Genomic DNA, 72,089 nt, shown 5'->3' on the forward strand with positions numbered 1-72,089 from the left:
GGCCAACTTACTTTGTGTTTCCAGCACTTCCCGTGGCCTTGCTCGGCTAATGGAGATGTTTTTGTTATCGTCAAGTGACATGGTAATCTGGCCTCGTGGTACAAGGTGGTCTTTAATCGGGGGCTTCAAAGGGCTGCTTTCCAGTTGCTTGGCAACCTTAGATGTCGTTGCTCCCAGATATGGTTCAAGACATGGTTGAAGCACATGTGGTGAATTTGTTAGCCATGAATTATGAATAAACCTTGGGTCTTTTTTGCTCTAATTGAAGTGTCTCTAATTGTATTGGCTAAAAAGTCAACTGTGTTAACTAGCTATCTGAAGAATGTCTCTAGTGTTGGAAAGCTATAACACACAGAAGTGTTAACGAGCACATAATATTTTAGCCTTTGCAGACCGATAACATGCACAAAAACCTATATAACCCGACAGAGGAAAAGACAAACCCATCAGCATAATAGGACCTCTTCAAGAAAGTGTTTTCATTACATTAAGTCCCATAAGTGTAATGAGCTCACGGCGAGCTTATTGTCATCAGATATATTCTTACAAAACCCCTCAGAATCCACCATAAAGTAAGACTTCCACCCAGTTGTTTATGTAAAGCGGGGGCCGTCGTAATTATGCGAGTACACCATTGTAATTAATGGGAAACGTGTCCTATTTTGATGGAGAAGGATTAAGAAACCTCGGAGGCTTTTTGACACCAATTCACGCAGGAATGAATGCAGAACATTCTCTCTGCTTGTCACCGACAGGCAGATCTGCTTCAACAACAATGTGATGGGGAGAAGATTACACTGATGAGTGTAGTCATCAGAACAGTTTGTTACTTTTAGCGGGTTTTCTGGCCTCATTTCTCCCCAAAATGTTCCCATTCCATCTGTCTGATTACAAGATTGTAAAAAATATGCATTTGTAGTTGTAGAGTGAAAACACTTCAGACATCCCTTTAAACTTTCCTTCCAAAACCTGTCATTTAAGAGAAGTGTAATAAGATGTTGGATCCGATACAAGGACGCGCTGCACTCGGCGCTATAATGAAATAAAATGCTCAAAGTCTTCATATCAAATAATTGCTTTAATAAATTGGAACGTCCGACACAAGACATTAAATATTCAGCAATTTAATATCAGCATTCTGTCTCAATACGTTTTTGTAAAAATTCACAGCTTCAAATTAATAAAGGAAGACGCCTGGAGGGTGGGCAAGATTTATCTGGAATAAACAGACAGTGCTCTCCGGTCAACGAGTCTCTGCTGTCATCTCTTCACAGGGACTACAAAGCCCTTCTGCTCCCACTTAAACATCAACAGCTCTCACCATGTGGGCAGGGTGAATAAAACCACACAGTGATATGCTTTCTTACCCTGACCCTCAACCCCAGCGTGCTTGTTTTCCTGTCCTGCGAAACTTTTGCGTAGGTTTTGTTTGTCAGCTTCCTATTGCATGTGTGGGTTTTCCAAATCCAGAATTAACATAAAACCAAAGCAAACAAATTTGTTTTTGTGATATCCTGTTAAGCAGTGCACAGGCTCCCTTTTGGGAGACGGACCAAAAAACCCTTCAAATATTTGTATTGACACAATAATTACATCTGTGGCTTCTATTTATAGGATTTGATTATGTTTTGCACATTCCTATTTAATTTAACGGAATTGTAAGCGTTAAGGGTGAGCTCTTGAGTTGCAAAACTTGAATATTCAACATTTTTCTAAAGGAAGTTACTGGATTCATAACGAGCAAAGAAATGGACCACATCTTTCAACACACTAATTACTCTCCCTCTCTGTGAAGAATCACTGAAAAGGTATGTGCAGGAAAGTCTGTAGGCTACTGTTTATCTTTCATTTGCAACGACCTTGACTTGCCTTCCAAGAATAAATCTAAGTTAAAAGCTGTAACGAATGGTCTAAGTACTTCAGCAACATAGAGAGGAAGTAGATTATGTTGTTGCAAAAGCATAAAACCACAAAACCATTATTTCCCATTATTCAGAGTTTTATTTATTTTTTGACATCTTCAGAAATATTGTTAATTACTTTCTTCCTGAGGGTACGAAGACAAAATGTACCACTCAAATGCATATCAATAAAGCTACACCTTGTATTTCGCCACATTTTGTATTTCTCACGCAGAGATTTCTTTCCAGGGTACCGCCCACCAAGTTGCGCCGCAATTTTGTAAACACACTAGGACCCCGCCCCCCCCCCCCACCCCCCCGTTGACATTCGCGATACAGAGGACTTCATGTGAACTGTGAACTTTGAGGGGAGCCAGAAGTTGGAGTACCAAACACCGCTGTCAAAATCTCACGCTGAACTCTGTTCAAAACTTGAGAGCCCTGAAGCTTTAGAAAGCAGCCGTTTAGCCTAGCATAGCATAGCATAGCATAAAAATCATTAAGCAACAACTGACACGGGGTAAAGAAAATCTACTGACCAACACTTCTTAAGTTTACTAATTAGTTAGTTGTGGTTTGATGGTTTGGTGAGTTCAGAGTCCCAGGTCAAATATACATTAAAGGGGTTTTTAACATATTGTCTTCAGTGATTTTGAAGTATGTTAAATATCGGTTTCCTTGTGTCTTGGTTGTCTTGGTATCAATCGTATCGTCGTGGATCTATCAGGCTGTAATGGAGACACACTATGTTCCTTTAAGGTTGGTAGTAAAGAGATGAACCATATGAAAGTGTGTCACGCAGCGTAATCCCAGTGATGGTGCCCGGGATGGAGCTCATTGTTTCATGGATCTGTTGATGGCTGGTTTCCAGCACAATCTCCTTTATCACATCTGCAGCTCATCATCCCATCTCTCTCTCTGTGTCTCTCTTTTCCTGGAAGCAGCCCTCTTATCTGGCTTTGCCTCTTCCCTTTCTTCCATCGCTTTAATGCGTCTTGTCAGATTGAGTGTCTCCGAGTCACAGCTTTTGGATTATAGACCCCTCAAGGGTTTGTTGTTTTCTGTTGTTTTTTGCTTTTTGCACCCCGCCCCCGCTTTTATGCCTCTTTAAACTTTGTCTTTATCCTCCCCCCCTCCTCTTCTTTTTCCTCCTGAGATTGTCTGCCCAATAAGCCTCTTACTCCCATTCCTCACCTCCATCTCTCTCTGTTCACAATTGAGCAATAAGTTCACGGTATGCAGCAGAAATAATCCATAGCATTCAAACTGTTTCTATCTCTTTGCACCCTTGGGTCATGTTGGAGATCTCAGACTCCTCGGGGTATTTCTACGACTGTCACGCACATTTATCAGCGGTTACACTTCAGCATTTCGCCTCGCCAAACAGAAGCACAATCTCTCTGCTACATCAACAGCTTCAGTAGCACGTGTGTGAGGCCAGAGCACGGAAATAAAGCGGTAGCTCAGCAGGAGTGGCCTACTTAAGCCGGCAGTTTGATGTGCTTCTGTTTGACTGATTTTAAAACTGCAACTTCCAGAAAGACTTGGCTTTTAAAGCTCACTGTCTAAAAGGTCCAGAGAAATATCAACTTGATCTCTTGTCCTCATGAATGTGTGTGTTTTTTTTCTGAAAGAATGCATTAGAAAGATTCATAGAGGCAGTGAGAGCCGTTCATGCATCACTAGACTCCAGGAATTTCCTTTGTTTTCCTCCAGATCATAATGTATCAGTCAGGGTTGAGTGAAGCAGGCAGGACCCAAATGCAGATTTCAACAAAAAACCTTTCTTTCAAGGCCAAGGCCAAAGCGTAAGAAACAGAACCCTACCCCGTGACACAGTCAAAGACAAACAATGACAGACAGAAAACCCAGAACTTAAATACACACAAGACTAATCACACAAACAAGACACAGGTGAGGAGGGAGGGGAAAGCACAGGGGCACCAGGTGAACACAATTAGGTGGGTGGGAAAACAGACAGACAGCAACAGACAGGGGGTGAAGACTTTTCAAAATAAAACATGAAACCAAAGACAGAAAAAGAGAAAAACCAAACACTGACAGATCGTGACAGTATCTGCTTCAAGCTGCAAGCACCATCGGCTTTACTTTAGTTCCAAATGAAGTCACAGCAAGAACATGCTTTGTGGTTTCTTATCGTCGCTGGTTTCCCGTCATTTCATATGATTTTTTACTCCAACCATTCTTTTTTTCAGTCTCCACAGGAGATTTTGTTTGTTAATTTCTCACATCTCTGCACAGGATGGCGAGCGTTGCCAGGATGGAAAAAAAGGGAAGCCATCTCCTCCTGTCTCGTCCCCCCTTCCTCCTCCTTTTCCTCCTCCTCTTCCTCCTCCTCCTCTTCTCACTCAGCTCCCCACAGCGCGGCATAGTTAAGCAGACGTCTGTCCAGACTCCCCGGATCATTACACAGAGACCATACTGGGATGTGACTCACCAGTGTGCTCCAGTGTTTACTGGCATTCATCTCCATATGTCACGACCCCAGCCTATCAACCAATCAGGAACGTACGGTGGCTTCCTCTGCACGTGTTTTGGCACCTTTGTGTTTTTACATTCTCACCGTTGTTTGAAACTGCAGCGTGGTTCTCCTAATGGAAATGTTTTGGGCCGTTGTAATGTGTGTTGCACCTGTAGAAATGTTCTCTTTAAAAACACAAAGATGGACTTTTATTAATCCCTCTTGGGGAAATTTTTTCTCTGCATTTGACCCATCCTAGAGTTAGGAGCAGTGTGCTGCCATTTTGAACGGCACCAGGGACACCTCGGTAGCACTTGGTCTTGAACTGGTGACCTTCCAGTTGCCAAGCCAACTCCCTATCGACTTCGCCACCACCGCCCTAAATAAATAAATTTACATTTCGCCACTTTTGCACCCCACTGATTTAGAATAGCCTGTTTAGACGACACAATTCACTTGGAAAAGTAAATCCCAAACCGCAAATGAACCCCCGCAAATCTCAAATGGAAACGACCAGCTCTTGTACCGACTCCAATTACATTTTGGCATATCAGTATGAGAATACATACTCCAGGGCAAATTAAACCTCTTGCTTAAGCAACCTCCCGCCGCAGCAATTCAATTCTGTGCCGCGCTGAAATCACTTCCCTGACTGCACTGCCAATCTCTCCATATGAGGGGAGAGATTCACTCCCGTCTATTTCTGAAAGTCTAATAAGATGAACCCTCACACTTGCCATGCTCAGATAAGGAGTCGCTTGAGTGTGTTGAAGTGTTTACCACGGCTCAGACTTGCCTTCCTTACACACAATACCCCTCCAAATGTCTTAACCCATTCATTTTCCTGCCAGCGATTCTAATTTGTAACAAAACAGCGTTAGAAATTCACGGTTTCTGCTGGAATTCCCTTTAGTCACGGCATGTTTCATATAACGGATGAATTCAGGTCATAGCCAGCATTTAGGTCGGTCATTCAGAGGGATTCAGGGTCGCACTTAAGGAATGGCCTGAGGGAAGAGGGTGTTGAATGGCCTTGCATATTTTTATGAACCTTGTTATCAGCTGCTAGGCATACAGTCGCACTCTGTTTATGCTTTCCTTCTATTATTAAGAGCCCGTAGGCCTTGCTGCCATTTCATCATAGCCTGTTCAATTGTGCAGAGCCCAACTCATCAGCTATACTGCACTGTGAGTTGCTTATGTGCATGGCGCAAAGCAGAAAATGTCAACCGTAGTGAGATTCTCGTGTCCTCCGAGAGGCCGGATCCACCTCCAATTTCAGATGCAGCGACTTCTCCTGCTCTCCGACTCCCACGTGAATACAGAGCTCGCCGCGATGGCATTTGGTTTGTTAAGGGGAGCAAAGTGCACGGACAAAACGGAGCCTGGTAGTTGTTCATTAATTCTATTTTTCGTTTCAAGTGAGCAGGGGGAAAGGTTTGGAAACATTCCTGTACTTTGTTTACACACAATATCCTCTCATTACTCAGCGTGATTTAACATACACAACATTTAAACCTCACACTGCTCATCCACTCCTCTTGGAAATGCTTCTCCTAATGAAAAACCAGTCCCATCTTTTGATATATTTTTAGAAATGCATTCCAGCAATGACCGATGTCTATTTATAACCGATGATTGCGTGATCACTGGGGCACAATCAGGCCTTTGCCGAGGTAGCCGAACTGCATTGGTTGATTGTTCTCTTTGATTATTGCTTATGATTGCTGCAGAGTGAGTCACACGCACACACACACACACACACACACACACACACACACACACACACACACACACACACACACACACACAAACACACACACAGAGACAGACAGACTGACAGAGAGACACACACACATAGACAGACAGACAGACAGACAGACAGACAGACAGACAGACAGACAGACACAGAGACACACACACACACACACACACACACACACACACACACACACACACACACACACACACACACACACACACACACACACACACACACACACACACACACACACACACACACACACACACACACACACACACACACACACACACACACTCTTCAACTCCTTCAAAATGTAGTAATCAGTGTGTGACCGTACAGTACCGAGGAGTCAGCGTCTGTTTAATCTACTTGGCTCCTGAGGTTGTAATCCTCTTTCTTATACTCTGACCTCCAGGGCTTAGAATACACTGAACACACCAATCTTATTCAGATGATATAATAATAATAATAATCATCATCTCTCCTCCTTCTGTCCGAGGCCCCTGCCTGCAACACATGCCTCCATATATCTTTGTAATTATCCCCGTGCCCGCAGATGGCAAAATTCGATTAAAGTTTTTTCAAAAATCACGCTTTGTGCCCATTTCTACGGACAACAGAATGTAATACACCGCCTGAACATTCAAAGCTACACTGGCTGCGAGGGCGCCGCCGTGAAAGTGGTTTATCAAAGTAATTGGTGCTTTTCACGTCGGCCCAGGGTGTGCGAAGGAAGGTAACAGATGTCTGTCGGAAGGATATGTAGGTCACTGAGTTTCCTGCGCTCCCACTGATCCCACCGATAAAGAGGAGGTTATTTCTAAGGCTGCTTCCCGCCATGACGCGCTATCAGATCTGTAGCCCCGTCTCACTTCCTGTGTTCGAGGGGAATCCATGTCTTTTGAGACTGCTGTTGAAGGCATGTCAGAGTAATTACAGCACCACGATATCATCTACCCCCACTTACCCCCACTCTCATGGCAATAAAAAGCTAGATCCCCGTATTGTAGCGCTGCCTTATCCCTCAATGTGACAGGATTTTATTTAGGAAATAAGTCTGATTTCTATGAATGACTAGCGGAATAAATAGGGGGATGAGACGCTTGGTTGATGGGATATTGCTCAAACTGATCTCAGACGGTATGAGGGAATCCTTAGCATGCGTCCCTGTGAGCACCTATCGTGACTCTTAGTTATGTTTCGTGCCACAAGGTTAACAAAGAGCTTAATGGAGTAATCCTCACCGGGTGGCTGTCTGGCAAGCCGCCCTCTTAGTGACTTATCCCTCGAACCAGGGGTCAAAGGTCAAAGCCCAGGTAAGGCATCCCACTCTAACACACTAGAAATTAATCAAAAAGTGTAATTTAGACGAATAATTCGACACATAGTTCCCTGTAAATGTAAAATGTGACCCCCACTGCTCCTCCTCCCCCTCTTCTCGCAGTCTCCATGGCGATCCATGATGGATTGTGGGATGGCCTCGGGACAGGCTGGATGGCTGGTTTCACTATCAGCCGGGTGTGACCCACATCCCTCTCTCTCCGGCTAATCCTTTTGTTTCTGCCATCTCTGAGTACCTATCCACATCTAATCCTTCGTGCTGCTTTATTTCAGCGTTAGATTTCATCTCATCCGAGCCGTCTTCCCGATACCCTTCATTCCCCTCATCAATTGGTTTTGGATGTGCATTGGATGTCTATTTGCCACGGGTTCGAATAAAAAGGAGAGGAGTTCTGGTGATTTATAGTGTTATGTTCTGATTTTATCCTACTTTGCACCCAAAGCGCATCAGATTAGTGGACAATGAATTATTACCCTGCATGCAACACTGGAATTACCCACTGTATGCTGTTTACACACAACACGATGCAAGAGCAGACGATTGTTAATATGTTCCCCTTTAAAGAGTCCTCTCCTGCTGATGTTCAGGTGTATATCAGTATGTAGTGTCCCTACTTTAAAGAGTCCTCTCCTGCTGATGTTCAGGTGTATATCAGTATGTAGTGTCTCTACTTTAAAGAGTCCTCTCCTGCTGATGTTCAGATATATATCAGTATGTAGTGTCTCTACTTTAAAGAGTCCTCTCCTGCTGATGTTCAGGTGTATATCAGTATGTAGTGTCTCTACTTTAAAGAGTCCTCTCCTGCTGATGTTCAGGTGTATATCAGTATGTAGTGTCTCTACTTTAAAGAGTCCTCTCCTGCTGATGTTCAGGTGTATATCAGTATGTAGTGTCTCTACTTTAAAGAGTCCTCTCCTGCTGATGTTCAGGTGTATGTCAGTATGTAGTGTCTCTACTTTATTGAGTCCTCTCCTGCTGATGTTCAGGTGTATATCAGTATGTAGTGTCTCTACTTTAAAGAGTCCTCTCCTGCTGATGTTCAGGTGTATATCAGTATGTAGTGTCTCTACTTTAAAGAGTCCTCTCCTGCTGATGTTCAGGTGTATATCAGTATGTAGTGTCTCTACTTTAAAGAGTCCTCTCCTGCTGATGTTCAGGTGTATGTCAGTATGTAGTGTCTCTACTTTATTGAGTCCTCTCCTGCTGATGTTCAGGTGTATATCAGTATGTAGTGTCTCTACTTTATTGAGTCCTCTCCTGCTGATGTTCAGGTGTATATCAGTATGTAGTGTCTCTACTTTATTGAGTGCTCTCCTGCTGATGTCAGGGTGAATATGCCACGCTACAGCGACCACAAACAGTAGATTGATCAGATCAATACAACGGTTAAAACAGTGTGAAACATCAATATTGACATTTCTATTCCTCCTTGTGAAAGGGTAAGTTGGGGGAGGAAATAGGGGAAAACATTTTGGGAACACTAACTCTGACTGGATTTCACAATCTCTGATGGTGATTCAAATCATGGTGGCTTTCGTTTTCGTTTTTATTTAATGTATTTTTAATGACATAACAAAGGGAATCTGCCATATTTATATTCTCTTCTCGCACCCACGCAGACTGACACTTAGGCATACAAACACACTGCCAACACACACACACACACACACACACACACACACACACACACACACACACACACACACACACAGACAGACAGACAGACTGCAAACACACACAGACAGACACACACACCGCCAACACACACACACACACACACACACACACACACACACACAGACAGACAGACAGACAGACAGACAGACAGACAGACAGACAGACAGACAGACAGACAGACAGACAGACAGACAGACAGACAGACACACACACACACACACACACTGCCACACACACACACACACACACACACACACACACACACACACACACACAGACAGACACACTGCAAACACACACAGACAGACACACACACTGCCAACACACACACACACACACACACACACACACACACACACACACACACACACACACACACACAGAAAGACAGACAGACAGACAGACAGACAGACAGACAGACAGACAGACACACAGACACACAGACACACAGACACACAGACACACACACACACACAATAGTAAATTGGTCAGAGCCACTTGAGCCAGTAGGAGCCCCTCAACAGCTAACCCAGTATCTTCCATAATAAATAAATAAAGCTTCCTGCATCTATTATGCATGGATATACAGTATACAATATGGACATTATGAAGAAGACAAAGCCATGTATTCAACTGAAGAAAACTGTATGGCGGAAGGAAATGTACATTACGCCAAAGTAATTGAGTCTTAAACAATTATGCGAAACCAGAAGTAAAGACTGTAATAATAACAATGTAGGCTCCTTCCTCCACAGATACGCTTCTCACTGCAAATACATGACAATTAAATGCAAGCCATACCTTCATAGCCCTCTGAATTGCTCAGATGTTCTCTATTTGCTCTGTTATCTCGTCCTCTTTTCACATAATTTCCTGTCTTTTTGTACCTTTCATGACCAATGGCAGTGAGGCAAACTCCTCTGACATTATCTCTCTCTTGATTAAATGTTATAGTATTAAAAGCTTTTTTTACCTTTCCCCTTCAACTGGTGTAGTTCCTGGTTCAGCATGTGTTAGCTTTGTCTCCATGGGATCTACAATGGAGCTAATGGATCCTTGTCTTGTAAAAACGTACTGTATACAGTAAGCTACATATACATATAAAACATGTGCATAATGCAGGTTGCAGATTTTCTATTCACTGAAGAAGGCTAAGTTGAAAATGTTGTCTCTTGGCGACCTTTTACTTGGCAAACCCCATGAAAGCATTTCCTTTGATGGCAACAAACTATAGACTCTATAATACATGTCCATATGTTGTACATATTCTCTGTGACTCACAAAAGGTTTTCTAAAGAGATGTTGCCGAGCTCAAAGTGGATGCGCCATCTTGGAAATGCTAAAACGGACAAACTTTCACCAGAGCAGACAACTAGCTGGGCACCCACCTGTAATTTAAGGCAACCACGCCCTTTATTATGAATTTGCTATTTGGGTTTTCCCTTTTCTGCAGTGTTTTCTATGGATTGTTGTGCATGTAAATGTTCTGCAAAGGCTTTCAGACAGAGGGTGAAAAGAGGTGCTGCAGCATGGAGACATGTCACAGGAGAGACACTACATACTGATATACACCTGAACATCAGCAGGAGAGGACTCTTTAAAGTAGAGACACTACATACTGATATACACCTGAACATCAGCAGGAGAGGACTCTTTAAAGTAGAGACACTACATACTGATATACACCTGAACATCAGCAGGAGAGGACTCTTTAAAGTAGAGACACTACATACTGATATACACCTGAACCTCAGCAGGAGAGGACTCTTTAAAGTAGAGACACTACATACTGATATACACCTGAACATCAGCAGGAGAGGAATCTTTAAAGTAGAGATACTACATACTGATATACACCTGAACATCAGCCGGAGAGGACTCTTTAAAGTAGAGATACTACATACTACTATGTTCCATGGTTTGATGATAGGAGAAAAGGCTTTTGATAATGAGGATGAACCCATGTGTTTTTTTCAACTTAGCACTTTCTCAGGTGTGAAACTTTTCTCTAAGTTGTGATAATCACCTGCATAATTGAACCCAGTAGAAGGAGTCATAACATTTCAAATGAAACAGCGTGAAAAGTGAACAGATTTAGTACAGGGTGTAAATACAACCCATAGTGCGATCCTCCTGCTGCAGGGAGTAATTATTCACCTCGGCAAAGTCTGCAGTTATCGCCCACACCTTTTTCTTTTTCTCTTCCTCGCTTCGAAGTCTCTGATTGGCCGGTCAAGATCCAATTTACCCGGTATCTCACTTCCATGGTCACACTTTGCCCCTTTGTGCTCAAATCTAATTTCCCTTGACTCTAGGTGCCCTGCTGTTCTGGAAAACCGACTGGTTAAAAACCTGCAGAATGAAACACCAATTTGATCTTCTGGAACTCACATTTGACCAGAGACAAGCAATTAGCAACTATCTAAAAATATACATATATCTTAGGATCTATTATGGACTTTAAGACTAAATGGTTTCAGATGGAAAGAGTTCACAGGATTTATTTCTAAGGAAGCCGCAAATTAGATCATGTTCTGTCTTAACGTGTAGATGCACTCACATACACTCTCTCTTTCCCTCACACACACACTTACGCACAAGAGCTTGGCAGTCAGACATCGTAACTACTCAACAAATTGCTGTCCGGCCTGCTGTTGGCCTGTGTGCATCATGTCTCAGCATTCGAACAACAGCTTCAAATAGCTTATTATGCACTTTCACTGGAGTGCTACGCTTGCACATGCACGCCACAATCTCCGAGCAGCAGCAGCTGACTAGGGAAACCGTGGAAATAATTGTCTGTCATTCCTCGTTGGCTGATTTGACGTCTGGCGAGTCTCTTTGTGGTGCACTAACACAGTTGTTTGAAGTCAGTGTGGTAGAAAGTGGCACGGCGCGATGTGAGCTACATGCTAGTTTTTTGAATTCCAGCATCCACACAGTGTCAGACTGTCTTGTGGGCAGATGAGAGGTTGGAGGCGAGAACAGGCTGAGCATAATAGCCCCATGTTTGACCCCGGCAGATGGACAAGACAGCTTCTGAATGGAGATTTTTTTTTTTTTTTTAAATATCATCATCCACTTTCTTTCCAAAACCGGCCGAACGCCCAGACAATAGAAAGCTGCTTTGTCCCCTCATGCATTTAGAGTGTGAAACCTGCAGCTTGATGTTGGACACAGTGAGCATTGTGTTCCGTTTTGATCAATTGCATATGTGCAAAAGGCTCTGACTGTGTGTATGGCGGCGTTTTAGACTGGATTTTCACTTCTTCTTTTCAGTTTTATAGTTGGAGTAAACATATCTCAAGCAGAAGTCAAAATAAGTCTGGGAAATTACCTCAGAGGTCTAAAATTGACCGTAAGTATGGATGTGTGTGTAGTGTTTATTTGAGCATAGTCTCTGCAATGTTTACGGCTGTTTAGCTTTAAAAAATCCAATATGAAGAGAAGTGAGAATCTTTGAATTGGTTTCTCCGTCAATGCACTCGTCAAAGAGGGACTATTGTTCATGAAACAAATACACATTAGTAGAAAAAACAGAAGATGCATGATGTCAAATTGTAACTCTAAAATAATAATTACGGTTGCCGACACACGCTGCAAATATAAAAACACAAGTTGTAGCGCGTTGGGTCGGCCAACATAAATAATAACCAGCATCTCATTCATGTTGCATGTGAGGTTTTGCAATGTATGTAATGTACAAGGCCTTGTGGGATATGCAAAACTCCTGGTAAAACGTTCCCTGGTGTTATCAGCCAAACCCACATGTCACTCAATGAGGGCGCCAGTCATCACAGAAAATGTTCCATTTTGTCCACTGGAGTGTCTCTAAGTGATGGAAGTCTCCAGAGTGCAGCTGCCTGCGGAGCCAATGTGAAAAGCAGGGAGGATTTTAGCACTGCTTTTCACAGGCAGCGAGGAGACGCCCTGTGAGGTCACAGAGGAGCAGATATCACCCCGAGAGTGTTAAGGACCTCGGCCCGAGTGTTCAGATCCTCTCCTGGCTCTGGAGGCCGGGGAAACCAAGCATATCATTTGGGTGCAGCGTCGAGGATAGGACAGGTGAAGGACGAGCCACTGACCTGATGCTGCAGTGAATTATGGGATTTTCAGCCGTATGTATGAGTTGTCTGTGGTAGTCAGAGGTGGGAAGTAGTGGAGTACAAATACTTTGTTACTGTACTTAAGTACATTTTTCTGGTATCAGTACTTTACTCCACTACTTACGATTTTTTACTTTGACTTCTTACATTTTGAACACTAATACCTGTACTTTCTACTTCTTACATGTTGAACACAAATACCTGTACTTTCTACTTCTTACATGTTGAACTCAAATACCTGTACTTTCTACTTCTTACATGTTGAACACAAATACCTGTACTTTCTACTTCTTACATGTTGAACTCAAATACCTGTAGGCCTACTTTCTACTTCTTACATGTTGAACACAAATACCTGTACTTTCTACTTCTCACATGTTGAACTCAAATACCTGTACTTTCTACTTCTCACATGTTGAACTCAAATACCTGTACTTTCTACTTCTTACATGTTGAACTCAAATACCTGTACTTTCTACTTCTTACATGTTGAACCCAAATACCTGTACTTTCTACTTCTTACATGTTGAACCCAAATACCTGTACTTTCTACTTCTTACATGTTGAACACAAATACCTGTACTTTCTACTTCTTACATGTTGAACACAAATACCTGTACTTTCTACTTCTTACATGTTGAACTCAAATACCTGTACTTTCTACTTCTTACATGTTGAACTCAAATACCTGTACTTTCTACTTCTTACATGTTGAACTCAAATACCTGTACTTTCTACTTCTCTCATTTTCCAAACAGGCTGGTTCCTTTAGTCTGAATGTGTGTTTGGTGGCGTGATCATTATTATTTAGAGTCATTGCGTGCCTATTGATTTGAACACGATCCGTGTATCCATCATTTCCTGGTCTTCTCTAAAGAAGAGGGACCAATGGAAACGTTGTCATGTTGCCGTTGTTCACCATGGAAACATTCATTAGCTAACAATGATATTATTGTTCTATTAATATAAAGGGAGGTCAGGTACTCTTTAAAACAGCTGCTAGTTATGGGTACTTTTTACTGAAGTACATTTCAAAGCCTCTTTACTTTGACTTGAGTAAAGAAGTTTATTCAGTACTTCTACTTTCACCAGAGTATTTTTAAACATGAGTATCTGTACTTCTACTTGAGTAAAGGATGTGTGTACTTTTGCCATCTCTGCTGATAGTCTTGTCATCCAGCCTCTGAATCAGAAGCATGTTACCACAATCAGTTCAAGTGTCACCTCATATCATCTCCAACTTGCTAAATGCTTATTACATCTTGTCTGAGTCACAGCGCACCATATGGCGAATGCTAAGATTTTGAATAAAAAAGAAAAATTGCATCCCAGCCTCGCTCTGAGAAACGCATTGAAATAAAGCCTCGATTCTGAACAGATGTGCACATCAAAATGTGATTCATCGGGCCCGAATTGGCATTCTCTGCTACATCCCGACTGCCGGTGCTCGTACACTGGTCTGCGTGCACACCGGATAATATGCTGTCTTTAGCGGGGATGAATACAAGCCCGGATAAGAGAGTCTGCTGAATAAATGATGTTTATAATCATAGCCCTGGGTGTCAGCTAATGTGCCCGGGGAGACGAGGCTGGGGGATGAAGAGTTTCCAATCATCTGTCCAAGCAAGCCCCTCCAAGGCAGATGATAATGTGGGGCTAAACTGCAGCACGGGTGGGTAATGGGATTGTGTGCATGCTGCTGTCCTGCTGGATAAGCTCCCCTGATAGCGCCACTGACCTCTTCCCTGACACACAGAGGGAGGCAGATACATGTGTGTGTGTTTAGGTTGAATATAGGAGACTAAAGGGCAACTGTAGGTGGGCCGGTGGGGAAGGTGAAGAGGAGGTGTGTGCATTTCCCCGGGCGGAAAGTATAGGGGAAGAACAAATAAACATAAGGGTGGACGGGTTGGGAAAGAAAGCTCAGGACGGGTTATATTTCCTGTGATTAGATGTGTCAGATATTAGGTCTAAAGTTCAAGGAGGACTCTTGTTCTAGCAACTACAGGAAGAAGTAGGCTCAAATATTCCAGCAGAATAACCATTTAAACTGTGTAATAAAAGCGAGTTTCAACCCGTGACCCTTGTTCCTCTTTCTGGAGGCAGTTTGTGTGCGCTGGTCCATGTTGCAACTGTTTTCCAGACGGTTCCTCTTGACATATTGAGCAATGGGATGATTTGGACACGGAAGATTTGTCCTCTGTTCGCTGCCTGATGTTTCTTTGAAAACTGCAAACTGCTGATTGCTAGATATCTTCTATGGCTGACATATAAGCATTCAACTGAATATGACACACCTTGGAAATTAATTCAAAGATGAACTTAAAAGGTCATAAAGTGAAGACTGCCAATGCGTGTGTATGTATATGAAGCTTTTATTTTTATCATAATCATCAAATTCAGCCGAAAGCTTTGATGATAACTCGCTGACTCGCTCCAGCAGAGAAGCGTTCACACCCAGGTAATAAAGATGTTCCTGATCGGCACTTTGAAGGGAAACTGTGACGGAGGTGTGGCTCGTCCTGAGCGCCCTTGGCCTTTACTGACAAGATTGCTTTCACACACTGCAGTTTTCACATAAATTCTGTCTTTGACTGACTTTTAGCACCTTCTGATGTCAAAATGTAGATCTGCGGAAACAGGTGAAACACGCTACAACGGCCCAAAACACTTCCATTATGAGAAACACGTTGCATAAACGAAACTCTGCAAGAAGCTCAAAACACAACGGAGACCAGGGGACACTAAAAAGTGACGCACACAGCTGGGAGACCAGGGGACACTAAAGAGTGACGCACACAGCTGGGAGACCAGGGGACACTGAAGAGTGACGCACACAGCTGGGAGACCAGGGGACACTGAAGAGTGACGCACACAGCTGGGAGACCAGGGGACACTAAAAAGTGACGCACACAGCTGGGAGACCAGGGGACACTAAAGAGTGACGCACATAGCTGGGAGACCAGGGGACACTAAAGAGTGACGCACACAGCTGGGAGACCAGGGGACACTAAAAAGTGACGCACACAGCTGGGAAACCAGGGGACACTAAAAAGTGACGCACACAGCTGGCAGACCAGGGGACACTAAAGAGTGACGCACACGGCTGGGAGACGAGGGGACACTAAAGAGTGACGGACACAGCTGGGAGACCAGGAGACACTAAAGAGTGACGCACACGGGTGGGAGACCAGGGGACACTAAAAAGTGACGCACACAGCTGGGAGACCAGGGGACACTAAAAAGTGACGCACAAAGCTGGGAGACCAGGGGACATTAAAGAGTGACGCAGACAGCTGGGAGACCAGGGGACACTAAAAAGTGACGCACACAGCTGGTTTCCAGGGGACACTAAAGAGTGACGTACACAGCTGGGAGACCAGGGGACACTAAAGAGTGACACACACAGCTGGGAGACCAGGGGACACTAAAAAGTGACGCACACAGCTGGGAGACCAGGGGACACTAAAGAGTGACGCACACGGCTGGGAGACCAGGGGACACTAAAGAGTGACGCACACAGCTTCGAGACCAGGGGACACTAAAGAGTGACGCACACAGCTGGGACGGAGTGCTTGGTGACGTTCAGAATTATAAAGCTGAACAACTGGCCGTTTCTCAATCTCGAAGGATGCTGGCTTGGTAGTCGCTTACTTCCATGTCATTTCCTTCAGAAATGAAGCAAGTATGCTTCCAAGCCACGGCTTCGGAAAACGAAGAAGAATGGAACAGGCTAACAAGTGTGCCACTCTCTCGAACGGTGTCAACATAAACTGTACCGAAAATAAATACCTCACGATGTCTATCTAATTATGAACTTGCTTTACTTTCACGGAATACATTTTTGGTGATAACAAATAACAAAGTAACATATTTACCCCAAAAATTTCTACGCCCTACATACTTACATTTAAATGTGTGCTGCGTCGGTTCAGCCATTCTCCGCAAGGGTTTTTGAAATTGGTCTGTGCGCAAAGCATTGTGGGGATTTTAAGGACACGAAGTCTACCCATGTGCAGCCTCGAAATTTCCCCCAAACCAAGGACGCGGCCTCGGTGGAATTTAAGTACGCTGGACATCGGAACGGTCCTGCTGCGCCACTCAATGACGTAGCATCCTTGAAATATTGGCTTGGAAGCCAGTATCCTCGAGATTGAGAAACGGCCACTGTCTGTTGTTGGAAACTCTGTTTTATGGGTTTATTTTAACAATGTGATCACATGACACTTCTGATGCAGATCTGCTGTAAACTAGCTAGCTACCTGGTTTCCGTTGTGTTTTGAGCTTCTTGCAGCGCTTTTAGTAAACCCTGCACATGTGTTCTCAAGTTGGTGAAGATGTTTCTTCATCTGTAGGCCTATGTGTCACATTTGTGTTTTATGCATCGTCTCTGAAGCTGCAGCATGTTTCTCCTAGGTGGAATGTGTTGGGCTGTTGTAGCTTATTTTCACTTGTCGGCCGGTTTATATCACACTAAAAACCAGATTACCTAAACATTCAAACAACCTTGCTCCCTTTTAGTTCCTGTCAGGCATACTACTTTCAAACTTCACCCGTGGATTTCTGTGCTTGAAGTGTGCGACAGCTTTAAGAAGCAAAAAAGACTCTTTAAAACCAGCTGAGCGGTATCTAAATGAGGCATAATAGATGTGAGAGAGTGACATAACCATGTTGAAGGGATGTAAGCAGCCTGACAGGAACATTGCTTCTAGCAACTCCTGTGTTGCATTAGTGATGGTTTTCCAGGAGGCGCTCACAAAGAGTCTTCAGAGCGACTCCTGAGCCGCAGCCAAACCCGGAAAAGCCCCCAAACAACAGGCCATGTGCACAAGGCCCCGACACCGCCTCGTGTTGTTATTCATAACCCGCCCTCAACCCGGGCCAAATCTATTTCCCCCCCACTTCACAAAAATATATAGGTCATTCCGGTTCTAAAAATGGCTGCCTCTCCCTGGGGCTTGCCAGAGCATGAAATAGACTTTACATCACGTTAGCCGAGCAACGGCAAACCAGGAAACGTTCCCTTTTTTTGGGGTGGTTGCTCATTTTTCATCCCCCTTTTGTTGCTGTAATCTAACATATGGCACTTCTCTCACTCTCCCAGTTTATGACCTGAATAAGATATCAGCAGTTTGCCAGGTTTGGAATATGACAGGCGAGGCAAAAGTCATGTAGAGATTTAGATAATATGGTCTCGGGAACACTTTACAATGGTTCCCACCTCTGCCTTCCAGACTTCCCTTTACGCTGATGATAAGCAGGAATTCGGGGGTGGATTTCAAAAACGCTTCGGATTTGCAAAGTGCATGCTGATATGGCGAAGGCAGTCACATGATAGACAGCACAATTACTTCCTACCTGTTTAAAATGCTGCCTGTCCCCTCACCAGTTGCAGATTAATTGCAAAATCCACTCTTACTTTGAGTAGTGGCTCCAGCACAAAATATATAAAAATAAGCTGCTCTTGCCTCCATTGTGGTTTTTGACAACGCAATTTATGGAAGCATGCTCACTTGCAGCAAATTGGACAATGCAGTGAGGAAATTTGCTGTAGATTTTAACACATTTCCAGATGCTCTTTCCTCCACAACCATATCACTTAAGTTTTTAATTTTCCACCTCCTACCACTCTATGTCCAATGCATAAATTCCCTGGTGACTGTCCCTTGAAATGGCCTCATGTTTATTTAAACTCAGAAGGCTGCGGTTGAAGCGCCCGCTGCCCCGTTCCCTTTATTTCTGCGGTGTTTTTCTTTTAGCCAGCCAACCTCGGAGCCATTCATCAGCCGGGCGAAGTGTAGCTACAACGCAGAAAGGGCTTCACCACAAGGAGTGTGACATCAGCTCTCCGCACAAACCAGCGGGCGTGTCAAAGAGAAGCACAATTACAGAGGAGGTGGAGAAACGGCCATGAACAGGGAGAAGGAAAAACGAAATAAAGGGGCGGGGTCAGTCGTGTAGCTTCTAATTTTGGTCGTGGCTCGAGTACTACTTTGTTCCACCAAAGGCTTTCATGCTACCAGCAAGACCGACAGACAGGAGAGCTACTGAATTAGCAAAGACCACACTAGAAAATACCAAGCACGCACAAGAAAGTTTAGTAAAGGAGGCCCTCTTCAACTTTTTTTTGGGGGGGGGGGTTTCCCTTTCCTGCAAGGTTTAATGGGTGATATTTAAAAGTTCCTGAACATAATGACATCACTATGGGGCACTCACGCTTCTATTGGCTAGCACTTGGTATTTTTATGTACGTGACGGAGACGGCCAGCTAATCAATCAGAGCAGACTGGGCTCTGGTTTCAGACAGAGGGTGAAAAGAGGTGCTGAAGCATGAGAAAAATAAAGAGCTTTTTGAACATTAAAGTGTGGAAACAGTAGAGACACTACATACTGATATACACCTGAACATCAGCAAGAGAGGACTCTTTAAAGTAGAGACACTACATACTGATATACACCTGAACATCAGCAAGAGAGGACTCTTTAAAGTAGAGACACTACATACTGATATACACCTGAACATCAGCAGGAGAGGACTCTTTAAAGTAGAGACACTACATACTGATATACACCTGAACATCAGCAGGAGAGGACTCTTTAAAGTAGAGACACTACATACTGATATACACCTGAACATCAGCAGGAGAGGACTCTTTAAAGTAGAGACACTACATACTGATATACACCTGAACATCAGCAGGAGAGGACTCTTTAAAGTAGAGACACTACATACTGATATACACCTGAACATCAGCAGGAGAGGACTCTTTAAAGTAGAGACACGACATACTGATATACACCTGAACATCAGCAGGAGAGGACTCTTTAAAGTAGAGACACTACATACTGATATACACCTGAACATCAGCAGGAGAGGACTCTTTAAAGTAGAGACACTACATACTGATATACACCTGAACATCAGCAGGAGAGGACTCTTTAAAGTAGAGACACAACATACTGATATACACCTGAACATCAGCAGGAGAGGACTCTTTAAAGTAGACACTACATACTGATATACACCTGAACATCAGCAGGAGAGGACTCTTTAAAGTAGAGACACTACATACTGATATACACCTGAACATCAGCAGGAGAGGACTCTTTAAAGTAGAGACACGACATACTGATATACACCTGAACATCAGCAGGAGAGGACTCTTTAAAGTAGACACTACATACTGATATACACCTGAACATCAGCAGGAGAGGACTCTTTAAAGTAGACACTACATACTGATCTGAAGCTGGAAATGAACATAATGTCCTCTTTAGTGTTCATGTTGTGTATTTTATAATGAAAGCTTTTCCAAATGAAAAAAATCGAATCTAATTGTCACAAAATATCTCACACTGCCGCAGTAAAACAGTTATAAAATCCTCTCCCAAATATGGATAAAAGAGAAGGATCCTAGTTGAGTGGAGAGGACAACAAAGGAAGCCCGGGCTTGGATCCAAATTAGAGGAAAGATGAAGATATGAAAAGATCAAACCCGATATGAGGAATGAGAAAAAAGGGAGAGGAATTGGCGAACGCTGACATCCAGCTGAGCCTCACTGAATCAAAAAGGCGATGTAGACTCGAGGCAAAAATCGCCTGCAACTTACTCGGGGAAATAATGAAAAGAATCAAGAAAGAGCCCACACACAGATTAAGTGTATATATCTATATATATATATATCTTCATTTATTTTAATATTTAAACCCACTAAAAGTTGTCAATACAACTTTTGAATGAAAGGCACAGGAAAAATCAGACAATGCTGATACTCAAAGAAAACAAAGAAATTACAGTACAAAAGTGGACAGTTAATTACGCACGTACAAATCCCTCCAGGTCCTCCATTCAGAGGAAATATTTCTGACACAACAAAAGGAGGGGGGGGGGGGGTTCGAAACCAGAAATCCATTAGCCAAACGTCTCTTTATTGCTTTTCCTCGTTGACAAGTTTAACGTCAGCTCCCAGGGTCTCGCAAATTGCAAAAAAGCAACCGCTGTGCTTTCCAGTTTCCCCCCGAACATGGAGTGGCTCATAGTTACTTGATTATCTGTTGACCGAGCTACACACAACTCCACTGGGCCTGATTCACAACATCTAAAACAGATGAAATACAAAACACACCAAGCCGAAGGGGGGTTTTCTTTAAGACCTCTCGTACTCCATTACCAAACAAGCCTGTATTTGTGATTTAATTCGTTCGGTCCACCGAGAGTAAAATCAACCGAAACCGCTAAGTGGTGCTGAGCGTTTAAATATTAAAACAGAGATTTCTGGGCTGCAACATTTTAAAAGCGCAGGTCAGAAGCTGCTTCTGGAGCAGGGAATCATTCGGGATCTCTTTTTTAACATCGACTTGATGGAGGTAAGTGCGCTCAACACCAGCGGGAGGCGTTTGACAGTTCATTTATCAATTAAACACATTTTTAAGGAGAACTCGACACTGGAGGGCCGCTGCTTTGCTTTTATTGTGTTTTCTGGACCTCTTAAGAATCACTTCATTTCCCTCTTTCATTCAGTCGAGATGTTTTTAAGCAGAAAGAAAAAGCATCCATCATTAGTTTATTATATGGGAGGTCAACAAAGCAGAGGGGGGTTATTATTATAATGCGACGTCTTTGAAATCAGCCTGCCATCTTTTATAGGATTGTGTACACATTGCTTTGGACAGCTCTACTGGGGAACAACTGGAGGGAGAGGTGCTGTCACTCTGTACTGCTCAGGTTCTTAATATTACATATAGCCTCTTTGGTATAGGCACATCTGCATCAAGGGACCACTGTCCAATATTTCCCTTCCTTTTCCTATGTGCAGCTGTCTCACTCTTCCTATTGGAAAGGAACAAAAAAACACTCAAAAGGATGATTGCCAACTGGAACCTGGAAATCAAGTGATTGATTGGAGTAGCAGGAAATTAGACTTATATAGCTGTCAAGGGTTTTCTTTTGCTCCTGCATGAAAAAACCAACCCCCCCCCCCCATCCCGACCCCCTGCCTCTCCTCTCGACCTGCCGCCTGACAGCAGGAGATTCATGCTGCTCCGCCTTCCCTGCAGCCATGCTACAGCGAAAGCAAAAGCCATGGCACAGCAGAAATGTTGACGCACCAGTATGCTTAAACTCAGCCCTGAATAAAATAAAGAGAGATCCTGGGTGGGGAATAAAACAGATTCAATGTTATAAAACAGCAGTTCAGGAGGGGGGGGGTGTGGTCTGTGCGACGTCGCTGCCCTTGTTGCTAGGATACTCTGGTTTGCGGTAGCTCGAGTCCAATGTAGCGTGAGTACCAGAGCCCTTTTCCCCCCAAACCCACGGATGGCAGCCCACCCTGGGAGAGGAGAGGTCGCCTCACCCCCTCTCTGCCCTGGTTCTGAAGAGGCCACACTCCTCGTCACCACAGTCAGGTGAAAGCTAAACTTAATCTGCTTTTCATGTTTGGATTCTTACACTTCCTGATGCAAGACCCTCTGACTGCACAAAGGGGAGCGAATGACATCGTGTAGGAGAACCAGGAGCGTGAGAGTTCGGAGATGATGAGCGCAGTCTCTCTGGAGCGAACGCCGACTACGTTCATTACCTGGCCGTGACGGAGGAGGACGAGGCGGCCAGCTGGGTGAGGTATTCCCGCAGCTCTTTGGCCGCCTGGAAGCGTCCGTATCGCTTTTTGGGTCGTGTGCACTCGTCCAACAGGCTCTCCAGCTGTCCGTCTTTGGCTATGTGGGCGGGGGGGTCGTGCAGGAGGCCCCCTGTGGTGCCCCGCCACGTAGCATAGCGCGACAGCAGGTTCTGGCACACGGCGTAGTAGTTGTGGTCCACGGTGACCCGGGTGCAGAGCGAGTCTTTGGAGAAGGACAGGCAGGCCTCGCGGTCGCACTCCTCGAATCGACTCTCGTACCACACGTCGAAGTTCTCCGGCTTATCTGCAGGAGACAGGAGAGGGGGGTCAATTAAAACACAATGATCAGATGAATGTCTTGGTTCTAACACAGAGCACATAGGACAGATAACCAACCTGCAGTTTACAAGTTAGAAAGCTTCTCAGATATTCCTTTCCTTTAACTGTTATTAAAATGTCAAACAGCTACAGGTTCAAAACTGATCTTGAAAGAATACACCCAATTGTTGGACAGCATAAGAAGAACTATTCTAGTAAAGGTTTGTGCAAATTATTAGCCAAGAAATCAACGTGACTAGAACGGTAAGGTGCCATATTCGACAATCCAAGGGCACTAACGGGAAATTCTTTTTCCGCCGTACAAAGCCAAACAACTCATCTGCACTTTGATTTGACAGAAATGAACCACTTCCCAGATTTATTGGGCAAATAAAGCTGCTTTCTCAAGCTCATTTCCCACAGCTTTTCCTCTTTAGGGGATTGTGCCGTGAAAAGGAGAGAGCCAAGAAGCTAGGAATGATGAGAGAGAGAGCGATCGGTTTGTGCATTAAAACGCAGATCGATAGTGTTGTCGGGCGAGAGAGGAGGGGGCGGGACCCAGAGGACGCAGAGACGTAATCAGCGAATCAGCGTTTGTAATGCACTTCTCCTCCGGCTCATCAGAACAACTCAATCAAACATCCAGCGCTGCCCTGTTAGCAAGGGGCCCCTGTGGCCCCCGAAGAGGAGGGGCACATCAACCTCAATCAGTGGAGGTGATGGAGATGGATCTGCGTGTGTGTGTGCATGAACACGACCGCACACACACGCACATAGAGACGTTAGCGTGGCAGCAGCAAGGTGAGGTGAAAGCAATTAATGTTTGAGAGCTGGCCATGCATCAAACCGCAGCACTGATTGACAGATGGCATCGGGAGAAAACACACACACACACACACACACACACACACACACACACACACACACACACACACACACACACACACACACACACACACACACACACACACACACACACACACACACACACACACACACACACACACACACACACACACACACACACACACACACACACACACACACACACACACACACACACACACACACACACACACACACACACACACACACACACACACACACACACACACACACACACACACACACACACACACGCACACACACACACACACACACACACACACACACACACACACACACACACACACACACACACACACACACACACAGGGCCTAAAGTGAACAGAAGGGAGGGGAAGGTTCAAACTCAAGGACGACGATGAGCACAGCAGAAAAAGTACTTTCAACCACAAGAAGTCTGAGGTCTATTTACTTCCCCCCCGATCCCCTCTGCTCCGCTCTTACAGCTGGCCTAACAAAGCCGGAATATTTCCAAAGCAAATGAAATCATTTCCAATTCAAATGAGCGGGGGCCACCTCGCCTCTCTCGCCTCCTGCACCTTCCATGTTAAGGAGCTCGGGTCAGACTCGTATACATTCACCTCACACTTCTTCTCCTCTCTGCAGCGAGGAGGGACACCGCTCTGAAATGCTTGTTAGCGCAGTTACTTGCATTCAGGAGTACGAGCATGTTTTAACAAAAGCAGCTCCCTGTTAGAGTGCATTATTGAAAGTGGGAGAAAGAAAGAAGAGTGTCTGTGAAGTGTGTTTGCATGTGCCAAGGAGCGGAGAGAAGGAGTGACGTGTGTGTTACATTATACAGCATGTGTCTTCAAATAAAAACATTCACTGGGGGTGACACCGTCCTCAAACACTATAAACTCAATGATGGGGAGTGGGTTCTTCCGCACCCCTGGACTGTGCAAACACAACTTGGTAACACAGAGTTTTATCTCGCTGCATCCATATGAAGACCCCGGACAAGAGGGGTGTGTGTTTTCGTGTGTCTCTCTGCGTGGTTGCAGATCAATTGGCGTCGGTTACGACTGATGAGATCACACACTTTAACTCGCCTTCAATCTCGGCCTCTAATTGTAAGGGATTGGATTTTCTGCTTGTAGAAACCTCGGGGAGGTTACGGCGTCTATTTCCTGTCCGACACGTGACCTCGTAATATTCATCATCACACACACACACACACACACACACACACACACACACGGTAAGCAGCTTGAGTCGCCGGGCTCTAAATGTGTCGGCCAGACAAAGAGAGTCTCAACCTGGATTGTGCTTCTGGACGTTCAAAGGGCTAGTGTAACGGGGGTGGAAAATTGCAGCCACTGGCGATACGATGAATATAAATACACAGTTTTAAAAACACGGCGCACACACACCGGCTTAATCACAGAGAAAAAAACTACAGGGGAGTGCCTTCACTTTTCACACTTCTAAATGTGTTTTCTGCTGACTGATCATGTAATTTGGCAAAGTGGCACTTAATCTCAGGATAAATTCCACACACACACACACACACACACACACACACTGGTGGATACCCTGGCGACACAACAGTTTATCACTGTAATAGGATTTCTGCAGGAGGGGATACATCTAAAAGGCCTGACTGGGTGGTCCTTGTGAAGTAGCCCCCGGGAAGCAGCACACTGCCATGCTGAGGGGGTGATGTATAGCTTACTCCTTCTTGTTATGAGGTTTATTCTGAGAGGAAAACTAGGGCAGCAGAGATGGCTTGTTATCCGAACTTTGCTTTGATTGGGACGCGTGTCGGAGGGGTTGCTGGAGGAGTGTATTCTTAGAAGAAGAGGGAGAATTTGAGCATGTGTGAATTTGCACACAGCCTTTCAGTCCCCTGAGACCGTTCCTCGAACCTTGCATCAGAAAGTGCAGTTGATGGTCGAGACATACAGCGCAGTGTTTTCTACAGAGTTCAACATGTGTTCAGTGTTTGAATCAAAGCGAGGCTTTTGAGGAACAACTACTGCATGAGAAGACAAGCAAAGAACTTTTACTTTTACTGTCGCTACTTTCACTAGATTTTGATGAGAACACTTTTCTACTTTTACTTGAGGAACATTTTGAATGCAGGACTTTTACTGAAACAGAGTATTCCTACACCCTGGTACTTCTACTTTGACTCAAGTACAAGATCTGAGTACTTCTACTTGTACTCAAGTACAAGATCTGAGTACTTCTACTTTTACTCAAGTACAAGATCTGAGTACTTCTACTTTTACTCAAGTACACGATCTGAGTACTTCTACTTTACTCAAGTACACGATCTGAGTACTTCTACTTTTACTCAAGTACACGATCTGAGTACTTCTACTTTTACTCAAGTACACGATCTGAGTACTTCTACTTTTACTCAAGTACACGATCTGAGTACTTCTACTTTTACTCAAGTACAAGATCTGAGTACTTCTACTTTTACTCAAGTACAAGATCTGAGTACTTCTACTTTTACTCAAGTACACGATCTGAGTACTTCTACTTTTACTCAAGTACAAGATCTGGGTACTTCTACTTTTACTCAAGTACAAGATCTGAGTACTTCTACTTTTACTCAAGTACACGATCTGAGTACTTCTACTTTTACTCAAGTACAAGATCTGAGTACTTCTACTTTTACTCAAGAACAAGATCTGAGTACTTCTTCCACCTCTGGTAAAGTAATTTGTAGGGGTGTCCTGAATACCCTTTTTCGGGCTCCAGATATTCAGTAGTAATCAGCAGCGAATATTTGGCCAGCAGCGAACCGAATTTCGGTTAATTCACGGCATTCATTTTGTTATTCTACAGTATTGTTGTTTTATAGTTATTTGTTAATGTAACCCTTTTTGTGTTCTTTGAAATTGAAAAGGATATCACATTGTGTTTGTTACTTTCGTTGCAGTTGTATATGTCTTAAGTGTAATTTGGCTTGGCTTCCTATTTTGGATGGACATGCTTTCATTTTGAAGGAGAGTTAGCGCTGTTGACAGGAAGTTGTTGTTGCTATGGAAACAACGTGACTGAGATTAACGGAGAAAAAGTCATATCTACATAAAGACGGAGTCGGAGAAAGTAAACGATAACGTTTATGGTTAAGTGTTAGCACCCCCCGAAGAGGCACAAGCTCTTACGTGCAGCGTTCAGTTATTATGCTCCGCTGCAACTCTGACTACTTTTAAATCCAGGCTGAAGACTTTTCTTTTTGTCGCTGCTTTTAATTGAACTATTCATATCTCAGACTGCACTGTAACTTTTATCCATGTATTTTTTTCTTTTAATGTTTATTTGATTAGCTTTTCTTTTTAATGACTGATTTTAAATCCCATTTTCTTAATGTCTTTCATGTTTTGTAAAGCACTTTGAATTGCCTTGTGTTGAAAAGTCCTATATAAATAAACTTGCCTTGCCTATGTTGATATTGGAGTTTTCAATCAATTCAATTTGGCAGCCGCAGTTCAAAGCGGCTGCCAAAAAAACAAAAAAAAGCAAACAACGAATATCCGAATAACGAAATTGAAACCCGAAAGTACTCCAACGAACGAATATTCGGATATTCGGGTACAGCCCTAGCAAAATGTATAACATGTAGTTTTAGTGTAATGTAAATACTGTCCTGGAAAAAGGAGCATTTACTTCCTCTGCATCTCCAGCTGCGGTGACGCCTAAAGGTGTAACCCACATGGAATCGTCATAGCAACTGGGGAAATAAGGAATCACTGGCAGACACATGGACGTAAACACCCACACATACAGTACAGGAGGCGTTAGTACTCACTCTGCTTGATCAGCCTTTTGTCTGCCACCAGAACGTTCTCCGCGTCGACGACGATGACCTTCCCGTCGCGTGGGCCGACCGCGAAGTTATCGAAGCTGACGTCGAGCAGGTAGAGGGCGAACTCAAAGTCGTTGTTGGTGAGCTGCTCGGCGATGTCCATGAGCTGACGCGCCAAGTCTACCCTCTTCTCCCAGGGCGCGTTGTAGAAGCTCCACAGCTCCTCGCCCACGTAGTTGACAGCCACCATGCGCCCACACGCTCCCAGGTACTTGGCGAACGGCCACCCTTCGTCTGAGGGGAAGCTCTGCAGGAGGAGAATCACAGGAGAATGTTGTTTTTAGAAATAGATCAAAGAACATCTGTAATGTAGCGTTGGCTGGAAGTAAAAACAGAAATACCCTGTTGGATTTTTAAAAACACATGAAGTGCGAGGACCTTCGCAGTGTCAGAAAACATTTGTTTGACTTGCACGGTATCTAAATAAAGAGAAGGAAAAGAAAAGAAACCCCAGACATCAGACACAGAGCTGTGGGCAGCCGGGGGGGATGTTTAAAACACAATGCTAAGCACGACGGTGGAGAATCTGCCAAAGGATCACATGAATCCGAGCCAGCACAGGTTATAACGGATTAGATTTAATAAAAGAAAAGAGCCAGTTTGTGTTAACCCCCCCAGCTATGAGCGGATACACTCAGCGCTCCAGAGAAGTGATGGGAGGTGATTTGTGGTAGCAGCAGTTAGCAGGAAAGCCTCATGTGTACTGATGCAGCAGCGGGGCGATTTAAACTGCTGCATGATGTTTCCAACCGAGTTCATGCAGTTTGGGCGTGTTGACGAGAAAACACCGTGTAGTACAAGGTTACAACTGATTAATAATAACAAGGTGGTGGCATCACCGCTGCAGACCCTAATCTCTCTCAGATTCACTCCATGTTTTTAAGCTCAAACAAACACAGGCAGCCGTTATGTGCCATCGCTCAAAGTCAAATGGAAAACTTAAATGTGAGGCAGCTGCGTGGCGTTGCTAAGGGACTGCTTTCTGTATGTCTGCTGCTGCTGCTTCCCTCCCTCTCATGAGCTCAGGTGACTCACGCCCTCCATACATCACTTTCCTTTTCTGCCGCTCCAAATCCCCCCTTTCTGGCAGCCCACAAGTGATAAGCTCCCATCTTTTACAATAAACCCCCCTGCCATAGGCCCCCTATCTCTCTCCATAAACACCCGGCCATATGCTAGTTTAATGATAGCCCGCAATTTCCATGTAACAAATCTCTCCTAGGCTGCTGTTTCTGGCAGGCAGCCGCCGCACAGACAGAATCAGGAGTTCATGTTTCACAGGAGCCTCAGTACCCACCCTCCCTTTCCGAAAGCTCGGGTTGCATCGGAGATAAGGCAGCGAACGCACCGTGTCACTGCAGGTAAGGTGTGAACTTCTTATGACTGTTGAGTCTCACTTTACACATGGAGGTAATCCAATACTTCACCAGCCTTCAATTCATGTCCAGAGGGGGGGTTTTAAATATGCATGGCTGCCCTAACTCCCTTTAAATTTTAATGCAATACAAATTATTTAAAAACATACATTTTAACCCACCCGCTGGCCAACCAGCTGCTGTATCTCAAAGACAACAGCTGGACCTCTGCCATAGAGGCGGTGGTTCAAAATGTGACAAAGACATCACAGCAGATATGCTGGCAAATGAAATTAGAGCCACATTGAGTAGTGTTTGGACATTTTGTCTCAAACCACGCTGTTCTTAAACTTCTCTTGACTGGGATTTAATTTTCTGAGAGTTGGGAGAAGTACTCAGATCTTGAAATCTACTTAGTTACTTTAACCACTGCTTGAACACCAAAGCATAGGACCCCACCTGTGCTATCGAACACCTAAACCCAATTAAGGCATTGCAAGGGGGCGTTAAATGGACAACGACCTTGGAAAACAATACTTTCACACTGTGTCTATACCATAGGTGGCTCTTCTGTTAGATCCTCCACCAAGAGAAGGGGGGAGGACAATTATAAGTTACAGTGTTGGCTGAGCCCATTTCCCTGAGGTGACCCAATCAATTGCATGCCAGACAAAAGTCTTTCCAGGAAGCGCTGCTGTCTTCCAGAAGCCTGTCTGTCTGTCTGAGTCTGTCATACTTACACTTGGCAATAACTCACCTCAACCTCCTCGGAGAAACCTCTTGTCTAATAGCCTACCTCTACATTTTCTGATATAGCAAACTTGACAGGAAGGCGAATCTGAGGAAGCAGATATGTCTCGAACATTTTTTTTTTTTTTTTTGAAAGGAGAATGGTGGGCTGACTGACTTCACTCCCAAATACTGAGCGTACGTGTATCCTGCCAATGGGCATTCCTACACAGGAGATTTTAGGATTAGGGAATTAACAAGCTAAATATCTAAAATGGCTTTCTAATTTTTTTTTAAGTATACACAGATTAGGCTGGATCAGCTGGATCAGTTGGATCCCTATTAGGCTCGCTTCCCTTTGACCCAGATTCAAACCTTCGGATCGCTTTATGTTCTGGGGCCAATCTAAGCGGCTCTCGGTCTTGTTGACAAAACTTAGCCTGTCCAATGTTTCGGCTTTGTAAAAAATAAAAAGCCATCCTCTCTCTCTCCCTCTCCTTCTCCCCTGGATGGATAAATGTGTTGGGAGAGGAGGTGAGAAAAGAGAACGACAAACAGAAGAGACAAACAGGACTGTCTTTCACTTCCTCGCTCCAGTGGACAGAAGGAATAAACCAGCAAAGACCTGCCTGCTAAACACATCTCTCTCTTTGTTGTCAAGTTGCTGCCTGAATGGGAGGGAAAGTAGAGAGACGGCGGATGGGGGAGGGAGGGGAAGGATGAATGCCCTGAGGCTACTTTCAGACACTGTCAACGGCTGTTATGAGAACGCCTTCGTGGCTGTCCGGCCCTCGTCCGCGGGTCTTAACAAAGATGTCGCTCATTCTCCGCTTCAATTAGCGAGGTCTTGACAACTCATACCTATTTTTACGAGCCTCCTATATTTAATATGCCCAAAGTCTAAAAAGTGAGAGCTACTTAACAGGCAGACAGTGTCCAAAATGATAAGTGTGTAGAAAGTAGGGATGTCCTGATCACCTTTTTTTGCTCCCGATCCGATTCCGATCATTTGATTTTGACAATTTGCCGATACCGATTTTTCCCGATCCGATCTTTATGCAATGCATTAAGAGAAAAAAGAGCATTCAAGTTTTCCCTTAAGGTTATTTTTTTATTTAAATTGGATATTCTATCCAACATGGATATAGCTTCTTTCTTTCACAGCAGCATTGGATCAGTTCAGTTGTGCAGCATTGGATCAAAACAAAATAAAGCTTATCAGTACTTGTTAGCTTACTGCTACTATTAGACACTGCGCCCACTCTGTTGCCAGATTTGAGAGAAATAAGCAGGTCTATGAAAACAAGCTCCAAAGAAGCAACACATACATGATGTTGTGTCATTTGAAACCAAAACTAAGGCCTCAGGATGACTTTAAGACTTGAACATGGTCATTTTTGTTTTGTAACATTGAATACAACATTTAAAAAAAAGTATTTAAAAAAAAAAAAAAAATCCCGATCCCCGATTTTTTTCTCCCGATTCCGATCTTTTGAAAATCACGTGATCGGCTCCGATCCCCGATCACGTGATCGGATCGGGACATCTCTAGTAGAAAACCTTTCCTTTTTTAAAGAAGACCCTATGAGACCTACATGTTATGGTATGTCTTTTTGTATTTCGTATCCATTTGACTTGTATTTCACATTCCTTATTTATAAATGTCTTGCAATGGTGTGTATCTGTTAGCACTGTCATCTATGTGTGTTAATCTGTAAAGCCCACCAATGTTGTGCTATTTAAATAAACTTTGATTTGATTTGACAGCGTAGGCAGGCACATGGAAGTGGGCATCTTGAGCAGCGGATTTAAAATGGCCCGATGCAGAGCTGGATAAATACTCCACAAGTCCAACCAATCATTCTCCCTTAGTGCGCTTTAAACGGTTACCCTACAGAAGTCATTAACGTCCGCAATGAGGCGTTGAGTAGGGGGGGCTGGGGGTGGAGGAAATAAATTGGAAAGCCCAGCCTCCATGCACGTGTGTGGCCTCACAGGTAGGGAGTTTTACAAGTCGTCTGTCCATGTGATTCACAAATGCTGATGGTGCAAATCTGCCGAAGTCACATCTCAGCGATTTTTACGGCTTTAAAAAAAAGGTCTTATCACTTCTTGTTCCTGTCACTGGATAAAAAACCTTTTATCTCCAGCTTAGCAAAACCTTTGACTTATAGAACCTCTTTTCTTTTGTACGTTTTATGGCATTTCTTGCAGTGTTATTAAAAACTATACTCGATGTGGTCAGGTGTTAAAAGAGCTGACCCACCAGCCTTATCTTGGGGTAGAAATCCATAACAACCTGAAATGTGGCCAAAATTGTAACACAGGCAAACCGTTCACTCTGCTTCCTACGCTGTCCCCAGAAACTGAAGCAGTGGCCCTAGTACGTTCTAAACTAGAGTACGCCAGCTCGGTCTGAGACCCCTACACTGATGAAGACAGTGACGCCCTGGAATCAGTACAAAGAAGAGGTGCAAGATTCATTTTTTGAGATTATGAACGGGACAGCAGTGTCACAGAAATGCTCAAGCGGTTGAACTGGGTGAAACTAAGTGAAAGGTGGCGATTGGCTCGTTTGGTTCTCTTCTTCAAGATAGTCCATAACATCTCAGCCATCGATGCACCAATGTACCTCGAGCCATACTCCTTCTTTCCGAGAACAATCAGAGAGTGGAACTTGCTACCAGAAGAAGCCGTCATCGCAGAAACCGTGGAGTGCTTCCGGCAAATTTTAAGAGACGTTTAGCGGGGATCATCCATCCCCCACTGAGCGTGATACCTCTGGGTTCTGCTCACTATTAATCCAGATCCAGTGTTAGAGGAAAAGAGAGTGGGACAACAGGATAGTCATTACGGACGACCTCACGGTGACTTCTAGGTTCAAGTCTGGCTAATCTAATCTTAAAGGTTGTGTCAGTGCACTAGAGTAGCCTTGACTGGTAGGGAGGGGGGCTGTTTTCCCACTCCCCTCACTGTAATAGAACAGACACACAGGCATCCTCTTGGGGGGAGACTGGAGAGGGCTGAAATGAAACAGGGCCACAGACAAATGGGCAGCCTCTGCAGTAGAGGATGAAACGAATGGAGCGAGCGGCACAGGAACACACACCTGCGTCCTGACATCTGCTGACAAAGGCATGCCCTTCTACTCGGCCACTCGGGGGAGGGCGTGTGCGTGTGTGTGTGAGAGAGAGAGTTCAAACAGGGGCTCTTTGTGTGTCTGTGTGAAACTGTATCCAAGTGCACGTGAATGAGAACATGCAACGTGACCAGGGCTGATAACAACCTCCATTCAGTGGTCGAGTAAACATGAGCGGCTCCCAAGATATTGCCTTGGCTGGTCTGCAAAGAACACACACACACACACACACACACACACACACACACACACACACACACACACACACACACACACACACACACACACACACACACACACACACACACACACACACACACACACACACACACACACACACACACACACACACACACACACACACACACACACACACACACACACACACACACACACACACACACACACACACACACACACACACACACACACACACACACACACACACACACACGATAAAGAACGAGTTGGCTTCATCCTTCAACCACAACTCCTCACAGCAGCAGGGAAATTAGTCGTTTCCCAGAGAGGTGTTTCATGTGTGCGGCTTGTTAAGCTTTGAGCAAGGTGTGGTGGAAAATTCTCAACATTTTCTGTCCTCTTGGAAAACCCACTGCATCACAGCAAGTTGGGACAGGCCTCGACAAGAGTGCAGGGATCAAACGGTAAAAGTTGAGGAAGCGTGGCGGACAGATGCTACGTTCGCTGAGACACAACAACAGCACAGCAAAGAAAAAGCCTTTCAACCCCGATGTTGCAAAATGAACATCACTGTTTATCAAAAGGGAGCTTAGCACTAAGAAGAAGTCACATCTGCTCCGCCAGGCTGCTTTCTGTGCGGCTCTCCTGCTGACCTTGCGTGTCTGGATGATGGAGGAGAGCCCCGTCTGGCATTCTGCTGGCCATTTCAGTTTCAAATTCAGTTGGTTAGTTCGCAGCGAGAGCTCAGGCCCCACAGGGCAGCCGGCTCTAACTCCTCGTTTTGGCACACATGGCGCTATCCCTTTCTTCCCGTATGCTAACCCCGCTTTCTGTCCCTTGCTTTGTTCCACCCCCAAAAACCTGCAATACAGGGCAGTGATGCTGTCCGTTCCAGACATGCAAGCCAGGAAATGCCTAGTCAGAGCAGCGAGCTGGGGAGAGAGAGTGTGAGTGTGAATGTGAGTGTGTGTGTGTGTGTGTGTGTGTGTGTGTGTGTGTGTGTGTGTGTGTGTGTGTGTGTGTGTGTGTGTGTGTGTGCAGAGGAGAAAGCAGAGAAGGGAGCGATGGAGTCTGTTTGCATCTCAATCTGGAATAGGCCCGGCCCATTGGTTTAGCAGACATGTGGTTCAACGAGTGCAAAGTCAGTCTGTAGAGCTGGCAGCAGTCTTGGGAAAATTGTTGAATGAAGAAGACGGAGAGTAGAAAGGACCGCTGGTGTGTGTGTGCGTGCGTGCGCGTGCGTGCGTGCGTGCGTGCGTGCGTGCGTGTGTGAACTAAGAAGCTCAGATGAGAAATCAACATCTGGAGGTCACTTAGAATACCAAGAAGACCACGCAGTGTTCCTCGATGTGTATTCAACAGAGCCACTGCTATATACAAATCTCCCCAAATCTATTTCAAGTATGGCAAATACGTTAAGAGAGTATGGAACAGATTAGTCTTGAGGAACGGTAGAAATGTCATTAGTAGTTTAATTAATTAATGTAATGTAGTGTGAGTGTTGAATAGGTTACGTTCTCTATAACGACTGGTTAGGAATATAATAATTGATTGGTTAAACTGCATCTAACTAACATTTGGGACATCCATAATCTCCACTAGTTTTTGACACATGTTCATTAAAAACACATAACAGACATTTTAATGCATTTCAAAATGTGAATTGACTTCAATTGATGTCATTTGTGGCAAAATTTGACAGACGTTCAGACTTGTGAATCGATGCACTTAGTACGTAGTTGTTAGTCAAAGTAGGATGATGGCTATGGAGAAGCTGGATATTGTGTTTACTGTATGTGAAATGTGAAAATGCCAAGCAGGAGATATTGGATTTCATTCTTGCTCAATGCTTAATGAAGTACTTCACTTCATGTACTTAATTATGGGACGGGATGACAGGTTGTAAGGGTGAGTCTGCAAGAAGGGTGAGGGGAGGACAGCAGAGGCACGGAGGACCCTTGAAGCCCTTTTATTAAACTTAATTCGACATCTACAACCGTGTGCAGATATGTGTCGAAAGCCGTGTCGTGTCAGCACACACACTAAGTATCAAAAACTAAACTTCAGCACCGGTGCTCGAACAATTCCCAGGGGTAAATACTGCCATGTGCAGCACGAAAGAGCGTGCACAGGATTCAGTGAGTTTGCATGCAGTGATAGAAATGGGTTAGCTACGTCTCAGAGGGAGAATGAGAGCACAGACATGCTGCTACACAGAGGTGGGAAGAAGTGGAGCACAAATACTTTGTTACTGTACTCAGGTACATTCTTCTGGTGTCAGTACTTTACTCCACTACTTATTTTTCTGACTACTGAGCCTCTTACATTTTGAACCCAAATACCTGTACTTTCTACTTCTCACATGTTGAACTCAAATACCTGTACTTTCTACTTCTTACATGTTGAACACAAATACCTGTACTTTCTACTTCTTACATGTTGAACTCAAATACCTGTACTTTCTACTTCTTACATGTTGAACTCAAATACCTGTACTTTCTACTTCTTACATGTTGAACTCAAATACCTGTACTTTCTACTTCTTACATGTTGAACACAAACACCTGTACTTTCTACTTCTTACATGTTGAACTCAAATACCTGTACTTTCTACTTCTTACATGTTGAACTCAAATACCTGTACTTTCTACTTCTTACATGTTGAACTCAAATACCTGTACTTTCTACTTCTTACATGTTGAACTCAAATACCTGTACTTTCTACTTCTTACATGTTGAACTCAAATACCTGTACTTTCTACTTCTTACATGTTGAACTCAAATACCTGTACTTTCTACTTCTTACATGTTGAACTCAAATACCTATACTTTCTACTTCTTACCTGTTGAACTCAAATACCTGTACTTTCTACTTCTTACATGTTGAACTCAAATACCTGTACTTTCTACTTCTTACATGTTGAACACAAATACCTGTACTTTCTACTTCTTACATGTTGAACTCAAATACCTGTACTTTCTACTTCTTACATGTTGAACTCAAATACCTGTACTTTCTACTTCTTACATGTTGAACTCAAATACCTATACTTTCTACTTCTTACATGTTGAACACAAATACCTGTACTTTCTACTTCTTACATGTTGAACTCAAATACCTGTACTTTCTACTTCTTACATGTTGAACTCAAATACCTATACTTTCTACTTCTTACCTGTTGAACTCAAATACCTGAACTTTCTACTTCTTACATGTTGAACTCAAATACCTGTACTTTTTACTTCTTACATGTTGAACACAAATACCTGTACTTTCTACTTCTTACATGTTGAACTCAAATACCTGTACTTTCTACTTCTTACATGTTGAACTCAAATACCTGTACTTTCTACTTCTTACCTGTTGAACTCAAATACCTGTACTTTCTACTTCTTACATGTTGAACTCAAATACCTGTACTTTCTACTTCTTACATGTTGAACTCAAATACCTATACTTTCTACTTCTTACCTGTTGAACTCAAATACCTGAACTTTCTACTTCTTACATGTTGAACTCAAATACCTGTACTTTCTACTTCTTACATGTTGAACACAAATACCTGTACTTTCTACTTCTTACATGTTGAACTCAAATACCTGAACTTTCTACTTCTTACATGTTGAACTCAAATACCTGTACTTTCTACTTCTTACATGTTGAACTCAAATACCTGTACTTTCTACTTCTTACATGTTGAACTCAAATACCTGTACTTTCTACTTCTTACATGTTGAACTCAAATACCTGTACTTTCTACTTCTTACATGTTGAACTCAAATACCTGTACTTTCTACTTCTCACATGTTGAACTCAAATACCTGTACTTTCTACTTCTTACATGTTGAACTCAAATACCTGTACTTTCTACTTCTTACATGTTGAACTCAAATACCTGTACTTTCTACTTCTTACATGTTGAACTCAAATACCTGTACTTTCTACTTCTTACATGTTGAACTCAAATACCTGTACTTTCTACTTCTTACATGTTGAACTCAAATACCTATACTTTCTACTTCTTACCTGTTGAACTCAAATACCTGAACTTTCTACTTCTTACATGTTGAACTCAAATACCTGTACTTTCTACTTCTTACATGTTGAACCCAAATACCTGTACTTTCTACTTCTTACATGTTGAACTCAAACACCTGTACTTTCTACTTCTTACATGTTGAACCCAAATACCTGTACTTTCTACTTCTTACATGTTGAACCCAAATACCTGTACTTTCTACTTCTTACATGTTGAACTCAAATACCTGTACCTTCTACTTCTCTCATTTTCCAAACAGGCTGGTTCCTTTAGTCTGAATGTGTGTTTGGTGGCGTGATCATTATTATTTAGAGTCATTGCGTGCCTATTGATTTGAACACGATCTGTGTATCCATCATTTCCTGGTCTTCTCTAAAGAAGAGGGACCAATGGAAACGTTGTCATGTTGCCGTTGGTCACCATGGAAACATTCATTAGCTAACAATGACATTATTGTTCTATTAATATAAAGGGAGGTCAGGTACTCTTTAAAACAGCTGCTAGTTATGGGTACTTTTTACTGAAGTACATTTCAAAGCCTCTTTACTTTGACTTGAGTAAAGAAGTTTAGTCAGTACTTCTACTTTCACCAGAGTATTTTTAAACACGAGTATCTGTACTTCTACTTGAGTAAAGGATGTGTGTCCTTTTACCATCTCTGCTACTACAAGCTAAGCTGCTAGCTGAAACCCTTTGCCGACCTGAACTGGAGCCACTTCATATAGCCCCCCCCCCACTGGAAGGGGAGGAATGCGTGGAGTCACAGTTGGCGGTGGTGTTGACTCAGTCTAGGTGGTATCGCCGCCCACATGGCAGAGGAGGAACCCGAGAGAAGCTTGGCCTCAGACCTAAAGGGCTGCGGGTTTGAGGCCTACATCAAGGGTGGTGTGTTTCAGAGCCTGTGCCAATTATGTTGGAGGAAGTCGAGGGGGGGGGGGGGGTGTAGTGATCCTGCTGCCACTGACCCTACACTCCAACCTCTCTGCAGAACACACACAACTTCCCCGACGAGCAGCAATTACAACTAAAAAAGTAAGCTAATAAGAGGCGTCCGTCTGTGACCAAAACAAGCGCAGTTAAATCCACTTTAAGATTCTTCAGCGTATCCCTGACCTCTCATATTTTCTCTTAAGGTGGCTGACGCTTTAATGCAGTGGACGATTTTATTACTGCAGACGAGCTGATGTGCTCAAAAGCATATTCTTGCTCTAACGACATTAAGCTCTCTGCTCTCACGGGGACTCGGTCGGCAGCACAGTAAAGAACGACTTGTTCCTGATCCGTATTGGCCCTCTTGAGAGAGTTGTGAATGGAGCTGGACTCGTTTCAGAGCTGAGTCTTCTTCAGGAGTTTGGGGGTTAGGCTGTAACAGTAGGAAGCTGGGGGGTGGGGGGAGAAAGCTAAAAAAAGGAGCTCGGTATTGAGAGGGGGGGGTTCAGCCACAGGCATTTACCTAACCAAACACAGCTGTCATTCGTGTGTGTGTGTGTGTTTGGAGAGCGGGAGAAAGGATTATGGTAACACAAGCAGTCTGGCTCATTCAAATGGGGGAAAACACCACAAGGCTCTGGTTTGCACAACACACACTCGCACAAACCCTCCTCCTCTCTCCCCCCTTTCCACCGGGGCCTCTGTCCAGCGAGGGAAGCCAAGAGAGGGGAGTCGGGCCCAGATAACTCCCTGTCTTATCCTAACAGGATTCAGTCTGTACACAAAGGCCTATAAGAATAATGAAAGGGGGTTTGGGAGCACTTGAGCAGGGTTAAGCGGCGTACACAACCTCCTCTCTTCTAAGCTGAGAGCGTCCCAATCCCCCAGACCCAAAAACAAAAGGTCCTAATCACAGAGCAGCAACTTAAACACTATTTACCGGTGGACCTCAGGCAGTGAGCGGCCGCAGAGACACAAGGCCGCACTTAAGCCGGGGTAGCATGCCGTGTCTGTGATTAAATGGAAAGAAATAAATAAAACTACAAACAAAAACAGGCTTTGATCCTCTTTGCAAGGAGGCATGACCCAGAAAGTCAGATCGTAAGGCTGCAGAGTTTGTTTCCTGCAGACGATTTAGAGACGTGTGCAACCGTTGTCAGAACATGCCCATGAGAGTTTTACGACAGACATTTGGTTCCATCTATCTTCGCTTGCAAAAGTCTCATTTTGCACAAAGATGTAACCTCTATAGACAAGTTGGGTTATGAAGTGTGTGCACAGTCCCACAAACCACTGCCTCTGACATAGAGATGTCCCGATCCGATCGCGTGATCGGGGATCGGAGCCGATCACGTGATTTTCAAAAGATCGGAAGAAAAAAATCGGGGATCGGGATTTTTTTTAACTTTTTTTTTTTTTTTTTTTTTTTAAATACTTTTTTTTTTAACTTTTTTTATTCAATGTTACAAAACAAAAATGACCATGTTCACGTCTTAAAGTCATCCTGAGGCCTTAGTTTTGGTTTCAAATTACACAACATCATGTATGTGTTGCTTCTTTGGGGCTTGTTTTCATAGACCTGCTTATTTCTCTCAAATCTGGCAACAGAGTGGGCGCAGTGTCTAATTGTAGCAGTAAGCTAACGAGTACTGATAAGCTTTATTTAGTTTTGATCCAATGCTGCACAACTGAACTGATCCAATGCTGCTGTGAAAGAAAGAAGCTATATCCATGTTGGATAGAATATCAAATTTAAATAAAAAGATAACCTTAAGGGACAACTTGAATGCTTTTTTCCCTCTTAATGCATTGCATAAAGATCGGATCGGGAAAATTCGGTATCGGCAAATTGTCAAAATCAAATGATCGGAATCGGATCGGGAGCAAAACAAGGTGAATCGGGACATCCCTACTCTGACACAGTCATGAAATGCATGCATCATACTCTGGAAATATTTGCTTTTGTGTTGCAGATGTGTAGAACATATAGTTTGGGTTCATCCACCCTCTTTCTTTTTCTTATTCAAACACTTCTTGACACCCTCCATCCCCAATTGCACTCGTAGCTAATGTAGCCTGGTTCTGTTTACGACTTGTTTAATTGCATTTTCCTATTAAATATGAATGAAGGTTCAGTAGGTCACGGTGGAGGAAAGTTACCACCTTAACTTTGTGCCAAGAAGAATTGATAACATTTACTTTGGCTCGGCTTCCCAAAGCAGATAAGCATCGTAATAGATTATGTAGAGCCTCATTAAATCAAACAGCAAAGGGATGCGTCCCCCCTACATTTTAGAAAAATTCAAACAAGCTGCTGGTGTGTTTGCTCAAAGCACTGTGAATATGTACACTCACATTATGCTGCTGTCAACGAGTCTTAGAAAGGAACAGGAGATAAGGTCATTCATCTCTGATTTAGTATCAGTGTCAGGACGTGTGTGTTCGGGGAGAGAACAGACGGTGTTACGTGAGAGGTGTGTGTCTTTGTGTCAGGTGAGGGTGGTGTTGTGAATAGATAATAATAATAATAGTTTAGATGCCAGCATAGTGAACCCAGAAATGTTGAATACCCCAAAGTCCCCAGCACATAGCAACTGCTGCAGGCTAACTTGCATATGTTGGGCAATTTGCACAATTTGCACAATAGGCATATGTTGTTTATTAGCATGAATTACCATTATAGCCGATGGCAAAAGTAGTTAAAAAAAAATAGCTTGGCCGACTTGGGCAATTATAGAGTGTTTTTTGGAGACATTTTCTATATTAAAAATGCAGTTTTAACCAGAAAAGGCTAATAGTTGTACTCTGTGGGCTGATTTTATACATGTTGGGTCGATTTGGAAGATTTAGGGAACATTGGATCATTTGGATCGGACAGATTGCCTTTTTCTGTACACATGTTCACTTTCTGGTTAAAACCGGAATTTTTTATCCTGAAAATGTCAGCGATATATTGAGCATCCTCAATAACCTCCAAAATTCTCAGAAGCGGCCAAGTCATTTTTTTTACTATTAACATCGGCTATTATTCCATTCATTTGAATTAAGGTTACTTAAAGGGGACCTATCATGCAAAATGCAATTTTGTACGTCTTTTCTACATGAACATGTGTCCCCGGTGTTCCAGGGAACTCACCAAGTGTCAGAAAACACAACCCTCTCTATTTTCCTCCATACCCAAATCTCTTAAAAAGGGGCTGCAACGGATCTGATACAGACTGATCCAGATTTGAACACTTCTATGACGTCACAGAAGTGGCGCTACGGCTATGGGGCCAACTCCACCAATCAGGAGGAGACAGCCACGGACATTGCCGTTGGAAAGCGCTGGAGACGCTGTAGTACATATGCCAGGCCTGTAGATGGTGCTGTTCTCACAGAATCAGCCCATGATGCAAAGACAGTGTTACATTGAGCTAAATGAGGAATGGCTCAAATGCATGATCTGTTTGGTATTTTGAAAAATAAAAAGTATAAATATGCCTTATATAGGTATGGTCCTACACTATGTTATTCAAATATAGCATGATAGGTCCACTTTAAGCCAACTGTGCAAAATGCCCAACATATGCACGACGTTAGCATCTGGCCGTTTCTACGTTTTACGGACCCATACTATACATTTCTAACATAAAATCGTGGGGTTCTCATCATATCTGGGTTCACTCTGCTGGCGACTAGACTGTGGGGTGAGACACGGTAATAAAAAGGGGGCAGACGGACATCTGGAGATCTGAGTCTGGAGGAGATGACTGAGTTAACCTCGCAGGCCTGTCATATCCTATTCTCAGCTTCACTGAGCAAGACAGGGCTAAGGACCAAAAATGTTTCGGCTCGGTCACATGCTCCTGGCAGGCTCGCCGAGCTTAATGACCTGGAAGGGAGGACTCGGCTAAATCAAACTAATTTAAAAGTTGGGGGGCCAGATGTACTCCATCACACCCCACCATCACCTGATGAATCAGCCGAGGGGGAGAAGCCAAGGATGGCAAATCAGGTTGGAGCCGGGGAAGATTAGGGGGATTTATTGCTCACTTTTCATGCAAACAAAGTTACCGTCGAATGAGAGGTGAAATTAAAACAGCATCATGTAATTCCTCTGGTTGGCAGAGAGACAACCGCTTGAGACAGGGAGATTTATCACAGTAACAGAAAGAGCTTTCCAGGCCAACTTATCATGTAAAAAAACTGAATGGGTTAAGGAGAAATAAGAGAGAGAACAGATGAAGCTGCATACGGAGCCTCTCATTGCACAAGGATTTTCTTGTTTGTCCGTCGTCATTCTGTCTTCCAAAAACAATATTCCCCAAAGCCAAATTGTATTCCACGTGACACAGTAGTGGGGGTGGTATTTGTGTGTGTGTGTGTGTACTGCAGAGCACACAGAAAACGCATTGTTGGACGGACCCACAACAACACAGCAGATTGTTTCCCACTGACAAAGGAGGTCTGCTTTCTCATAGTGAAAACAGGGCCGGTTTACTGCCCGTGGCTTCTGAAGGAGGCTGGGAACAGAAGCGATTCTAAGAGAGAGTGCAGCTCGCTGAGCAGACGGCACAGAATGTTATTGACATTTTTTCGACTGTATGAAGCCAGAAGGAAGAGACGGGAGGAAGAAACCCAAAGCCACAGCGCTGGCAGCCAAACACATTAAGTAAATGTTCTAAATATAGCAGCGAGTGATACTGGTCTCTTCAGAGGTGTTTAACTACGAGTCTGCGCTTGACAAAAAGTTGAAATAAGGATTCATTCAATTGGTTATACATTCTACCTTTTGGTTCAAGTATCACTCACTGCAAGGTGTTGTAGTACAGCACGTCTCCTGTTCAATCTCATTCATTCTTTATGGTCCACTGCTGCCCAAGCTTGTGGATAGGAGAGGGTCTCTCGGCAAATGTTCAGCTCATATTTCGAGTTCAGAGATGCCGATGAAGGCGCTCTGAATCTCTGAGATGTCTGTCTTTGAATGTTACCTCTCCATTCCCCCCTGACCTGCTGCAAACACACACCCTCCAGTTGTTTCTCATACCTGCCGCGGGTCACAAGTTCAGCGTGAGATCAACAATTCATGAGTCCCTGTAAACATGCAAAGGCTAAGAGAGCCGTGGACAATGTGTGCGCATCATTTGTTAGTGTGTGAGATAAAGATGAGGGTTAAAGGGGGGGAGGGTGATTCACCGAAGCCTCTGAACTCAAGCATAATGGTATTCAAAACACTGATGGAATTATCTGGCTGGAGTTCGTGGAGCGCACAGGATAATACAGAAGAGAATGACTCAGACAGAAGGAAGGCAGAATGAAAAAGGGAAGGGGGAGGACATGCGACCACACAAGGCTAATCAGATTGTATAGATCGTCGGGACTAAAAAGGCTGATCGCGCCTTTTGTCCTCTGAATGCCTGGAGGTGTCCGGCGCTACGTATAAGAGGGGAGGGGGGTTTGGAGGTCAGCATAAGTTATTGAATGTCGGCACAGGCCATGACCATTGTTGTTCTGACGCGGCCAATGTCAGACTGAAATTGAAATTGATTGGCTGCTTGTAAACCAGAGAGAGAAAGGGGACAAGGACACATATGGAATACAACGCTTTGACATGAAGTACGACCATTTAGTCAATGTCAGATAAGAGGTGTGTAATGTTTCTGAACCATATTATTATAAGAACAACTTTATCAAACATAAAATGCACAAAAAAGGTTAGAAAAGGATCAAGATTATTAGCACTAATCGCATCACATAGATTAGGGATGTCCCGATCACCTTTTTTTGCTCCCGATCCGATTCCGATCATTTGATTTTGACAATTTGCCGATACCGATTTTTCCCGATTTCCCGAAAAAAAAAAAGATAAAAACCCCTTTCCCATATTTTTTTCTCCCGATTCCGATCTTTTGAAAATCACGTGATCGGCTCCGATCCCCGATCACGCGATCGGATCGGGACATCTCTAACATAGATATCTCTTCATGTGTCGTCTACCACAAACCAAGAGAGTCCAGTGGATATCAAAATTAAAAACAACTTGGACCATTTGCAGATGCATCCTTGAATTATTCAAAAACTGCCCTACATATAGTGTTAAATATGCAGTGTTGCAGCGAGACCGAATCTCTCATCTTTCTTAAACCCTCCTCTATTCTAAGCAGAGGATGATTCGTGCTCCAGATAGCGGCGGACATGTAGTCCTGATGCAGCCGAGAGTTTATGGGAGGGTGTAACGGCTGCCCTCAGATCTACGGAAGAGGAAGACAAAGGAGGATTCCCAGCCTGTAATTTACTGGGGGCTTTGAGGGGGAGACACCCTGACTCACTTTGTACTGATGGATACGCTATGGTCTCTGTAGCAAATCCAGGAGCCTTATCAACAACACCTGCGACCACAGATTAGCCGACAGACACCTTTTTATCACGGTGCGATGTTTTCTTCAAAGACAGTTAAGTCAAACATCCATCAACAAGAAAGCATCAAATTCACTTCAGAGACATGTCCGTGTATATCTGAGACCTGTGAGATATTGATTAGATTCATTTAAAACAGACGTTACCTGCAGTACGAGCGGCTCCGGGTTGAATGCCAAGGTCATGAGCAGCTGCATTCTCTCCGTGTCTTTGAGGTTCTTTAGCAGGAAGCTGCCTGAGTCTTTGGTCTCAGCGTACCTGCGGACCACCCTGTCCAGCAGCCTCTGAGAGGGGCAGTGCACCAGGTCGGACCAGCCCTCCACCACCTCAGGAGTGAGCAGGCGCACATCTCCGTTGATCCGGGCGAACTCAGTCTTGTACATGGCCTGGATCAGATCACAACGCGGTCGCCCCGTCGCTCTCTTGCAGATTTTCTGGTCTATCTCGGCGAGTTCTTGATTTGACCCGAGCCGTTTGAGCACCACTCGTCGAGTTCCCTCCCTGGGCTCTCCGTACTGAGCGAAATAAACATTCTTCACATTGAAAACGTCCAGGAATCGCAGGCGACCCCAGGTTTCGAAGGACACCTGGCCGTTCATGAACTTGCGGCACCAGCTCGTGCCAAAGCAGGCGGGACACTTGTTGAGGTTGATGAAGCGTCTGTCGGTGAGCTCGTTCTTCTGGAAGGAGGCGAACAGGCTGTGGGTGTTCATCAACAGGATGACGAACAACCCCACGACCAGTAAGAGCTTCAGACAGCGGTACAGGCGGCCAACTTTGAGGGGCAGGAAGCGCAGCATGATGGGGGAGGTTTTCAGACGTCAGGGAGATAACTTCAAAGCCTCTCCGTCATGATGTAGCACGTTAGCTTCTAGATCGGCAGACAGGGGCGAGGTTGCCACAGCTGCCCCGTGCCAATCTCTTGCAGAGGCAAGTGAGTCATGTTCTCCCTTCCTGGTACGTGTGTGCAGCCTCCAGCCAGCCGGCCTGAAACCAAGAAGAGAAAAGGAGAAGGAAACTCATTACATCAGGAAAATCAAAAAACCCACATTTCATAACACGGAAAAACATGGATTACAAGAGAAAAGGTTATTTGTTATTTTTTGAAGTCCTAACATCCAATACCTCCTATAAAACCAAAAAGCCCACTCTGGCACGTAGAAATGTTCTCACAAATTTGAATTGCTTGGGTCATTTGAGAGTTTTTTGAGCAGAAATGAGATGGCCCACAGCCAACGCATTAAACCAGCCTGTGCCGGTTTGAGACCTTTCTCTTTGGGAAATCACTTCTTGTATACTCTTGTGAAAATAACAGAGATAAATAAAAGTATGGGGAAAGGGGAAAACAAAGTGTCAAGTGATCAAATTAAGAGCAAGTGAACAACATACTCTCCTAGTATAAACAAGACGTGCTCTGTGAGGATGATTCCTCAGCGGACCTTCCTCCGCTGCCACAGAAGTGAAGTATCCATCACTTTCTCTTCCAAGGCACAGCGAAATAACACGCCGTCTGCATACCTCAACGGTTACACTGAGCTGAGAAATCTTCATTTATTCCCCCATCTCGCTTCAAATGGAGGAATCACGCTTTGCATTGTGAAGAGAAGTCAGGCTGTGCGTAGTTTAACCTTTGATCAAAGATGCCCTGCTTCCTTTTATTCTGGCTTTGAAGTCCTTTCTTTGAAAACGGCTGGTGTCACTAAAATAAAGTCTTGGTTGAGGGGGTGAGGGGGAATCTGAATACCTCTATTAGACGTATTGAATCAGCCGAGATGAGAAGTTTGAAAGAAAGAAACAATCCGGCTCTCGGTATAAGAACAATGCTCTATGTGAGACCCCCCAATCAGCTTTTTAGCAATGAGTCTTGTAAGTCTCTTTAAGACAAGACAATGACTCGGGCCATGCAAATTAGCAATCCTCAATTTGAGCTCATTAGGACATGCCTATTAGGACAGCTGACTTGAGAGGGCATGGCTAACAAGCAGCCACACTGGTGTGATTAGCGCGCGTGTCGATGGGTGCCTCGCATTTTGCTTTCACATCGAGAGTGGTTGAGATCTAGGAAGCAACGGGAGCCCTAGGCGGGAAGAGAGCAGCGTCTCTAAGAGATGTGCGTCTGCAGAGCGTCAGATAAGAAGTACAGTGGCTCACACCTCTGTCAGAAAACACCTCGAGCAGATCAGGCAAACGTAGCAAAAATAGAGCGTATCCACATTTGGGAACTAAATGTATTTTTAAGGAATAGGAAAATATGATTAATGCTTTTTCCTCGCCTCAAATCTGAAACTCCAGCAATGTGACTCAGAGCATACGTCTATATTTCTGATGCTGTTGTGTTTTGGTATTTTATAGAATATTCTAACTTATCCTGAACATTTGATATGGTGGATTCATGCTGGGACATGTCTTTCCTACTGTAGATATTTGCTGTTTATTATGCTTATACTTTATTCAACCTTTTAAATATGTTAATGCCTGAACACAACGCTGCTGTAACCAAAGGAGTTTACAACTTGGGATCAATAAAGTATCTACCTATCCATCTATCTCTCTATCCATCCATCCATCCATCCATCTCTCTACCTATCCATCCATCTATCTATCCATCTATTCATCTATCCATCTATCCATCTACCTATCCATCTATCTATCTACCTACCTATCCATCCATCCATCTCTACCTATCTATCCATCCATCCATCCATCTCTCTACCTATCTATCCATCCATCCATCCCTCTACCTATCTATCCATCTACCCATCCATCTATCTATCCATCTCTCTACCTATCTATCCATCTACCTCTCTCCCTATCTATCCATCTATCTCTCCATCCATCCATCCATCCATCTATCTACCTACCTACCTATCCATCCATCCATCCATCTCTCTACCTACCTACCCATCCATCTATCTATCTATCTATCTATCTATCCATCCATCCATCTCTCTACCTATCTATTCATCTACCAATCTGTCTCTCTACCTATCCATCCATCTATCTCTCCACCTACCTATCCATCTATCTACCTACCTCTCCACCTATCCATCCATCTCTCTCTACCTACCTACCTATCCATCTCTGTACCTATCCATCCATCTCTCTACCTACCTATCCATCTATCCATCCCTCTACCTACCTATCTCTCTACCTATCCATCCATCTCTCTACCTACCTATCCATCTATCCATCCCTCTACCTACCTATCTCTCTACCTATCCATCCATCTCTCTACCTACCTACCCATCTATCCATCTATCTCTCTACCTACCTATCCATCCATCCATCCATCCATCTCTCTACCTACCTAATTATCTATCCATCCATCTCTCTACCCATCTATCCATCTACCTATCCATCCATCTATCCATCCATCCATCCATCCATCTACCCATCTATCCATCCATCTCTCTCAACGGTGAGCATATGCTCTTCTTCTCTGCACTATAAATAAGATGGGGATAATGTTACTTTATATCCTTTTAAATAGAAGCAATCTTAAATCATTCTCCGTGTTAAACCAAATAGCTACTGTAAATCTTTATGGTAATGTGTTACAATTTCCCCAAGATATGGGTCGGCATTTATTTCATTATTAAAGTCCATGTAATGTCCAAAATAAATGTTATTCTGTGTTAATAAATCGCTTCATCACTTTCCACTGTTTCATTTGACATATCAACATCAATGATTCTTTCCATAAATACCCCCCAAATAACATGAAATGTGTGCCACTTTCCCGTGTTATTCCGCTCCGGTAGCAAAAAGCTTGCCAGCCATTAACCCAGCTGTGTGACGTCACACGTGGCAAACACCAGCCCCGTCTGGATTGTTTGTTTTGTATCCTTCCGCTATTTTCGCTCAACATATGTGTAACCGGACCTCGCTAAACTTTTTTTATCTAACAATTCATGATGGGGAAGCGATGTGTAGTTGTGAGCTGTGAATGTTTCCTGATTGCTATAAACATTGATCATGGGTGCTGGAAGATTGTGCACAAAACTCGGGTCAGAATTAAGTTACTACAGGTGTTATGCCAGCTTGAGCTAAATGTCACCAGAGTAAAGTGAACTTGCCTAGTGACTGAAATATATAAAAGTTGAAGTGAAATAAGTAAGGCCAAAAATGAATTACGTCTGAATATCTTTATTATTTTTACCACTTTTAATTATTTGTGGGCTCGCACATATACCAAAATAGACTAATGTACACTGCAATAAAGATAAAATGTTACAAGTGAAAAATTAACAAAAGAACCCTTTTTTATTTATCAAACAGTAAATTAATACAATCTTACAAATTTGCGATTTGGAAAATGTTGTTTTATTTACATGTTTCTTTGGAAAAATAATATTGTAAATGATGTACTTTGTAAATTATTTACATCATGCGAAACCATTTTAACCAGTTCAGCTGCATGACTTATGTCAAATTACAGATTTGGCCATTGAAATCCCTGATAGCGGCCTCCCGGTTCAGGGTAAGTCTTCCGTATCTCGGTTACAGCACGCAGGCAGCGGGATTCTGATTTTTGGGCCGAGTACACCCCAGCACCAACGTACAAACTGTCGATAAGCTGTATATCGATACTTCCTAATGAAAAAAAAGTATACAGATTATAAATATATTTGGAGAAAAATAAAATGTTATGTAGTACTATTATGTAGCAATGGTTACAAATTGGCTTATAACATGATATTTGTATTTTACTTGTACAAAATAAATATGAGGTTTTACATGACTGCTTGACAGAATCATAGACCTCTTATATATTTCCTCACATGTGTAGTTGTTTCTTTTCCCAAGCATACATTGAACTTGCATACACAGAAAAAATAAAAGCCAAGCTGTTTTTGACTGCTTGAAAGAGTTTAATGGTATCTTTAAAAGTGTACCATATCTGTAGCGACTAAAAGTATTATATGAAAGCAAAGCTGCAATAGGCAGTTGGGTCAATCAATATTTACTTACTGGTGTAGTGGGCCATCAACTGCTCTGTGTTGTTGTTTGTATTGAAGATACGCTATTTTCAGTGTCCAAACACTGAGACAGCCTTCTCTAAAGCCTGGGTGGCTAATAATGCACCTTGGTTTCTCGTCGGTGTCTTCTATCTGGCAGAGTCCTGCACGGGTCTGATTTTCAAGACCCGCTCCCGCCCCGCACCCGTGACGTGCAGTACCGAACCCGCCCCGCTACCCGCACATATTGCCAATTAGTTCTGCAACCCGACCCGACCCGCCGGCACATGATCCGCAACCCGACCCGAACCCGCATATATAGGCCTATAAGCAGTGACAACGTGCAATTATTAACACACGCAGTTGCATATTTGGCTCAAAAAGCCTGGGATGTTGTTTATTTTCTCCATCTAGGATGACACCAAAAGCCTCCCAGACGTTGGATTTCGCTCTTGAGGAAGAGTTATTGAAAATGCTGTATTCTCCCCTATAGAGAGCTTCACCTCAGCCATTCAGAATGTGGTGCGCTCAGCAGCAGATAGATGCACTGCAGAGGTTATGATTATGCTCGGTAACGCGGAGGAGAGGTCTGAGGATTTAAACATTAAACTAAATTATTATTGTTTAAATATATTTATTATGCAACACCCGCAACCGGACCCGCATCATCTTTGTTTTACCCAGAAGCGAACCCGGAAAAAAGCGTTTGAAAAAATACCACCCGCAAATCACCTTTTTTGCGGGTCACCCGTCGGGTACCCGCGGATACCCGACCCGATGCAGGACTCTGCTATCTGGTCAGTAGGTTGCAAACTGTCTATTTGTTCCATCACCTGCCAGATCTCTCTGCAGCATACACATTCATCTGCAGTGGGCATGCTTTCACAGCATTGACATGTACACCTGAATATTGTACATAACATTAAAAAACAAAACAATATCTGCCGGACGTGTGAGGAACAGATGACAAATTAAGATCGACATTTAGTGCAGGTCAAATTAAATAAAATAGAATTTACCATTCAGTATTGCCGACTCGAGTCTCGCCGGCTGCGGAATCCGCTTCTCTTTCACAAGTTTCTGCCTCGTTGTTCGATTGCTGGGCAGGAGGCTCGTACTTATAAGGCAAGATGCCTTGAAGTGAAAGGCTAGCTGGTTGACTCTCTACTTCTGTAACTGTATCCAGATAACCCACCGAATCTGAGCTTGAATGATCGCTGTCGCTGTCGCTGTCTGAAGTTATCGCGTTGCTTGCCATTCGGACTGATTTGATCAAATGGCAATGTTTGCCACGTGTGACGTCACCGCTCGTTCGGGAGTGATCGGGGGCGTACTCGGCAAACTTCGGAACCAACATCGGTTTTTAACGTATATGTCATTTAATTATGACGAAACTTTAAACATTTTTATTTATTTTTATTCTGGTGATATCTAAACTACATGTTAAAAAACACCTGTGTTAGATGCATTACATGGCCTTTAATGTTATCATCGTAATGAACAGCGCACTGATATTGGTAATTTTACGCTTTCTGAATTAATCTTTTTAGAAGACGGTTATTAAATACTACTTTATATTTCACATAGTAACCCACGTAGAACGAGATATTACAGAAGCAAAACACGTAAGGAAACGATGAAGCTTTATGCATTTTGTGTGAATCTGCATTTCGTTGGACAACTTTGGGCTGACTTAAACAAAACGCCTCCAGTTTGATAAATGAATAACAAATATCCTCAGAATGAGCTTAAAGAAAACAGCAATCAGCAAAAAAAGGGCCGGAATTCCTTTCCCGTAAAGAGATAGTATCTATAAGGGCCGGCTCAATTCAAAATTCAAGTCACGTGACACAAAGTGACGTCACACAACCCCCACCCCCGGTCTCAGCCCTGGTCTGGTGGAAACATTTATTTATATATTTAATAGAGCCTGGGAACAGCTCGTTTAGATTCTGCGATACATCCATATTGAATTGAGAAAGTAAGGCGCTTTGGGAGATGGAAAAAGAAGTCTGTATGTGGAGAACTCTCCAAAAATAACAATAGGAGCTCAAAGTACGTGTGCCTTCTTCGAAAGGGATTGAGTATTGCTTGGGGGGAAACTGAATATCCTATTGTTATAAAAGATCTAAATTCAAGTAGCATTTAGCATCCAGTCGCAGCACAGACGTGGCTGCAAGACTTTGGGAGCAGATCTGAGCTTTCAGGGATCAGGAAAGGGCTCGAAGGGGACTAAACATATCCTGATCCAGGATGTGGGGACGATCACATCTCCACCCGTAAGGAAAAGCAACAGAGAGCCCGGGCAAACTGGAAAAGGCCTGTAATGTGGCACGAGCTGGCGGCTAACATGGCTCTCCTCCACCTCTTCAGAGAAACCGTTAGGCCTCAATTACCTTGTGTGCGTTACCTGGATTATGTCGATGGCCGTACTAATTGCCAAAGCGAAAAGGATAAGCTACATGCTGCATTTAGTTTCTGTTAATGAGAGGCAACCAAGGTGTTCAATTGCCTGAAATGTTGACAGTGAGATGCACCGATCGGCCCCTGATGGCTTATCCTTGATCCGGTTATTTTGTTAAGCATGAAGCAGGAGGGTATAGGAATTAAAATGCTACTAGTGCTTTTTAAAGCAAGCTGCTGAGACGGCGTGAAAGTGTGGAAAAGCTGCACGGTCATTTAAGACAGGAACATGTTGCTCTTGGTAATTACCCGTTTGAAAGAGTCAAACACCTGCAAAATCATTTATTTAACTTCCTCAATGTTTATTTCTGTATGCCAGCCATTGTCTGAGTTGTTTAGAGAGACAGGCAGGGAGGAAGGCCGACTGTACAGAGCTCAAGGTTGCCTACTCAGGTTTTTGACAAGGTGAAAGTTCACTTAGACATTTAAAATCAAACCCAGATGTTTTGCGGTATAACACAGATGCAAGAGCAGTGAAATGTAAAGCAGTGTTTTCTCTTGTGCCCACTGAAAACATATGCTTTAAATCAGCCTCCCTCTTCCAGCCCTCCCCCACTCTGCGATGATGAGGAAGAGGAGGAAGAAGGATGCACGACACGAAGAGGAAAACCCTGCTTAGAGTAAAACAACCTCTCAACAGCCGCTGCCAAAACTGGGGTAAGAAAGTTTTTGAGCGCACTCGGTCTACAAAGTAGTGCGGCGAGTGCGAGTGCTTGGAAGGAGAGGAGAAGAAACGAGGGCGAATCAAAGGATGCCTGACTCCTCATGCATGGGAGATGAGTCTCGCATTCAAAATGTTCCAAGTTTGGCAGATGTTAAGAGCCGCAAAATGGCTCGTTACTGGGACAGAAAGGGCTCAGGATGAAGCCCCCGTGTTGGCTTAAAACAGAATGAGAAAAAGGTCAGGACAGAGGGAAGATGACGGTGGATTATTCTAATATGTCAATGTTTTATTAAAACTCAGATGGAACCGTTTCCAGATAAGAAAGAGAAGGACATTCCCCCCCCCTTGAATGATCTTTTCGTGTGGTTCCTGATAATGGTGTACTCTGGGCTAACCCATTTCCTTCACTGCACCTGAGGCTAAACTTCATCACTGTATAATGAAGTCAAGCCTCAGATGAACATGGTTGATTAATTCCACTGGAAATGCAAAGCAGGGCGACGTTTTTGTGAAAGAGGGCGAGAACACACTGAAAGGGTTTGGGAAATGTAAAGCTAATGGACGGCAAGGTGAGAGGACTTATTGCTCTTGGAAATGGAAGGCGATCAGCAGAATACAGAGCAGCAGCTGAATGGACGGACATATGAACGCCTAAGGAGACCGCCAGTATTAAAACCAACTCAGAAAATGCCTCCCCCCCTTTACTTTTCATTGCATCTAACTGAGGAGAGGGCCCACTGTTGCCAGGGTTATCGACAGAGGCAGTCAATAATGTTTGATCAAAAACACATTCAGCCACAGCCGGAATGCCTCGATGCAGAAAACACGTAGACGGCGAAGGATGGATACAAATGACGGCTAATGGAAAACTGAGTACCAATTAACGGCACCCGCAGTTCAACATTAGTCTGATAATCTGTGGGGCAAAACCAAACGCTGGAGGTTTTGAGGAGAATATCAATACCTTGCGGCAAAACTGATGCAGCTGTTTGGAAACATTTGAACTCGGGAGTCTTCAACATGGTGGTTTATTTTAAAACAGCTGCACATGTCTTTTATTACAAGAAGTTTGAAAAGCTGTCAAACTCATGTTAATACGATTGCAAAACAAATGTGTCATCTAAGTGAAAGCGGATGAAACATAAGCTGTCAAAACAAATGCGGAGTATGTTTGAAGTGGGGGGAAATCAAATTGATTATCCGACAGATGTTATTTAATTTAAGGTCACTCCTCATGTTGCTCCATTAATCCGAGTTTGATTGAGTGAGGTCAGAGACTCAAATGCACCCATCCTGTGGGAGCTGTTTAGGCTAAAATTACACAACATTTCCCCGCTGAGCGCTGAGACACATCCGAATCAACCACCGGCAGATAAATCTTAAAGTGCCTCGCACTATTTTTATAGTTCCTTTGACTAACCTCGGAGAAAAGGCTCCACAATTAGCCTCCTGTTATGGAAAGATGATCCCAAGCAGCCTGTTCTATTCATTAACTGAACACAGACATTCCTGAGGACTCGTTGTAGACTTTGTAACAGAAAGGCTTTGTGGTAATCTGCTTCTCTTCAAAGAAATCAAGGACAGAAGTTGCAAAGAGCGTATAATCATAGAAATCTCAGGGTCAAGTGATTCTTTTAAATTCGTTCTCACGCCTCTGTGTCCGATGGATAAGCAGTTCAACCTGCTGTTTTCTCACTTCAACAACAACAACAATGCAAATCAATCGACCAACACCTGTTGAAGTCGAGTACTCACAAACGACACTGCTATATTCATGGTAGGAGAAACATGTTTTGTTGATTAAATAGTTGTAATGGCCAATTTAAAACTAGGCCTGCTGCCTCAGGCTAATAAATCCTTCTTTAACCGCAATGATGTTGCAAGAGTATAATGTGTTCTGCACTCAAACGACAAAAGAAATACATGCTTAGAGGTTTGTTTGGATGTCATTGCCTATTCATTATTAAATAACGGTTTATGTTGGATGCCTGGAAATAGATTACATAGAGAAAAAGACTGCTAATGTAGGGTAATGTGTCATTTGATGCCAAATTGCTTTGTTGCAGCGAATCTAATAGTAGAAATATTAAAATCTCTGTCTCCAATCGGTGGATTTAGGCATCTGATAAGAGTTTATTAATAGATAAACCCAGAAATACTAGTTTAGAATCTTATACATTGCATCATGTCCGAGGTAGCAACAGTGACACTCGAAGTGTAAAGCATGTGCTCACAATACTGAACAACTAAGAAATATGTTAGGAGACGGTGGTGCGAAGAAATAACATCTATTGTAAGAATTAAGCTACTTTCCCATTTTACTACATTTTGTGGGCAAATGTTCCGCTTTTTACTGCAATATTTTTAATTGACATTTAGTTACTATGCAGATTCAGGTTATTAATACAAAATAACATTATATTATAATATTAAAAGGTTTAGGTACCCAGTAGTGTATGTATGCATTCAAATAAACTAGACATTTGCCAAGTGATAAACGAAAATGCAAAACTTTTATCAAATAATTTCAACATATCTGGTGCTTAATTCATGCATACATAATGAGTACTTTTGGTACTTAAAGTATTTTTCAATGCCAATTCATTTTAAGAATGCAGGATTTTTTAATTGTAACAGAGTATTTCTACACTGTAGTATTGCTACTTTAATTAAATAAAACATCCGAGTGCTTCTTCCACCTGTGTTAGGAGCGGTATAACCCTTTATTACAGGAAAAATGATCCTAAAATTCACACTAAGGCATGCATGAGTCCAGACTTAGTTCAGCGTGCACACGGACTGAGAGAAGCAGAAAACTGTGGAACAAACCTGTATGACTTTCTTTCCTCTCCGGGTGTGCAGTCCTGTAAAGCTTATCGCTCCCTGGAAATCATTCTCTGAAGTTGCAGCTTCTCGCAGACATTATGCAAAGAGAAAAACAGCTCGACGGAGATCTCTATCAGGAAAACTCACACGGGCTTTCCATGTCTAGCTCCTGGGCTGCTAACCAGCTAGCTGCAGGAATAAACAGTTGTGATGTCGGGGTTTAACTCTTCCTGTACCGGGTCTTTCTGCATGGAAAACACGGTGCTCTTCACACATGTTGCGGTGCATTACGGTCCATATCTGTCCGCAGATCACGCGTCCTTTGTGGTCATAGTATTGCCTCTTTCTGGCTCTTCTTCTGTCTGCAGCTCACTCCTCTCCAACACCACAATGGGTTCTGTTTCCACTCTTTTTTACAACACCAGCCTCTATGCAATTTACGACACCCGCTTACGGTTTACGGCGCTGGTTGCTAAGCGATTATTCTAATACTGTCATGTCTGGAATGGAACACCGCCCCCTAAGCGAGGTGCACCAAATGCTCTGTTTTTACTAAGTCTAATTTTGATGTAAACAGCAGATATTTGACTCTTAATCAGCAGATATTTGACTCTTTAAACAGGATATATTTTACTCTTAAACAGGATATATTTTACTCTTATTTTAAAGATACTTTTGTTATGTATATTACAATATATAGGTATAATAGTAGTGTTTATATGTTCAGTAGATTGGTATATAGAGGAGTATTCTAATTAATTCTGTATATGTTATCATGTTTAGATACTCCTCTGAATATATACATATATTTTTTACTGAGAATATATAGTATCAAATATATATTTAGATAATTGTGCAATTCTTGTAGATATATCTAGCTATGTGAAATACGTATATTAATGGAAATGTTGACATCATTTAAATACACTAAATTGCAAATGTAATCACAATACCTAAAGATATGTGAAAAGTGATTATGTACACAATGTAATAAACACCCTGCAGCATCAGAGGTGGCAACATTGCTCTTAATCCCTGATTGGGACGATATTATCCGGTCAAAAACACTCAAAAACAACCGTTCATACATATTACAGGGTGTTGTGAACCTCATGAAACAACAGCCCATTGCTTTCTTTATCAGATAACACAGTAGTAAGTTTGACTTCTCTATACACCATCAACTACACGTCTAATATAACATAAAACCTCCATAGCTGTGTATACAGTCAACATGAGGGCAAAAATGATTGACACATACCATACGTAGGCCTATATTTAAGCATGTTCAAGTGTTTTTATTTGTGAAGATTCTGGGTTGCATTTGAAGTAAATAAAATGCCAAAAATGGGTCACCAACAAACAAACCAACATGTAATTAAAACTGCTAATTAAGGCTCATTACTAATTCACTCATCGCTGAGGGACAGAGAGCCCGTTAGTTTGCTTTCACTGCCATCTGCTGGACAAGAAGAGGTTGACAGATACGCTGAGATGCGTTCAGATGCTTCAGGAAACACCGGATTTATTTTATAGCATAGTAAAGACACAACGACATGCAGCATGCTATTCGGAAATAGTGATCTATATGGCAAAACAAGCTTTACTAGGCTCATTGGATATTATTATGTATCATGGATTTAGGTTGTTATTGCATTTTATTCAGACTGTTGTGCAATAAACCAATTGTAGTGGGCAATGATCACGGTTTATACATTATTTATTTATATGTTGTACTTCCTTGGGCCAATAACAACAATCAATGTTTGACAAAGGACCTTACCATTTGGGTTAGGGTTGTTTTTATTAAATATAGGCCTCTACCAAGCGGTTGAAATGTAATTTAAAAAAAAGGTGAATTTATATTTGTTTCTCCAGTAGCCTATATGAACATGACTATGCTCCTGAATTAGAGCAGGGTATAAAACGCACCTGGTGGCCCTCTGTTGTTTCATTTGGCTCTGCTGTCACAGGTAGTCTGCATAACGTATTACTAAGGATACATTGAGTCATGTATGCTAGTATTATATGCTCACTTACTGCTTCCTTTTGTCCTGAAGTTCAGTAGTTCTTCCTGTGGTGAGTAGGGCAGAACCTCAATTGTTTGTATGCCACATGGTGAGCCATTTTGGATCCTTTTAGTTTAACCTTGAAGTTTTTCTAACAACCTATTGTTATCTTACATCAACATTTCCTGAGTTCCTTTTTCCTTTGAGTGCCTTTAAATAAAAATGACTTTACCTTTAAACATGTCTGTGCCCTTCTTTTAACGAACCTGTGTCCTGATTTCTTGCATTGTCTTTTTGTGTCTGCCTGCATCTCATACTGATATGTCATCCAGTATTTCATTGAATTGCATTAAATAAACAGTAAATGTGCTTTTTTAAAATATAAATTGTAAATGTGTCATCTTGGCCTCACTGCTTTTACCACTAAATTACATTTCGACCGTTCAGTAAAGCATGGTTTTAGATAGTTAAACAAACCTACTTCTAAAGTTTTTCACCAAAAATAACGTCAACATGTGGTAGAGATTACTGACGGGTGGAATTAAGTAAAACACTCAAAGTAAGCTCTCCCATATGGTCGAACAGAAGGTTAAAAGCAGTCTTATCACATTTTATAAAGACTCAATACTTTCATATGTTTGTCACTTGGTTATTTTTAAACTAATTTGTTTAGCTAAGATTCTCTTCTACCTGCTATGCAACGTTTGCGTAACACCGTAAATGTCCCCGCTGTCGGACTCATAATGGGATTCTGATTCTCCTCATGCACATTTGTTGCATCAATAGCTTAGTTTAGCCAACACAATATCTTAAGGCTTTTTATTTATATTAAATAAACTTATACTCACTCATATATACTTGTTACTTCCGTACGTTTGTGAGGAAGCAGAGATTTCCGAGCAGCAGTGAAGGCAGCACTTGAATCAAAGACACAACAGTTGTTTCCGAAAAGTTTGTCCTCGGTGTTGAAGATGAAGATGGAGCAAAGACAAGAAAATACAACCTTAATTCTACTTTCAGCAGCTAGCTTGGCACTTCTAACCATCCTCACTGTGTGGAAATCAAAACGGTGCAAATATAGACTTTTAAATGAAACTGGAGGGGCAATGTTTTATGGTAAGAAAACCAAAGCTAAATTAAAACGGAAGCCGTTAAATTCAATAACACTTCCTGAACGCACAGCTTTAACATGTATCAGGATGTTAAAATAACCACAGTTTGGTGTCGACTTTTGGGCTTTACTAGGATTCTAGTGGTCTCAAATTAGCTATTTTAGCTTTAGTCAACATTGTTATTGTTTATCTGTATTCATAATTAACTATTAAACATATACATATATTATTCTGAAATGGACCAATCTACACAATCACTACTTTTACTGTCTCTACTTTAACTATATTTTGATGATAATACTTTTCTACTTTTACTTGAGGAGCATTTTGAATGCAGGACTTTTACTGTAACAGAGTATTCCTACACTCTGGTACTTCTACTTTCACTCAAGTACAAGATCTGAGTACTTCTACTTTTACTCAAGAACAAGATCTGAGTACTTCCACTTTTACTCAAGAACAAGATCTGAGTACTTCCACTTTTACTCAAGTACAAGATCTGAGTACTTCTACTTTTACTCAAGTACAATATCTGAGTACTTCTACTTTTACTCAAGAACAAGATCTGAGTACTTCTACTTTTACTCAAGTACAAGATCTGAGTACTTCTGCTTTTACTCAAGTACAACATCTGAGTACTTCTTCCGCCTCTTGACATTGGGCTAACACTTTTAAAAGAAATTAGAATCAGAGTCGGAGGAGGAAATTGAGGCTGTCATTACACCAAACAGGTTGCATTGCTCCAGATACCATACACTATTAATGTCTCACCAGTGAGCATGTTATCCTCCTTCAATCATCCAATATTAACTTTGCATTTCAAAGTGTTATCTGTATAGCAGCATGTATTTTAGATGTTTTCTTATAGGCTTTGTTTTACAGGGTTATGTCTCTACAGGACTGTCACCATAAGTCGTTTTTTGCATTATAGTAGCTGCACCATGATTTATTTACTCCTGGAATATGGTTGTATTATTCATAATGTATTAGTTTTTACAGCAGCAGCTTATATTTCTTTGTTGCTCTATCTTGCAGGCATGCTCGTGGGGCTAACTGTGAAATTCCTGTCATTTTACCGGGGAGAAAACCTGGACAACATGGAGGCATTGTGCAATTGCAGTGGTCTTAACATCACTCCTCACTTCCTGACGGTTAACATCACATCTCAATCTCCACTACACGTTAGGAAAGTCAGTGATGGAGTCCCAGCGCTCTCAACCCCTCATATGGTGAATATGGTGATTTGAATTGACCTGCATTTCAAATACATGCAAAATAAAGTGAATTATTAATGTGGATAGGTGCTGCAGGTTGTGCCACAACATAGTCTCTAATGGAAGGTGAAACAACCTGTCTTAATAAAACATGCGCTTTAAGACAAGGTACAAAATCAATGTTGCAGAGGAACAAGTGGAAACCAAATGCTCCGTGAAGGATGCTTGCTCTCCCACTGATGCACTTTTATTTGCTCTGAAATAACACTTTTTCTTCCTACACCTATATTTTCTCCCTGGTGTATATCTGCAGAGACAGTCTCCTCTAATGGAGCTTAGCTATTGGTTTCCCTCTAAATTACCTGCATGGTGTGTTTGTCATTAGGGAGGCCGGAGAGTGGCGGTGCAGCGAGGACAATAGAGAGCAATTTAACCTATGTTAGGGATTTATTAGGAACAGTGTGTGTGTGTGTGTGTGTGTGTGTGTGTGTGTGTGTGTGTGTGTGTGTGTGTGTGTGTGTGTGTGTGTGTGTGTGTGTGTGTGTGTGTGTGTGTGTGTGTGTGTGTGTGTGTGTGTGTGTGTGTGTGTGTGTGTGTGTGTGTGTGTGTGTGTGTGTGTGTGTGTGTGTGTGTGTTTCTCCATACCTGGCAATGTTTTCATTATATGGTAATTTTGTTTTGCTTGTTTCCCTTGTGGCAGTTACAACAAGGATTTGCGCCGGACATTTTTCTCACAATCTACTGTTTACCTATATATTTGTTTGTCTGTATCTATCCAATGTGACACACACACACACACACACACACACACACACACACACACACACACAACCTAGATACAACAATGCCACAGTCAGTATCTTGCAGAAGGAGATACTTGCGGTATCACCGAGTGTCGAGCTGACAGTCAGTGTCAGTATTCCTCGTGTGTGTGTGTGTGTGTGTGTGTGTGTGTGTGTGTGTGTGTGTGTGTGTGTGTGTGTGTGTGTGTGTGTGTGTGTGTGTGTGTGTGTGTGTGTGTGTGTGTGTGTGTGTGTGTGTGTGTGTGTGTGTGTGTGTGTGTGTGTGTGTGTGTGTGTGTGTGTGTGTGTGTGTGTGTGTGTGGCTTTATTCTAACAACATCTTAAAGGTATGTTCCTGCAAACAATGGATAGCATACATTGAACACAACTAGATTAGATATACTTTATTGATCCAAATGTGGGATTGTGTTTCATCTTAGCAGCATGAAGCCAAGGCATTGCACATGAAAGAAAAAAAAAAGAGATAGGAAATATATCCATCTATTGAGCATCTCTACCGAATAGACAATATTAATATACAGAATTGTCAGAAAGTGTACACTATGATAGACAAAGGTACCAAAACATAAGATACTTTTGTTGGTGTTTTTATTCCATTAAAGTATTCGTAATAATAATAAATTATAAGAAAGCACCTTTTTAATGTGATTTACAGGGTAAGAGCACTAAAACATTAAACCATTGAAATAAAGCAATAAGACATCAAATATAGTCAAAAAAGCTTTTAAAAAATCAAATTTAAAGCAATCAAAGATATAGTGTGTGAAGTTAAGATTAGAAGGATCATATAAAAAGTTTTTTAAGGAGCGTCTTAAAGCCACATTTTGAGAACTCCCGGACATGAGGAGTTAAATCAAATATCAAAAATATTCTTAGCTTAAAAAGTGCATTTCAAAAATGTTCTCTCGCGCACTTTGGATTAAACCCACAGAGGAGAGAAAAGGGAGTTGCACTAATGTTACGAATAAATGAGAAGCAATTTCAAGGTTTTCGGGTGGAATCAAATTGTTATATTAGATTTTTTAACCAGGAGGGAGGAAGCGTTATGTTTTTTTAATGCATATTTAAATTCTACATACATAAACCCTTCATCAAATTATATTTGTGCAATGTGTGTCCTCTAATGCGCAACAGGAATAATTGAGCTGGAAACTCCTCACAGCAACTATCAGTTCAAAGTAGAAGCATTTACTTTGGCTTTCATAGCCTCTCGATTGTAATACAAATGGATACAGAAGAAAGGAAATATCAATAAGATTTGTTTTACTGAAGTGTACTATGTGAGACAACAGAACAATGTGACCTCAGAAAAGTAGAAACTAAATTATTTTATTGATAGGCAAACGTGCAGACTAGTTTAAAAAAGCAGAAAATGCTCCGTTTCAGTTTAACACACAGTGAAGCTCACACACACTATTCTATGAACATATAGGTTCACCTGCTGAATTAAAACCAGAACACATGAAGCAAAGAAAGTGAAAACCATGAAGCAGACTCAGGAAGTAGAAGAATAGATTCACACTGAAAGTATTATCCTACAGAACAGAACAGCTGACAGAGAAGAGATAACATCCTTTACACCAAACACTATATGATGTTTTTAGGTTGTTACTAACACTCTAATGATTCTAGTAATCCCCAATTTTTAGAAATGTGACATTAATCTGATCTTTTTGATATATCTAAGGGAGGCTGTGGCTCAGTGGGACAGTGCGCTGAACTTTGTATCAGGGGGTAGCAAGTTCGAGTCCCACTGCAGTCAGCATGTCGTTGTGTCCCTGAGACACGTCACCCCAAATTGCTCCTGTGGGGATTGCCCACAGTACTGAGTATGTAAGTCAAGACAAGTAACATGTAATGTAATGTAATATATAGCCACTTTCTTTTTGTATTCTGATCACGTTATTCCCCGAGCTTAGATATCAAAAAGCACCCACGCATCGAGCCGTGGCCCCTCGATGGAGAACAAGCATGGTCGGATGTGAAATGAGCTTATTTGAAAAGTGTATTTCCTGATCTCAGAGCGATATTTCAGCCCGAGAGAGAAAAGGGAGTAAGTGATCCGTGGACCTTGCAAATCATCCGGGGCCAAGTGTAAGTCTCCACTAATGGCTCGGACTCTTTGGCCCCCGTTGGATGCTCGGGTCTCATTAGCAAACCAGCAGAGGCTACCAAGAAGGCCATTACATTGGTCAGAGCGCTCTGTGTAGCCTTCACGCCATTAAGCCTGATGCATATGGGGACCTAGCTGCGAGAGAGATAAGAAATTCATTGCATTACTGAGTCCATTATGTGCCTCTCGGGACTAAAGCATTAAAGTTTGTGGTCTGATTAAATGTAGTGCTGCTCAGCTGAAGAGGCAATTAGTGTATACAACCCACCTCCATCCTTCAGTCTGTGGTGCAGGTGGCCCTTAGAATAAAACCACCAGCATACGCATCATTTATTGACGACTCTGTCTGTATTGTGCCATTTTATATTTGACATGCACCGCCTGCACAGATGAGAAGATGCATATATTCTGCTGTGTGGGTAATTGCAACCGCGAAAAAGTAATTTATATTGAGCCGGGTGATAGGAGCAGACCAATTTGTAGAAAGCTCTGGAAACCGTTTTAAGTGTGAATTACGGAGAAAAGGCACGGTGGCTTTTCAAACTGAATAGAAAGGGCTTTGCAGCGTCAGGACTGATCATTACAAATGCAATCTTACACATCAATGTAAAAGTGCACATGTAAAAATGCAATTTCTTCTAGAAACATTTGCCTATTCTCATTTGTCCAAACTTCAAAAGGTCTGTGACGCACAGCATGCATCATCCGCACATCTCTGAAAATGGAATTGAACTGGAATTTAATGGGGGGACCTGGGGGGGGACGGGGGGGGGGGATGTAGGGATCAGGAAAAAGTTGCGTTATTTTCTTCTGAATGGAATATCTGTGCCGTTTGATCCTACCCACAATAGACATGAGAAGGACTGGAGGATGAAGGACATGAAAGGCTACCTTTTCTGGTGTTGCGTCACGTTGGGATGAGACTCAGATACAGGACGTGCGCGGTGTGTTAAAATAAAATGAGCCTTGCACTCGTTACAGTTTGCTTCTAAGGTGGTGTAGGCTGTTGTGATTCTGTTTGATGTCGATCCATCTATCGTCTCCATATGTGCAGCTTCACTATCTACTGTGAATAGCTCCTGTGTGTGTGTGTGTGTGTGTGTGTGTGTGTGTGTGTGTGTGTGTGTGTGTGTGTGTGTGTGTGTGTGTGTGTGTGTGTGTGTGTGTGTGTGTGTGTGTGTGTGTGTGTGTGTGTGTGTGTGTGTGTGTGTGTGTGTGTGTGTGTGTGTGTGTGTGTGTGTGTGTGTGTGTGCGTGTGTGTGTGTGTTAGGGCTGCTCAATGAATCGTATTTTAATCGCGATCACGATTATGGCTTGCAACGATTACGAAAACAACCTAATCGAAATAAAACGATATTTTTTTTATTATTAATATCAATTTATTTTATTTTTTTCAGTTGAATTATACTTTAAGTTCAGGGTAATCAAATGTTAAAAACATACTGTTAAAAAAAAAAATCTCCAATAAATGGATGTTTTCAAAGTCTATGAATAATCGCATTTAATAATCGCAATTACAATTATTCACCCAAATAATCGGGATTATGATTTTTGCCATAATCGAGCAGCCCTAGTGTGTGTATATAATATCCCTTGATGATAAAGGGTCTTCTTCTCCTTCTTTGTTTTGTTGTTCTTCCCTCTAATATCAGGGGTCGGCAACCTTTTTCATATGAAGTGCCATTTAAAAAAAAAAATGTTTATACGCGTGCCAACGATCGAGAATTATCAACAGGGGGGGGGGGTTGAGGAGCTTGACGCTCGTCAACTATCAGCCTCGCTGCGGGGAAGCAGTGTGTCTGTGTGGACCTGTCAGCGCAACTTACATGATGCCGAATTTAACAAACACATTTAAACAATTGGTTTAAACGGCATAATAATAAGGGCGATCGTCCGTCCTTTGATTTTCCACAGCACACATGTTATGATATCAGGTTCATGCAGAGTAAGATGAGGTCGCTGTCCCTTTAAGAGAGAGAGAGAGAGGGGTGTGGCTTGTGCATGTGTGTTTGTGGATGGTAGAGCGACAGTGAGGGAACGTGTATGTTTCTGGAAGTGAAACGAGGCAGCAGAAAAACAGAGGTCTGTGATGTATTTTGTGAAACAGAAGAACAGCTAAATAAATGCAACGGCCTCCCAAGAAGAGCTCGCCTCTCTCCAGTCATTTAAGCTAAAGTTGGTTATTGAACCTGAAGCTTGTTGCTTCTGCCCTGCTCGACTACGGTCTGGGAGCCGACAGGAAAGTACAACACACAGTTGGCCAGTCCGCCCCTTTGTAGCATATTATTTCGATGAGAGATGAGCAGATCGCCACTGGGCTTTGAACTAAAGACACAGCCACGCAAACACTGCGGCATTTGTACAGCTCCTTATGGGTACTGCAATTAGTGAAGTGCTTTATTCCTCCGTGGTGAAACGATCAGCACTACAGCACGGAGGAAAGCGGCAGAAAGTCACCTGGAGTTAAAGAGAGCGGGGCTGCGTTGCGTGCATGGCTTCCTTCTGCAGGTAACGGAAAATACAATTTAAATATTTTTGCACACTTATTCCACGTATTCCTAGTGTGCCACTGGTTACGGTGCCGCGTGCCAATGCTGGCACGCGTGCCAGGGGTTGCCGACCCCTCTATGTTAACAGGTCGACTTCTCAATTGTTAATACACTTTTCTCACCATTGCAGTAGATAGTAATTATATTATAGGTAAGTTAGACTTTAAGCTTAAAGGAGATTATTTGTATACACACATTGGTTGCTAACTCTTCGTTCGTGGGTGGGTAAAAAAAGCCTGCATTGTCACACTTTGTTTTTTACTACTACCAATGTGGAACAGTGTTATTCCTGCAGAGAGAGGACAGATAAGGTTGTCACGGTACCCAGAGACTATTGTGACATTGGGGATCCAAAGGGAAAAAAGAGCTGCCAAAACAGAGGCGCTGAAGTGAACCACGGTTGTGTAATAGCTGTCTGTCAGTCTGTCACATTCGCTAAGCGGAGACCTCACCTCCCCACGGAGCGCTGCCACTCACCAACACAACTGATCTGTCTTTTACAGGAGACCTTTGATCCCGAGGTCCTTTTCAATCTGTTCCTGCCACCCATCATCTTCCACGGAGCTTACACCCTTAATCAGGTGAGACTGCTGTCCTGACATGCCTCCGAGGAGGAGGAGGAGGAGGAGGAGGAGGAGGAGGAGGAGGAGAGGAGAGGAGAGGAGAGGAGATGCCTTCAAAGGACTTTAACTCTGTGAGGAGGCTCCATCAGAGGGAGAAATATCATGTGATGTGTGTGACATGGAGTTGAAAGGGACACATATGCATACTTCATTTTTACACATCTGGAGGTTTTACTGAGAGTTTTGGAGATAACGAGTGTAAGATGTCGTCTATATATAATGTACAACGCACTCGACTTATGATGCTCAAACCGGCCCTGTGTGTGCCCTCTAGGTTTTTGTGCATGCATATAAATATACACTTTAAGTCACTGTGTTGGATATTGTTGAGCTGTGTATTTGTTGTTACTAACATTTTTATTTTTCTCCAGAAACGATTAATTGGGAATCTTGGATCTGTTCTGACCTTTGCGTTTTTGGGAACTGTAATCAGCTGTTTCACCATAGGGTAAGCATTTATTTTTAACTAACACACTCAAAGTTAGGGTGCACAGATGAAAGAGATACTCGGTACTTGCTTTTCACATCGTTCCACTGTGCATAATCTAAATTAATTGGCTCATAACAGCATAAACTTTCATAAAATATAAGACTTTCTGGCATCAAATTACGTCCTGGAGTCATTTCACTTGCAGTCTCTGTAAGCACGGGGATTTAACATTTATCAAGATGTACGCAGCCATCTAGTGTCAAACATATTAGAAACTACCATCTGTGAGTCTAGAAATTCTAATAATACGCACATAACGCTGTATAAGTGTCATCATATTATAGTTAAAATGCTCACTTGCAGGTGCACAAAAACATAGATACATAAAAAACAATGTATTTTACTCAGAAGAAAGCTGTTGCAAAGATTGTATGGATATATCTTGGTAGATGTGTCATCACGTCCGCAATTACCTCAAAGTTTTTGCAGCTGTGAGGAGCTCATCTAAGGTCTCGCTGCAATGCATTGTGGTAAAATGGGCTTTTGTTACAGCAGGAAATGCACAGGTGTGAGTAATCACGTTAATTACTGCTCGGTTTGAAGCTGTCCAATGAGATCTTTCAGGGTGTCCGCGGGGTCTTAAAAAGTATTAAAAGTTGATAAATCAATTTAGCGAAAATTAAGGCTTATTAAAAAGTATTAAACGGCATTTTCCAAGGTATTCCATTTTGTAGCTTGTTTTCAGTAAGTATATAAATGGTCCATAGAGGTTGTATTCTACAGTGTGCCTGAATGTAATCATTGCGTAGGTGTGTAGTGTGATTCTGTGTAGTTTATTTATGGCATCCCGTTGGATGTGACGTCATCTGAACAGGACATCGCGCTCTCACTGCTTGATAGCGCGCGAAGGTCCGTTTACATCGGTTGTTAAACAACATCGTTATGGGGAAATGCAAGTTTGCGTCCAAATTGTTGGAAGATAAGGAGGAAGGACAATCAATACTGTATATAGTCAATGTGAGGTAAACTGTGTCGCCAAGGTAACCGGTTAAAACTTAAAGTGGCGATGAGGTCTTAAATTGTATGCAAAGGGTCTTTAAAAAAGGTATTACATTTGACTTCAGGATTCCTGCATATACCCTGTCTTTAAGGTTTACTAATGACAATGGTGCTTTCTTTCCTACTATAAGTCAAAATACTGAATGAATGGTTCTGCAGAGTGCGTTAAGAGCATGTTGAACTGATGAAAACATGCTCGGACTTTGTATGGAAATGGTTGCTATTCTAGCCTCTCACCGCCAGATGGCGCTGTCAGTCTGTCGAGGAAATGAAGCTCTTTGCAAACCAGTTGTTTATAACACACACAATTTGCTGTAAACACAGAGACTGTAAAAAAAAAACACAATTTGTTTTTATTGAAACTCCAGGATCCTTTGTCAAAAATATTTAATTGCCTTTGATTTTATTAAAAACTTTCCAAAGGATTCTACATTACATTTTTGAGATTTCATATAAAAACGGTAGCCTATAGTTCAACTACAGCAATATACAGTTCACTCCACTTTATTACGGTACACCTGTATAATCCAATGCAATACAGCGCAATTGTACTGCTTGAAGTCAACCTTTTTAGATTAGATTAAATGTTATTGTCATCACACACAGTACAACATGCAGCTTGCATCTAACCAGACAGCGCATGAGGTTACAGTTTAATACAGTATCACAGTTGAATGCAAATGTGAGGCAAGCAGGGGCGCTCCTTGCAAACAGGCAAGGCAGGCAACTGCTTGGGGCCCCGGACCAGAAGGGGGCCCCCAAAGAAGGTAGATTAAGAAGGTCCACAGCAACGACAATATGAAACACTCTTTAATTTACTGCAACGACATGTCGGGAAACCCCCCAGTGAATGTTTGCCTAGGGCCCCCACCGACTCTAGGATTGCCACTGGAGGCAAGATGCAGACTATTTTGTATAAATGGGAAAATAATATTAACAGATATTGCCTGCAGGTGCAAGTTCAGAGCATGGATAAAGTGCAGGGCTTAGGCATATATAAATTGTAACAAATATGAAATACAGATAGTGTATTTGATATATTTCCCACATGTAATATCAATATTTATTCATATTCGGACCCTCTTTAAAGCTACTACTAGGCTTACTACCTAGTACTACAATATTTCCACATTTCCTTTGTTCACAGATGTTACGTCGATGAGAAAAGGATCATACCCTCTAGATATTATAGCCTCTCCCCAGGCACGCATTATTCATTTTTTTACAAGCTCTCCCCTCTTACTCTCTTGGGAAGCAGTGCACGGTTTGACATGTTGGGTCACGTGCACATTCTTTGATGCTAAAACACCGGGCCTGACAAATCAGGGGGCTTGTTAGAGAGTCTGCTATGTCTCCTGGGGAAAGAGAGAGAGACCGAGAGAGACCGAGAGAGAGTCTCAGGGGAGCGAGGGAGCCTTACTGACTCAACTGACACAGTACATCCACTTCCTGTCTATCTCTGTCTGTGACACACACACACACACACACACACACACACACACACACACACACACGTGTCATTAGCATAACTTCAAATAACTCGGTAAAGATACATGAATTAAAACGGATTAGCTGTTCGACCTTAGGGCAGTCTTTTAAATCCCAGCCATGGGGACAGGTCATGTGCGGTCACCACGGTAACATAATTATGCCAATGGTTAGAGAGGCTGCCCTAGAGGACAAGATGGTGTACTGACATTATGGGATGCTTCAATCTAACAGGATTCGTTCATGTGTTCTGTTAGAATTACTAGTTAGTTAGTAAAAATGTGTTATCTGGGTATGAAAATGTAAGTAACCTGATTACTTTCTTTTGACAAAAGATCTCTTGTTTTTTTTAATGTGACAGTAATCTGATCTTTTTGTATGTACCTGTAAGAAAATCAAGTTACCTCATTAACCAGTAAAGGGCTGGAAAGCAGAATGGAAAGTTGTTGCTCAAAGTCACACAATCATATTTCCGTTGCCCTTTTATTATTATTCATAATAGTGGCATCAAAGGATGAATATTGATAGGTGCTGCGGTGTCTTAAACAGAGAGTATTTGTCGTTTGTCTTTGCGTTATGCAGGTGGGTTCAAAGGCAGCATGTAGATCCATACACACACACTGTATACTGGTAAACATGGTTCAGTTAAAGGTCCCCTATCATACTGCTTTTCATCAGTATATCACAGGTCGCAGATATATACAGAACCTGTCTCTGATTGGCGGAAACACCAAACAGATCATTGCAGAATTACCCATAATCCCCTCTGTTTCAGCCCTGTTTCCAAAGTGCTGATTCTCTGTCTGTTATTTTAGATGAAAATAAGGAGCCCCTCCCCACGCCCCTCTGAGAGACATTTGGTTACAAAGAACTCAATGGTGCTCTAGGAGGAGATTCAGGTGATAAGGTGGGGGGGGGGGTTACCTTGGTTGCTGATTGGCTAATGGTTACACAAGCCAACACATCGTTATGACATCATAAAGTGGCCAAAATCTGATCAGCTCATTTTCAGACAGGTTTTTATAGAAATGGATCAAAAAGAGAGAGACTCTTTCAGAATCTCTTTCCACAAGTGGATTTTGCATAATAGGTGACCTTTAAAGCAGGGGAACTTGTGCTAAGCAGCCGCTGCCAACTCACCTGCTGGTGACATCTGGCCCTTATTACCCACACTGCCCTCGGGGAAGCCCTGCTGTGGTTAGAGGGAAGACTGATATACTGACCTCATTATCTGTCCTTCTGTCCTCCATCACAGGTCCTGTGTTTACGGCTTCACCAAACTGATGGTGCTGGTGGGCCGAGCAGCTGATGGAGACTTCCTCCTCACTGACTGCCTCCTGTTTGGTGCCATTGTCTCTGCAACTGACCCAGGTAGCACAAAGAAACATACACCTCTTAAAAAGAGAGGGCAAAAGTACACACATGCTTTACTCAAGTACAGATACTCGTGTTTAAAAATACTCTGGTGAAAGTAGAAGTACTGACTAAACTTCTTTACTCAAGTCAAAGTAAAGAGGCTTTGAAATGTACTTCAGTAAAAAGTACCCATAACTAGCAGCTGTTTTAAAGAGTACCTGACCTCCCTTTATATTAATAGAACAATAATGTCATTGTTAGCTAATGAATGTTTCCATGGTTACCAACGGCAACATGACAACGTTTCCATTGGTCCCTCTTCTTTAGAGAAGACCAGGAAATGATGGATACACGGATCGTGTTCAAATCAATAGGCACGCAATGACTCTAAATAATAATGATCACGCCACCAAACACACATTCAGACTAAAGGAACCAGCCTGTTTGGAAAATGTGAGAAGTAGAAAGTACAGGTATTTGAGTTCAACATGTAAGAAGTAGAAAGTACAGGTATTTGAGTTCAACATGTAAGAAGTAGAAAGTACAGGTATCTGAGTTCAACATGTAAGAAGTAGAAAGTACAGGTATCTGAGTTCAACATGTAAGAAGTAGAAAGTACAGGTATTTGAGTTCAACATGTAAGAAGTAGAAAGTACAGGTGTTTGTGTTCAACATGTAAGAAGTAGAAAGTACAGGTATTTGTGTTCAACATGTAAGAAGTAAAAGTCAAAAGTCGTCAGAAAAATAAGTAGTGGAGTAAAGTACTGATACCAAATACTTAAGTACAGTAACGAAGTATTTGTACTCCACTACTTCCCACCTCTGCTCTTAAACTTACACTTTACTTTCTAACCCAAGTTAAAAAGCCCTTCTCAATGTTTGGCACTTATATAAAAGACACATAACATTGATTTGCCTTAGGTAAACACATGCAAATGAGTTGAAGAGGATAGACCACGTCAAAGGAATATCAAAGACGCCTTGTGGAGATCTGCAGTTTCATGTGTTTTGATTTCATACTGCGGATTCAGACACTTCTCTGCAATATCAAACAACATGACGATGATCAGAGAAAAAGTTGGAAAATGTAGAAACTGTCTCATTCACATCTATTTGTTTACCGTGTTTTCGTATTGCATACATGCAGTGTGTGGGTTTGAGGTTATCCACATAAAAGTAATATTTAAAGAGTACCTATTATCGTTTGTTCCCCTTCCCTGTAGTGTGTGATATAGGTTTGTGTGCATGTAAATGGTCTGCAAAGGCTCAAATCTAAAAGTTCCAGAACCTAGTGACATCAATATGTAACACTCACTCTTTTATTGGCTAGAGCTCCAACACATTGTACGTGATATGCTAAGAGGCGGTCATCTCTAAGCTGGTTGACCAATCGCAACAGAGCCGGCCAGCTAACCTATCAGAACAGACTGGGCTCTGGTTTCAGACAGAGGGTGAAAAGAGGTGCTGCAGCACAGACAGAATGAGAACAATAAAGAGCTTTTTGAACATTAAAGCATGGAGACATGTAGAGACACTACATACTGATATACACCTGAACATCAGCTGGAGAGGACTCTTTAAAGTAGAGACACTACATACTGATGTACACCTGAACATCAGCTGGAGAGGACTCTTTAAAGTAGAGACACTACATACTGATATACACCTGAACATCAGCAAGAAAGGACTCT

The 72,089-nt window shown here is 42.6% G+C and overlaps 2 protein-coding genes across 2 annotated transcripts in view; one reads left to right on the plus strand and one right to left on the minus strand.

The window, feature by feature from the left end:
* Positions 1-20,928: 20,928 nt before the first annotated feature.
* Positions 20,929-56,055, minus strand: dipk2ab (divergent protein kinase domain 2Ab). Its single transcript, XM_079661100.1, has 4 exons — positions 55,646-56,055; positions 44,878-45,718; positions 27,882-28,185; positions 20,929-23,195 (listed from the first exon to the last, which is right to left on the minus strand). Exons 2-4 carry the CDS (start codon positions 45,529-45,531, stop codon positions 22,849-22,851), a joined length of 1,305 nt encoding a protein of 434 aa, XP_079517226.1. The 5' UTR covers positions 45,532-45,718; positions 55,646-56,055; the 3' UTR covers positions 20,929-22,848.
* Positions 56,056-58,549: 2,494 nt separating this feature from the next.
* LOC307026363 (sodium/hydrogen exchanger 9-like) overlaps positions 58,550-72,089 on the plus strand; it is an 84,769-nt gene continuing 71,229 nt past the window's right edge. Inside the window, exons 1-5 of the mRNA XM_079661705.1 lie at positions 58,550-58,767; positions 59,799-60,001; positions 65,946-66,023; positions 66,437-66,513; positions 70,298-70,413. Coding sequence (XP_079517831.1) covers positions 58,623-58,767; positions 59,799-60,001; positions 65,946-66,023; positions 66,437-66,513; positions 70,298-70,413 — 619 coding nt within the window. The 5' untranslated portion in view covers positions 58,550-58,622. The remainder of the gene's footprint in view (positions 58,768-59,798; positions 60,002-65,945; positions 66,024-66,436; positions 66,514-70,297; positions 70,414-72,089) is intronic.

Source organism: Notothenia rossii (genome assembly GCF_949606895.1).
Source record: "Notothenia rossii genome assembly, chromosome: 12".
Lineage (NCBI taxonomy): Eukaryota > Metazoa > Chordata > Actinopteri > Perciformes > Nototheniidae > Notothenia > Notothenia rossii.

What these genes read in the sequence shown, in the direction of transcription:
- dipk2ab (XM_079661100.1), bottom strand. Translation starts at nt 45,531, where the DNA reads ATGCTGCGCTTCCTGCCCCTCAAAGTTGGCCGCCTGTACCGCTGTCTG. An exon ending in CGGAGCCGCTCGTACTGCAG is followed by an intron (nt 28,186 to 44,877) that starts GTAACGTCTGTT and finishes CTCCTCCTGCAG; the next exon opens with AGCTTCCCCTCAGACGAAGG. An exon ending in CAAAAGGCTGATCAAGCAGA is followed by an intron (nt 23,196 to 27,881) that starts GTGAGTACTAAC and finishes TGTCTCCTGCAG; the next exon opens with ATAAGCCGGAGAACTTCGAC.